The sequence below is a fragment of the Aptenodytes patagonicus genome, chromosome 16 (assembly GCF_965638725.1).
Source record: "Aptenodytes patagonicus chromosome 16, bAptPat1.pri.cur, whole genome shotgun sequence".
Taxonomy (NCBI): domain Eukaryota; kingdom Metazoa; phylum Chordata; class Aves; order Sphenisciformes; family Spheniscidae; genus Aptenodytes; species Aptenodytes patagonicus.
Genome location: NC_134964.1, coordinates 6,083,794 through 6,155,882, shown reverse-complemented (window position 1 = coordinate 6,155,882; position 72,089 = coordinate 6,083,794). Strand labels below are relative to the sequence as shown.

The window sequence follows — 72,089 nt, the reverse complement described above, 5'->3', positions numbered from 1 at the left end:
CATAAACCTATTTATACCTCCTGGTCCAGTGGTTGCCTTTTCTCGTGAGGGCAGATAACTGGTGACTCCCGCTTAACTGCAACATGAGCCGTCCCAGGCTTGCCCGGTGATCAGCGGTCATTCCCGGTGTCAGTCATTCTCCTTTCGCTGAACGAAATGCTTTACGTTTGTCCTTGCTGAACTGTCTTCAAAAGTTTTTTTCTGGCTGTAGCTCCAATTTTTTCACGACCAAGCTAAACGCCTGATTTTGGCATTGCTATTTAGGAATTGTCTTGCTCGGACTCTGCTTGAGTTTCTCCATCTTCAAAATAGGGCTGACACTAATTGCCCATTTGCAATGCATTTCCAGACGCGTGGCTGTAAAGTGTTATATGAAAAAAACAGGCATTGTTATTGTGAAACCTTCAGGAAAAAAATTAATAGATTCATATAACTCCATGGTCATTAAAACAAACCTTATGTGGATGGAAGAGACCAGAACTGAATAAACCTTGAGCAAACACAGCCTTTCACAATGAAACACAAACTGGTTTTAATCAGCAGAGCCAAATAATTTTTATTTTCCAAGGTTTCTTTTTCTCCCATCTCCTTCTTTCAATATTAGCAATTGCAGAAGAGCACGTTGGCCTGATAAAAAGAGGGGAACTTTGCCCATCTCCTGGTCTTAATGAATATCATTTTTAAAAAACAACAACAAAATACTCTGCTTGGGCTGGCCAGGTCTCAAGTTGCTTTCAGTTACACTAGGATCCCAGCCAGCCTTTCTGAGCATGTTATCCTGTGGTTAGAGCACCGCTATTTCTCCATGGATTTTGGACAAAATTGGGTTTAAGCCCCATCGGATCGTAAGAGAGGGCTGACGATCACCTCCTTGCGTTCGCTTTCTTTAGGGAAGGCCGCACAGTCATTTTTCATTCTGCCTCACCAAGGCTTCCCCTGTGTTTGTTTGGGAGACAGAAATAGCTTTCTGCTAAGAGGATGATGAGGTTACGCATCCTGAGCTGTCACGGTGAGTCAACAGCCTGGAGCTGGTGGGGCTGCCTGCGAGGCAAGGAATGGGAAACACCCTCGGAGGGGAGCCCTGTGCTGTCCACCTCATCTCTGCCTGCGCTGGGGACCTCTCTCCATCAGGATGCCTTCCACACAGGGATGTTCTCATTGCTTTTTTAAGTACCCTGGCTCCTCTATGATAGCTTGACCCTGAAAAGTCCACCATCCCTACCTTTCACCAGCATGAGTCAGCCTCTAACTGGAAAAGGATGGGAGAGCTAACTTTCATTACGATAACGACATCTCTCTGTCTATCCCTTTGCCTCTTTCCTCCATCCAGACTTCAGACTCTCCATGGACCTTGCCACCATCTGCCTAATGACTGGGATGCTGGAGGCTGGGGTCGTCAAGGCTTTGCTATGCTTACAAATAGTTACCCCTGCACAAAGTTGACCTTGTGCTGATCACCCAGCATCATAGACTTTCCATTTTCATATATACCGGATGACTTCAGTGTCCAGGGCAAAAGCTATTGCAGAAGGTCATGTTGGCATCTAATTCTTGATGTGAAAGGTGCTAGCTGTAAATCACTGCTGGTGGGATTCATCGAGGAGAAGGAAAAGGGAACTTCCCTTCTCACTTTATCTTGCTTTCCTCACACTGAATCCAAGCTCATCTCTGTGGTGAAGAAGGTGGAGACCTAGCATCTTGTGAGCTGTCAAGGATGAAAAGCTGGGAGAAAGTGGCCCAGCCATCTCCTTGCTAATGCATACCTAATTTTTAGTAAAACTGTGATGTCTGCTTGCAAGTTCACTTCTAAGTACTAAATTTAGTGACATGTCTTGCAGTGACATATGTGGGGGAGGGCTTTTGGATGACACATGGGTCAGTCTCATTCCTGCATGGGAAACTTCCAGCCTATGCTACTTTCACTGTCTGGAATAAATGAGCACCCTCCTGGTGATGCCATCAGGCCATGTGAGCACCAGCCAGACCTGGAAATGTGTAGGTTCTTGGTAGCTGTAGGAATGTAAGATTGTGTAACTTATTGGCAAAAGTGTGAGTATCTATTTGCAATCTATTGCTTCCTGCTAACAGGTTTAGGTCCAGATCAGTAATGGTATTTAATCACCTACCTCTTTGTAATTACATTGGTATGTAGACATTTAATTATATTTTTTCCTCAACTAAGCTAGGTCCATCATTTTTCATTTGTTGCTGGCAAAGACTGTGCACAAAGATGTGTAGTAACTTTTAAGCAACTGCCAGTTCCTGGTGATGCTGAGACCTTCATTCGTCAGCTCAGCTGGCCAACGTATATGTGCTTGTGGTGGGTTGACCCTGGCTGGACGCAAGGGTCCCACCAAAGCCACTCTGTCGCTCCCCTCCTCAGCTGGACAGGGGAGAGAAAAACATAACAAAAGGCTCGTGGGTTGGCATAAGGACAGGGAGAGATCACTCACCAATTACCACCACGGGCAAAACAGACTCGACTTGGGGAAAAAATTAATTTAATTTATTACCAATCAAATCAGAGTAGGATAATGAGAAATATACGCAAATCCTAAAAACACCTCCCCCCCCCTTCTTCCTGGGCTCAACTTCACTCCCCATTTTCTCTACCTCCTCCCCCTGAGCGGCGCAGGGGGACGGGGAATGGGGGTTGCGGTCAGTTCATCACAAGTTGTCTCTGCCGCTCCTTCCTCCTCAGGGGGAGGACTCCTCACACTCTTCCCCTGCTCCAGCGTGGGGTCCCTCCCACGGGAGACAGTCCTCCATGAACTTCTCCAAGGTGAGTCCTTCCCATGGGCTGCAGTTCTTCACGAACTGCTCCAGCGTGGGTCCCCCCCCACGGGGTCACAAGTCCTGCCAGCCAACCTGCTCCAGCGTGGGCTCCTCTCTCCACGGGTCCACAGGTCCTGCCAGGAGCCTGCTCCAGTGCGTGCTTCCCACGGGGTCCCAGCCTCCTCCAGGCGCATCCACCTGCTCTGGTGTGGGCTCCTCCAGGGGCTACAGGCGCATGTCTGCTCCACCATGGACCTCCACGGGCTGCAGGGGGACAGCCTGCCTCACCATGGTCTTCACCACGGGCTGCAGGGAAATCTTTGCTCCGGCGCCTGGAGCACCTCCTCCCCCTCCTTCTTCACTGACCTTGGTGTCTGCAGAGTTGTTTCTCTCCCATATTCTCATTCCTCTTTCCCGCTGCAATTGCTGTGTCTGCAGCAGCTTTTTCCCCTTCTTAAATACGTTATCCCAGAGGTGCTACCACTGTCGCTGGTTGGCTCGGCCTTGGCCAGCGGTGGGTCTGTCTTGGAGCCGGCTGGCATTGGCTCTATCGGACATAGGGGAAGCTTCTAGCAGCTTCTCACAGAAGCCATCCCTGTAGCCCCCCGCACCCCAAAGCCTTGCCACACAAATCCAATACAGTGCTAAAGCTGGTGATCGTGTGTTCAAACCTAACCCAGCCTGACGTTCATAAAAATGGCACAGTACTGCACTGTCAACAAATACTCTCAAACAGTAATGACAGTGCCCTAAAGCACTAAATTTCCTTCTAATGTTCCTTGAGATGATGACAATGACTCGTAAAAGCTAGAAGCTTCCAGTTTCTTTGGCCGGGTGGGATGTCCTGCTGATGCTCTGAGGGTCGCGCACTTGGGTGAGACTTTGTGTCCCATCAACCCAAAGGATGAATGAGTGGGTGGTGTCTGGGCTAGGCTGAGGAAAAGAGGCAAGGGACTAGCAGAGACCAAGAATAGAAGTATATATAGAACTAGATCTATATCATCATATAGCAGTGGGATGAGTTCTGGATTTTGCAAGCAAAAGGCATATTCCTCTCTTCATAATTTTTGCATAGACTTTTTTTTTTTTAATTTTCATTTTATGGCATTTCTGGAGACAGCAGTGCAGGAATACACAGTCTTGTCACTGAGGAGAGGGCGGCAGGCTGCCACATCCTTTCCCCAGTTTTCTACCAGGATAGCACTGGGCAGATTCCCCAGCGATGAGACAAGTACAGTGATGCACACGTGTCTGTTGGGTGGTTTAAGTTCTCAGTAGCTCTGCTGGAGCATGACTAACAGGTGAGCCGAAGAGAAAGGTGCAAGAGAGGTACTGCACGAACACTGAATAAAGGAGAGTCTCCTTGCCAAAAAATGTGCAGCCTGATGAGACGGGGAGAGGGCAGGCAGTGAGGAGCAGCGTAACCCAATCCCATACCCTTCCCACTGAGTCTCTTCAAGGAGGCCCATCCAGTGCCCTTGAACCACTATGGACAATAGTGTCACCTGTAGATGTTTCTCCGTATGAATTTATGAACGTGAAGCATCAGTAGTACATCACCCAAGACAATTCCTTGAGGCAGCCGGTCACATCAGGCAGTCTCTCTACTGTCACAAATCAAGTTATTACATGCCGCATCCAACGTGACTCCGGTGTTACTCACCATGTTTACTTTCCATCCAGCTCACTGCTTCTGCAGCGCAGAACCAGTCATGCCAGCTAACAAATGCCATCTAAACGGTGTGGAATGGACTTCTTATGTGCTAGATATGTTAGGTCATGTAAGTCCTTCCCAAGGGGTATAATTAGAGATTGCCCCACCCGCCTTACACATGTTGAGCTTGACAAGGCTTGTTGGGCTGCGAACCCCCCAGTAGCACAAGTAAACAGCTTGCAATGAAGTCTGCCCAGAGGGCTGGCTGTTCCATCGCTGCAGTGCATCGCCCGGTGCCAAATTCATGGGCTGGAGACGCCTGCCCTTGGGTTTTCACGTAACAGCCATGGCAGCCAGCTGGGCGATGCTCTCCGCTCACAGCCCATTCCCATTTGCTCGCTGCTTACACGTTGCAACCAACACGGGCTTGGAGGTGACTTGTAGGGCTCTGCTATGAAATGTTACTAGGGGGAAAATACCCTTCTCTTTGCACAACTAGTTTGGCCATGAATATTTTCTGTTAAAAAAATCAGTCTCTCCGAACTGAAGATATTTTGCTTTTTCCATTGCTGCAGCTTCCTCCCATTTTCCAGTAGCATAAATAGAAATGGATTTTTTTTTTTTTTAGAGTCTTATTTTGTGAAAAGACAAAAAAAATTGCAAAGAGGTAAATGCATCTGGCAAAACCTTCACTTATTAGGAAAAAAAAAAGTCATCCAGCTTCGAAGGACATTTCCAAGAGAATATGAGAAAATGTAACATCATCAGCTCTATTTGAAAAGGAATTGCCATCTTTAATTGACAAGTGGCAGAGAGAAAAACCGTTGTTCTTATTTAAATACAGCTGAAACCTGCAGCTTACAAACTTCCTGTTGATCTCAGGCTTGTGGTCCCTGTTTCTTTTTGCTTTTCATCTTCAAATCTGTTTTTTTTTTCCCTTTTATTGTCATGCCTGACTCCTTTTCTCTCTCATGTAGGAGGTCAGCTTTTCAAAACTGATCTTACATCCAGAGTCAGTGTCCTTGCATCAAACTATCCCAGCATCATTGGGGTATTTCAGCGCACAGAGGCTGCTGTTCATGAGCTGTTTATGCATCTTTCTCTGAAGTATCTGGTCCAGGCCACACAGGCACCTGGGCTGATGCGAGCTGGAATTACCCACGTTTCTAGGTCAAACATCTCAGAAGAACTCTGATCCTCCAGGCAGAAACCCCACAGCCTTCAAAAGGAGAGGAGGATGCCTCCAGTTAAGCTCTCAGGGAGGAAAAAAAAAAATAAATCCCGTTTTCCTTTTAAACTCTGCCCTTCCAAAAAAATAAAATAAAACAAAACCCAAGGCGCATGAAGGTATGAAACAGAGCAGGATGTTAAATACGCAACCTACGTCAGCAAGGAGCTTGCTCTTAATCAACCATCCACCTGAAATACCTGGGGCAAGGAAGGAGGCTGTGGGAACATGTTGCAACAGACTGAAGCCATCTCAGAGGAGAGCTGCCACACAAACGGCGAGCCGGAAGGGTGGCTTCAGAAGCCACTTGTTAAACGTCTCCTGTTTGATCCCCGCGTAACAGCACACCAGAAGCGGGATGAAAATGTTAATTCCAAGAAAGTCCCCGTCCTCACTCCAGCAGGTTTATTATCCTAATTGACTTACGGTGCTCGGTTCTGAATTGGAAATGTAATCAGCAACAGTAATTTTCCACTTAATGACATACTTCATAATAAATAATTAAAAAAAAAAATCATAACTACCAGTAGTATTAGATCACTGGCGCTCAGGAACTAGCCTCAGTTTAAAGTATGGTATGGAAAAGAGGGTTTTTTTGATGATGCATCCTTAAAACCGTGTCTGTGTTACTTTTTTTGCTGTAATTAAATTATTGCTTATAAGAACTTTCGCTTGGTCAAAAAAAGAAAAAAAAACAATTATAATAATTCCATTTCAGTGTTTTCCATAACCTCCTAGCCAAGTTGGCCAATACCTAAGGCAGAGAGCAGGGAAAAAAAAGGTATGTATTGTATACTCACTTAAAACTTGGCTAGAAATGACCTTTTATTGTCTAATTTTTTTTTCCATGCCCAACTTGGCTACTTGAGGCAAACTCATTGCCAAGTTTCTATAGTGTGTTATTTTCCTATGTGTTATGTGTTCAAAAACATTTTAAAAAGCTTCCCTCCAAGTGTCGTACAAAGGTTTTGCATGGACAAGGGCAGAGGAGCCTGGGTTTGATAGCATTGCCAGTGAAGATGCTGGTGTTAAAAACCTAGATATGTTTTGCTTGCCCTTTTTTTTTTTTGCCTTCCCCCCCCCACCCGGTTCCCCATGCAGCCCAACATGGCAAGATCTCCAAATGGGCTGTGCTAACAAATGCAGCTGAAGACAGCCATGTGATGTTAATATAAACCTCCTCTGTCAGCTTGGAGAGGCACCAGGAAATCGCCCCAGGAATGCTTTTTGCAGCGCCTGTCTCTGCTCGGTGCCACGCGGTGGCATTTGTCAGGCGCACTCAGCCGCGGCTCTCCGGAGGGCGCAGGACCTTTTTCCTCCGTCTGGGTCACTGTAACATGTATCGTGTTGTGTCTGAGCACATCCATGACTTTTTAATTTAAAAAACAAAAAAAAGGAAGTGATTCTGGGTTATAAAAACCAACCCCAAAACCAGTTCCTGTCATTCTGGCTCATCCATAAGGATCCGGCCATCGCATAAGGGATACTTGAGTCACGATAAAATAAGAACTGCAGCTCTCTCCACATTTCAAGGGTAATTTCTCTTTGAGTCCCTCATTAAAAACACCACATGGGAATAAATATAAAGACCAGGGTCTCAGGCATATTCTTATTTGGGATCATTTTGTTTTAGAAAGGAAGAAAGATGATTTTAAAGTTTGATGTAATTTTTTTGTGGTCGTGCAGTTTAAGTTTGCATTTCACTGCATTTGCCTCAGAGACATGTTTAATTTCTTTCTTTTTTTATATTTAAGTTCATTTTCTGTTTTTTTATGAATGTTTTTTTTGTGGTGAGCTGCTATGGTGTTACCAACGCATCTGAAATATTACAGGCAGAAAGACAGCCACTTGAAAGCAATAATGAGGGCAAGTCTGTCCTAGCTTTTATTTCCTATATATATTTTGTCCTATATAAAGTTGTACAAAGGGTAAAGCTTTTAGACATCCTGATCCTGCAACTGCTTATAAACATATTTAATTTTATTATCCAGCAGCACAAGCTGAATACGTCTATAATACAGAGGTATAAGCTCTAGCTTTTGAACGTAGTTTAGAAATCCAGCTACAGAAAAGGAAATAAAAGTGCAATTTTCAAGTGTTGTGCGAGTTTTCTCTCTGCAACTTGTGATACCAAACATCCTTTAAAACCCTACCCCAAATGCTTTAGGAGCAAAAGTCCCACTAACTGAGATAGGAGCCTAAATCAGTGAAATGTGGCAGAAGGTGATTATATTCCTAATGGGTCCTTTTCCACTTTATGGATCATCCTATTTTCACATGCTTATTTTTCACTCTGATGTAGGTGGACTCACTCTTCATTAGCATATTGGTAAGCGAGAGCATATATAGCTCTGCTATGTGCACTGGTGGCATTTGTTCGGTTACTTAAATGTAGGTCAAATCAGAGCGGACTTGGAAGAAAACTGATGGAGGCAAAATTGAGAGAGGAGAGGTCGTGTGCAGCACGATGCACACAGATGGCTGCTTATCGCTAGGACCATGTGGCAGAATCCAAACTCATCTGACAGTCTGTTTTCACGATAGAAAACTCTTTCAGGGACTGCTGAACCTCTGAAAGTATCTGGGTGCATTCTGCATGATGTTCACACTTCGCTGACCTTGCAGAAGCCTTGGAGTAGTTGCAGTTTCAAATCTAGTTTTGCAAACTAAGAGGTTTAGTGCAATGCTTGTGGTGGGATGGAGATCCAACCAAATATTTTGGTGTCTGCCAGGTCTCTCAACCCAGACTCAGCAGGTTTCTGTAGGTTTCCAGAGAGCAGATGGACATTTTGTAGGTCGCACCTTGCCTGGCATCTCTGCAGGGGTGAAAGTGACTCAACAGAAGCTCTTCTCTGTGGATCAGTCCTTACCTTTCTCCTGCTCAAAGACTGCGCAGAAAGCAAGAATCAAGCAACTGAAGGATTTATGTTGGAACTAGATCCCCATGGATCAGAACACGAATAACACCTTCATCCCCTCCCAAATCTTCCAGGCCTGACCTTTCACAATCTCCATTTCCTGACCAATGACTCCAAAGAAAATAGAGCTGCTAGTTGGTATTTAATGGAAATCTGCACAAAACTTGTCAAAATACACCACCATGCCTGTCAGATGCCTGGGACAAGACCTCTACAGTAGTTTCCAGAAACCCAGTGCAATTACTTACATTTTAAATTATCTTTAATTGTTGCATGTGAGCTACAGAAACATTTTTCCCCACTCTGAAGCAAGACCTCGCTATTAAGAGTCACCCCATAATTGCAGCTTTAATAGGGGGACCGCAGCAGGTCAGCCGTGAAGGTTAGCGCAGAGCGCAGCAAGGCGAGAGCGGCTGCTGAACGCCAGTAAGTGGAAGTGACACATCACAATAGTCCCATCAATTATGTAGGGGCAGTTTGGAGTGTAAACTTTTTAGTGAATCTAATTACCTCGCCAGATGTTTTAATCCAATCTCCTTGCCCCTCCTCTGCCATCAAATAGTACATTGTTTTTTGAGTTCCTGATATGAAAAAGTCACCTATAGAATCTAGAATAAACATGAGTTTTTTTGCAGGAACTGAGCATCCTTTTGCTAGCTGAGAGATTATTCAGGTTCATGTGTGACTCAGTACTTGTGGGATTGCACTGAATCGGAATGAACGCACTCATGAAAAATAAGGGTGTCATGAAGGGTGCAAGACTGATGAAAAATAGATGAGATGGTGTAAATGTGCTCAAAAGCTGAATGACAACTTGTTAGCCTGGCAATGCCGAATTTAAGCAGGCCCTGTCAATAGCATTAGAGATGCTGCACCAGATTTTCCAAGGCTGTTTGCAAATTGACCTAATGTTCCTGTCGACACAAAACCTTGAAAGCGCAGCTAAAAGCAGCATTGCTGAACTCTCCTGATTTGCTCACAGATTGCATGAAAGAATTTCGTGTGAGCATGAAAGAAAATACTTGCCTATGCATCCAGGAGAGGGGAAAATAGTGAATTAACTGTGCACACAGATGCATGATCTTACCTTCCAGAAACGTAGAGCAGGGAAGGAACCTACCAGCATCGGGAGGAGTTTCCTCGTTGTTCAGTTTTTTGGTTTGGTGGGAAATCTGGGTATGTGCATGCAACACATTGGCCAGTCTTCAGCCTGGACTGCAGTGCATGAAAAATCTCCGTCTATGACAACTTAAAACCCTAACATGAAAAAAAAAACCAACCCACATCAGAGGAGTCCCAAACTGTTCTTTGTCAGAACTCCAGCTGAACAATTTGATGGTCTTTATTTTCACCAACTTATCACATTAATAGTTGCTTTTCTTCCCTTCTCGCCCCGTCCTGTTCCCCAGTGAGAGAACATTCAGACTTGTACGAGGCACAACGTTAGTCGCATGCTCTTGGGATGGAAACATGCAGAGCAAACAATGAAACAAGGCTGTTTATAAAGCCTTCAACACATTAGGCAGTGGAGAAGAGCCCAAGTTTCCACGTAAAGGCCTGAATGGACAAGAATGACGTGAAACACATGGAAAATATGGAAAATGTGGAATAAGTAATAAAATTATAAATAAAACAAATACAATAAATTGGGAATGCAGTTTTACTCATAATGATTTGTGTTCCTAGTAACCCAAGACTCCCTTACCTTTGGAAAATTGCGTGTTTTTCCAATGGGGGAGCTGACTGCAGGTGACAGGCCTGACGGGTTGTGCGGTGGGTTGGATCATTTAATGGATCAAGCGTTCAGCAGGGAATCAGGGCTCCAGCAGCCTTGCATAAGCCCTTTCTCTGACAATGACTTGCATCATGATCTCAGCAAAAACCACTTAATCAAGTGGCAGTTAGTGTTAGTGCAGGAATTTTGGCCAGAAATGAATCTTGGCTTGTTCTGGGTAGAGAGTTTTGCCTGGCGGAGTCACCAGATGTGTTGCGTTGGGTTTGCTTTGTTCCCTGGGTTTTCTTGGTTATTAGTGACAGCACTTCATGTGCTTCCCTCCACGAGTGTGCCAGAGATACCCCGTGGGTATACTGGTGGGATGGGGACTCCAGTTTCTCATTGCCATGAAATTTGGCAGGTACTTCTGGATCTCATACCGCAGGGTCGCCTGCAAAATCTCTGCTTTCGTAGAACACTCGTACAGATGCTCTCTTTAACAACTTCAGTATCTTTTCAGCTCCAGAAAGGAATGCTCAAGAGCTGACTCTGAAAAAAAATAAAGTGCTTGTCTGCTTTAACCACTGCTGATGCTCTATCGTTAGATTAACAATAGCTAGAGTTATAGAATAAGCTTATCAAATACATGAAATATGGCTTGTACTCGTAACTAGTCAAAGGTCTGTTGGAGCCCAGGGGCCAGCACGGTTAAGGGCACCTGTAGCAAAAGCCAATAGGACAGAAAGAGCGATGGAGCTGGACTCGGCTGCCTCTGACCCTTTGTCCCAATTAATTAGGTACCAATTTATGTGTAGTCTCTTGGGAATGGCTTTGGCACAAGCCAAGAATAAGGCTTAAATTCATGACTCAGCCGGAAGAATTTATATCCAAATAGACCATCTAAAAGGGCAGCAGAAGCCCAGAGGAGTGAAGCAACTTGCCCAAAGTCATTATGAGAACCAAAGTGTGCACACAAAGCAAGTCAGGGCCCTGCTCTAGCAGACGCAGTGCCATTGGTCTGAGATGATTAAATGCTGAGTTATATGAGACTGTCCCTTTGCTGTATGTCAACAGCTTGGAAAAGTTTCCTTTGGTACCACTGTGATGATGATTCGGTTTGCTGTGCTAGCAATAAAAGAAAAAAAAAAAAAAGGGGGAGGGGGGCGTATGAGCAGCATATGAATTGCAGCTATTCTTCAAGGTGAAAGATCTGAATTTCCATTTCCCTGTGCCATTAGGACTGATATGGGTCTCTGACTGGCCACTATATGGTGAAAAAGTCCCTCCGTGTGCCAGTATTGAAAACTGTTTGTGCATTAGTTGGAGTCTTTGCCAGTGAAATAATATCGTCCCCTTTGTTTATTATATTGAAACTCGATAAAAGAAAGCGTCAGAGGGGGGAAAAAAAATAAGTTTGCGGTGTGAAATGAATGTTCTCGTCTGGGCTCCAGGATGCAGCCGTGAGTAACGTCTGTGGCATCACCCGGCGTCCTACTGCAAAAACAAGTCATTGTGCTGCAGCTGTAATCTGGGGGTTCGCTGGGAGAGGGACAGGTCGTGCTTTGCCAAGGGACCCCCACACTCCATCAGTTATGGGGACTGTCCCCTTTCAGGGGCATTGCCTCCTGGGGTGATGACGATGGTATAGACTCTCTAAGTAACTCAAGTCCAGATCTAGATGTTCTACACTGTTATTCCCCAACAAGGCAGACCCATGCAAGCTTGTTTTGAGGCCCAGCATTGTTTCGGCGCCCCAGCATTCGGAATAGATTGCACCCCCCCACTCCCCACCCCCATTCTTTGCTGAAAAAGCAACTGTGTATTGGAGCTATTTCTGGATCCAAAGCTGGCTTTGCTGCATTGCAAATTAGCCCATTTTCTGTTCAGAAAAGGCCCCAACCAAGTGAAGTGTCCTTTTCAAATGAGAAAGGTAGATCTGGGTGTTGTCAATGTGCTTGCAAGTTGATGGAACCATTTTATAATATAGTGGCAAGAAATTACTTTAAATTACAAAATCAAAGCAAAGCCAAAACAAAGCCAAACACCCCCCCCCCGCGCAAGCCCACAAGGTCCCTGTACAAAAAAGGATATAAAAATCTCACATGGCTGAAGTGCTGTGAGATCCCAAAAGTATTGAGCAACATCAGTTTGTAAGGGGGAGGAAAAGTATTAGTCAGATTGTAGATGCTTTGGGCCAGTCCTCACAATTCTATTTCACATCTGTAAGTGTTAGCACTGAGGGCTCTTACTCTATGACAGGGGACCTGGGTGTTAATGCAATAGAAACTGCAGTAATAGCAACAACAACAACAACAGCAGCAGCAGAAATATTGGCATCCGTCTCGCCCAGCTCAGCGCACATATCACTGGGCTATCAGACTATATTGATTTTTACCTGGACAGCTATAACGTGCGAATGCATGGATGGATACAATAAAGCAGAAAGGCAACGGCAGCACAATACGGCATGGCTGTATTTCACTTTCCGGAGCCTGAGCTGACACAGCTCTGGGAGGGAACAGCCAGTCCCTGAGAAAGCTCTTGTATTTCTTTGGGTCCAGGACCAGTCCAGCACCTTCAATATTACCAGCACAGTCTTTCAAGAAATTGTTTTTCCAGAAGAAAGCCATTGGCTAAATGAATGAAAACAATAAAAGTTTATTTGAAAATGAGGATCCTGCATGTTTGGTTTTTAGATTTTAAAACTAGAGGGTTTTTCAGATGACAGTTTCTGGTATCTGTGTAACAAGAGCATTAGAAGCAGCTCAGGTTTAAGTGAAATTTGACATTCACATGACTCCAAAAGCTGCAGTTTTACAAAACAAGAAAACGAACATCCCTCTGCCCCAGCTTACATCATGGCAGTTTGAAATATAGAAATAATATTGCTTTCCTGAAATGCTGCAACTAGTCAAGCAGTCCCTTCTCTCCTATACTGCTCTGTAGAATAGGTGTCTATCCTTTCCCTCTTGAGATGAAGGCTGTGATAAAAGGATATGCCATCAATTTAATATAAAAAATAAGGAATACTAAAGAGAAAGAGCCCCTTCTGGCATTCGAGAGCTGGGCATCCTAAGGGTTAAAGGAAGAAATAATCTCCCTTTTAAGGGTGTGTGGGTGTGCATGCACAAGAGTCCAGGCTAGCATTTTGTCTTCACCAGCAAGCAACACACACACACGTGTGTACACACACACACACACACACACACACACACACACACGTGCTCAGCATGATCCAGGTCACTCTGATTTCAGGAGACTTATTAGCTTTACAGTGTTAATGGAAACCAGTCTCCAATACGGGGTGGAGCGGTGAGGTGAACCGGCAGGCCGGGAGGGGGAATTTGCTCTCCGAGGTGTGAGTACTAAAAGCGGCAGCAACTTCTGACAGTTCCTAAGAACAGCCTTGTTGTGGCTCGCTTGGTTTCTGGGCAGAGACGCCTGTGAACAAAGCTAGAGAGCAGCCGCTAATGCTGCTGGAGGACCTTCCCTCTCGCGGCAGATGTCCTGGAGAGCGGCATTAAAAAGATCAGCTCACTGGCTTTTGCATGGAGAGGAAAGACAAACACGTTTCCACCCAGCTTTTGAAATGGGTTCACGGGGGTGTTCTTCTCCTAAGGTACAGCCCCTTAACGTACAGTCCAAGATGCTACTCGGCGTGTTGGGGAAGCAATGGCTGCTCTGCAAAGAGAGCCCAGAGAGGACAGGTTAAGAGCTCTCTAGCTCGCTCTGCCTCCTAACCCGGGCAACCCCTGTGATTTTCCATGTTGGCATGTGTGACCTGGGATTGCTCCCCACCCTTTGCACCTGAGGCTGCTGCCAAGTCCCTCCGGGCAAACGCGCATCCCCGCTGTCTGCTTCCCTCTGCGGCTTTGGGTGCTCCAGCAGAGCTGCCCAAGCACGGCGAAACCAGGAGACTTGCCCCGGAGCGGTTGTTTAACGCCCCGTGCATTAATTGGGGGCAGTTATGGGGTAATGCTATGTGGCAAAATGCTCATCTGATATGCGGCGAGGTCTTTATGCTTTTAAGCCTTTTCTCTTTGCTCTGACACTCTCGCAATTAATAGGACCCCTGAGGTGTTGCCAGTGCCGTGTGCTGGCTAGTCCTTAACCACCACTAAAAGCTAAACCACCAGCCTAACTCCAGTAATCACAGAGAGAGATTTATAGTACTTATGCACATGAGACAAGGGGGTGTCTGGCATCATAAACAAAACAGAGAAGGGCATCATCCCTGCTTGCAGCTCTCCAGCGCACACGAGCAGCCGTGTATCCCAAAACCGCTGCTCCAGAGCTGAGCTCTGCAGACCCTGGCCTCCAGAAACACCTCCTGCCGCCGAGTCCCCTCCTTTGCCAGCATCCCCGGAAGGACGGCTCCAGCTTCTGGTAGGAGATCTCCAGCAGGGAATTAGCAGCCGGGGAATTGCCCTCCACTGCAGCTGTGTGGGAGCTTGCGTAATGTTCTAGCACTATCAGTCACATCGCTCATATTTACTTCTTTTGGCCTGATTCTCTGCCTGCCGAATAAATTTGCAGCTGCAGAGGCTGAGCTCTAGTAGAAAGCTGAAGGATTTACTTCCAGCTATTGAAAGGTTTATAGCTGAGAAATGTGAAGTCGCACAGATTCTGCTGCTGGAGATACGTCCTCCTCCTTTTCCTCCCCCAGATGCTGCTGGGTTAAGGGGAATATTGCATCATGGACCACATTCAGCTGCTCCTCTCATCTGCAGAGACAAATTCCACTTTAATCATTGTTTGAAGGCAGTAATTCAGAGGCAGAACTTGTTGCTGGTGCTGGGAGCAGAGAGTGGTTTATCACTGTGTGCACGGCAGAGACACCTCATGGGCACTGTTTGAAGATGAGTTGGGATGAAAAATTCCTCCACGTGTTATTCCCAGCCGTCCCTGTTGTCTCTGCTCCGTTAACTCTGGGACTGGCCCAAACATCTTCACTACGAATGCGTGTGTCTGGGGGAAGGCTCACCACCACCCACTGCAGCGAGGCACTCTGGAGTGCTTTTATTTGACTAAAAAGGGTCATTCTGTACAACTTTCAAATTCACAAAAGGTAAATTATGAATGTGTTTGTCTGTGCTTGATTTATTATCAATAGGGAGAGACTGTGCTTTTGTGGGTGGCTGAACCAAACAGGACCAGGCCCTTGGATGAGATACTGCCTTCCCTGTGCCGTGGTATTTAGCACTGGGTACTTGTATTACTGCAACTGCTACAGACCCTGGTTCATTGAATTGCCTTGTTCGGCTCGATGCTACTCTGAAAAAAAAACCAACCACAAAAACCAGAGCAAGACAGTGGCACAGACAGCACAGAAACAGAATATAAAAAGTAGAGAGCTGGGGAGGGAAAAGGCATCTGAAGAGCAAAGCAGTTTGCCAAAAGAGAGGAAGAATATGTGGCTGAGCAGAATGAAGAACTCGGGTATCTTCACCCAAGTCAGCCTCAGCATCACCACCTGCGAAGAAATGCCCCATAGTTTTGTCTATCTGGGAGACGTTAGGCAGGATGAAACGTACGTTTCTTACTCCTCAGTCTGTGTGCCTTCAGCTCTGTAGGGTTCCCGGTGTTGCTTTGTACCTGGGAAACCACAAGACAACTTCTAGTTTTAACCCCCACGGTTCAATGACATATGGCAGAGATTCACAATAACGGAAGTGAAATCCCTGAGACTGCTTGTCCCAAAATGCCCTCTTCACTGTCCTCCCCGCTGTCCCCTCCTGGCTATGGGACCCGGGGGTCCGGGGTCACTTGGAGCAAGCAGGGCTTGGAGGGTAGCTGCTCCCTTGGTTTCCTTTAAACCATGCTCAAGCCCAATGCCGTTGGATGCTCTCTCCATCCTTCAGGACGCCAGCCCTCACTCAAGCTGTCTTTATTTAAGCAGTTGGTGCTTCACAGATTACTTCCAGGCCCCTTGAGGGTAGAAAGTCTTTTACCTCCTCTGGCCCTGAGACTATTCCAACAGCTGTAACTATTTCATTTTTAATTTACTCGATACAACTTGTCTCTGCTTAATCCATCAGGACAACTTTGAGGGTTCCTGACCCATAAATCCAGAGTGGGGAGGGTGGTGGGGTTTGGCGGGGAGGGAAAAGAAGGGGGGAAAATAAAGGAAAAGAAAAAAATGCAAAGGATTTTGAAAAATTGTATCTAAATCATAGCCAAATGTATTTTCCTAGCTTACTGCAAAGTGCAAGACTAGACCCAGCAAAACAGCCAGGTCTCACCTTGGGGGTGAGGCAAGACCTTTGCTTTTGTCATGGTGACATACTCCACTACACTTAACTTCTTCAACAGCTTAAACCTCCTAAATTTGTCCGGAATGGACTTTAACTGTTTTTTCCTGCTAACAAGTTCCTTTTGTTTAACACAAACACTAAAGAGGAAAAACTGCTTTGCATCTTCTTTACATAAATATAAACAAATAGGTTTTACGTCATGAACTTTTAAAGGCAAAACATCCCCTCCTTCAGGTGCCACTTTCCCTCCATTGCCCTCCATCAAAGGCTCCGTGCTCTTTTTCGGGTGGGTGGTAGGACTGCTCTAAATCAATCAGTTGACATTAGGCTAATGTCTAATTAGCTATGGGTGGGCATGTGCTTTGATTATAGGAAGAACCTCGGGCAATGACTTGTGTTTTTAAGGCCCACTTCTACACGTATCAATCATCTTTTGACATGCAGAGCAGGAGGGAAGAAAAATAAGCTGCAATTAAAAAAAAAAGAATTCTAAAGAAAGAATTCTGAAATATTAATGTGTACATGAGGGTGTATAACCATATGGCTACACTGCAGTTACGGCTGAAATGCAGAACACACTCTTGTGCCTTGGCATTAATAAGGAGAGTTTCTCTGGCTTAGGAAGAAGTCCAAGAAATAAATTTTTCCTTTACCATCCTCTGTGATTTTAAGCAAGGAGAGAGGTTTCCTTTTTAGGGAGAGAAAGGTGAGATGCCTCATCCCAGGGAGACTTGATACTACTAAGGCTATTTTAAGCAGAGCTAAACAGACATCTCCCGTCGGTGTAACTCCTTCTTTGGGAGATGTAAAATCACGCTGCATTACCTAGTCTGCCGCTGCTGTGTCTCATGGCCATGAGAAGCCATGGGTCTCTCTTTCTCCTGCTCTTTTCCAATAGCCTGGCTCTCATGAGACGGAGTTTCCTCTTGGGCTGCTGGGCATTCCCCCCCCCCCCCCCCAAATCAGGTCTTATTTTGCCATTTCTCCGCTTTTTTCATTGCACATGACAATTTACCAAGGCTTTGCCATGTGTGTGTTCTCCATGTGTTCGCTGCTCTCTATAACTAGCTCCATCTTGCTTTCTTTGCAGTCACCCTTTGCCTCCAGAGGCTACCCAGGTGTGGACAGCAATGCTTGCGAAGACAAAACTGATGCTAAGTAAGTACATTTCAATTTGGAGAATTTTTCTGCCTCAAAAAAAAGAAAAAAGAAAAAAAAAAACCCTCTTCAAAACCCAACGTCTCCATTTCTCACTTTAATTGTTTGACTTCGGTCTGTGTAACAATGCTTCAGTTTATTGGGAAAGACAAGAGGGATTTTTTTAGAATTACATGTAGATATAGAAACCATATAGGAAAGGTTCTAATTATAACTATTAAACGTGGAGAATAAAGGGATACAGTATTTCTAGCTAGCTCGGCGGTTAGGAGTTATGCAATACTTTCTGTGCTTTAAAATGTGTGGCAAACGATGTGATTCTTTTAAAGGAAGAATTATTTTTATTTTATTAAACTCGCCTTCAACATTGTTCTGCTTTGCTTGATTGACTTTGCCTCTTTCCTGAAACTTTCTATGCAGAACAGATGGGGAAGAGGTTTTTGGGAGACATGCCAGAGGTGTACTTTAAATAATAATAATAATGCTAGCAATGCTAATAATAATGAAAGTCCTCTGATGTGCAGACTCTGATTGCTTTACTCCTGGCTCCTCCTGTAATTTTCTGAGACCACATTTTAAAATTGCTGGGTGACAATTATCCAGGGATTAGGGATTAGCATGGTGGTTTGACTGCTTGTCAAAGCCTTAAAATAATACACAGATTAAAATAATTCAATTTTCTCATCAATTATGAATCAGATGATGTTAAAGCCCCTGTAAACTCTAATGGAAAAAACCTACACCAGGTAATGAGAAGGGACAGATTTTCTGAATGATCTCATGATATCTGTCTCAATCTTAGTTTGGTCTGATTTCTGCAGAGAGATTTAGTAATATCTATAGCAGTCAATTAAATTTCAGAAGCTCATTAGGCTGGCAATCTCATGTAGTATGCACATATACTGGGAATTTAGAGATAAATGTAATAACTACATATAATAGAGCTGATCACTCAAAGCAAGCAGCTTGCTCCCCTTCCAAAGAAAACCCCAGCCACCTTTGAAAAGGAATGATTAAACAAACAAATGAAACAAATCAAAGTTTTCCACTGAAACTTACTCATCAAACCTTGAACTCCTCCCCTCCTTGTGGCAACTGAAAGCAGCCGGAGACTGGGACTGGAGGAAGAGGAGTAGCTGGGGAAGGTAGTGCTCAGCTCAGATCTATTCTGAGGAAGAAAACAAACACATGTGTTTTCCCAAGGGGAAAAAAACCACGTCAAGAGGCAAGCACCAGGGCCTAAGTGCTCCTAGCATTAAAAAAGGAAAAGATGCTGAAAACACAGATAGACAGGTACCCGAATCATGTGCAGGACGCAGGGACATCACTCTTTATTAAATCCTAGAAAATAATTCGGTAAAGAAGCACAAGTGAGCAGTGCTCACCCTTTTACCCCTGCTCCGGCTGTGGCTTCCCGAGTTATCCCTCGGGGGGGGGGGGTTGCTGTCTTGGACTCTAGAAAGTACCCACTGATCTTGAGGAATTGCATGTGTAAATCCCTGAAAGCTTGAGCCCACCAGTGTGGTACAAGCTGGGCTCCACGTGAGCTTGACCCACCCGAATTCAGCTGGTGCATCTGTAAATCTTGCCCTAAGCTGAGAGCTAACCAGACTGCCCTGTACCACTAATGGTGCTGGAGAAGCGACATCTGTGCGTAACGTCGGCTGGCTCAGAAGATGACCTTGGTTTCTTGAGGGACTAACTACACGTTGAAGGCAGAGAGAATTAAAACAACAACAACAACAAGAGCACTATGTTTTCAGAGAAGCTGTGATGCAGGGAAAGGGTTCAAATTCTATGTTAATATCCCTCAGTGTAACAGTAATATTACAGAACATCAGTAACATTTATATTATATCATATCATATCCATATCGTGTATAGAAGAATGTAAATATAGTCCCAAGAATGAAGAAGAGACTGATCAGGAATACCAGAAACAGAGGACTGCTTTTTCTTTTGATATGTTGCAAAGGAAGATTTTTTTTTTTTAAAAAAAAGTACCATCATGCTGCTTTAAGCAGTTACTTGGTCCTGCAGCTTGTCTGCAGGGAGAACTGCTGCCCAGCGGTTAGCGTCTGGAAATGAGAGCGAAGACACCTGGATTATGTTAATGGTACCGCCACTGACTTATGGCTGACAGCTCTAAACTGGGAGGACAGCTCTTCTAAGTGCTTGTTGTCAGAGGCTGAGTTACTATGAAAGAGGTTTTCCAACAAGGATTTAAACCAAACAGAGAACAGAGAGGCTTTATCAGATGACAATAAAATCCAGAGGGATGAGCTGGCGGCAGAGTCCAGCTCTCGCACGTCGTGCATGTCCTCACCTATGGAGGACACGGAGGAGGTCGAGGTGATGACCACCCTATGGTAACGACCACCCTATGGGCATCTGGGAGAGAGCGAGGGCATCTTGTGGAGGCAGAGCAGAGAAACCAGAGACACCCGTGAGTCCTCGCAGCCACGCGAGTGGCCCTGGATCTGCTTTGCGTGTTGATTCACAGCTTGGAAGAAGGTCCCAAACCACAAATCCTGCAGCGAACCGCTGTACCAAGCTCATTTACTCAGACTTCATGCAGGGAGTTAGGCTTTTTGTCCATTATTCTATTTATTACCAGACGTGAAAATAATAACTCCTTCAGCTGAGGCTACACAACCACAATCACTCAATTCAGTCCACGGCGTAGACGTCCTCCTGGACTCCCTTCTGACTTCAAACTTTCACTGGACAGTTTCTGAGAACAACTTTTCCTGTCTTTGCTCAGCTAGGAAACTCCATCCCATCCTGGCAGACAACGATCTGGATGCATTTTCTCACATTATAGGCCTGCTCTGTGAGACTACAGCAATAAATATGCCTGGGGATGATGCCGTCAGCATGTACAGAGCTCCAGTTGGTGCAAAACATGCATTTTTTTCAGCAGTTCAGGTGTTGGGAGGCACCACATAGCTTCTGTGAATTCCCCGTGAGTTGCAAAGCCTCTTTGAGGACATTGGTCCTCATCTGCAGAGCATTTCACAGTAAGAGGGTGTCTGAAATGCCGGCAAGCTGAAGCGACCTTGCAGAGCTCAATGCTGAAACCTCTGCTGCACCACACGTGTCCCCTTGGCAAGGGGACAGGAGAACCAGCAACAAGGTGGATATTTGCCGCAAAGCTCAGCACACTCCTGGGAGACCTCCAGGCTGCATAGGTGACTAAATGTAACGAAGGACACAGCTCTGAGCAGGGTAATAGACCAGACACATCTCGGTGTGTCTGAGTCTTAGATAGGTGTCAATAAGAATAGACCAGACTAACCTGGCTCGCTGGCTACTTAACTGCTGGATGGAGCTTTACTAAAGCCTGCTTGTCTCTGAAAGTATGCTGTCATGCCAATAGTTAATCTCCCAGGTACAAAGTTGGTATTCAAAAACGCTGGAGCATCATTGGGTTGCAAAATCTCAAAAAAAAAAATGGTTGAGAAGCTTTGGTACAGGAGTGACTGGATATTTCAGAGATGACCACAGAGGCAGATTGTGGTATGGCTCTACTCGGTGGGCTCGAGCTTCCAGATGCAGTTTAACGCATCCCCATCACCAAGAAAACCACTAATGCTGAAGTATTTAAAAAAAAAAAGGCGGCCCGTGTTTCATTGCTGCATAGATTTCCTCTCAAGTTGCTAATTAGGAATCCTACAGAATCAAGCAAAATGCATTTATGGTTTTAAATGTGTCACGACTGAATTGCACTACAGAAAGTCCAGGTTGCAGTTTTATTTCTCTTCCCAGATCTCATGTTGCTCATTAATTAGTGCTAGTTGCAGGAGATTAGATGACTTTTTAATGTTTCCTATGTAAAAAGAACATAAAGTGAGTTTTTTGTTTTTGTTTTTTCCCTTTGCAAATGGAAAAGGAAAAGTAAAGAGACCTTTTTCATTTATACACAGCTATTTTTTAATTTTCTTTTGAAAAATGTTGCCAGTACCCAGAAGTGTCAAATTCTAACACGCAGGGGGAATAATGTTGTTTTTTAGCTGGTAATAGTCTGTGTTTTTGTGGCTGACTATTGGGAAATTTTTAACATATTTCTTCATCCTGTACTTTCAGGAGATGAGATGACTTTTTAATGTCCCAGGGTAGAAAACCCGTAAAGAAAGTGCATCTGATTCTCAATAATTTTGAGGATATCTTTTACTTAGAAAGCAGAAGCAATTATATAATTGGGACTGTTTGTATATATGTCTTCATGTTCATTTAACAACCAGAAACCTGATGATACAGGTTTTTGCAAGGAATTCAACTACTTGCATACTTTGCTTAGGATTTCAGTGGTGTGTTGTCAAAGCCTGCGACTTAAAGGTGTGCGAGGGGACAGAGCAGCCCTGCGGCAGACTGGCTTGGAGACTGTCCCATGCGCTGCACCTGCTATTTTCCATGATTTTCAGAGCGTTTGCAGCGTTGGGTCATTTAGGAAGACCATTGGCTTTGCTGGAGGTTGGGGATGTTTCGACACTGCCCAGCTGAACCTTTCTAGCAAAGGAAACTTGGAACGTGTTGGTCCCTGCACCTTCATACGGAGCTGGAAAATAACCAGTGAACTAAAGAATATCACATGGCATACCCTTGAGGCAGCTTCTTTTTGGTAAAGGTAGTGTGGAAGACATATTTCGACTATGGCAGGGGGTAGGCATCCAAAAGACACAGCTGAACGCTGCAGAGCACCATGCGGGCACCCCTAACACTGTCCCGGCTGCTCCGCTCAGGGCGTTTGGTGCCCAGTTGTGCCATATAGCGATGCCACCTTTAGTTGTAACTGAAGGGCAAAAGCTCATTAGATCGTGCCCAGAGCTGCACTGCTCTGAGTTTTGGAGCTAGCTGGGGGTGGAGAGGGGGGCTCTGCTCTGTGCTTTGAGAACCTGACTCCCAGACCACACGGGTTTGACTTTGTGCAGCCAGGAATTCAGACTGAATTCCTAGAGCTTGTGAGCTCTTGTGCCGGTGCTTTCCATCAACACTGCAACGTCTCATCCTCAGCTGTGATGGCGGGGTCTGATTCTGCTTACTCTTAACCCAGCAAAGCCCAGGAAAACCTCAATAACTCCACTGAGGTTTCTGCTTCGGGCACTGCTGTGAAAAGAGAACTAAACCATGGCAACGTAAGCTAGAGGCAACCCTGTGAGCCAGAGATTCTCTTTCTAAGCAGTGATGCTAGCCCTTGCTTGGACCAGCACACAGGCTTGGATGCTTATGGCAATGCCCTCGTTCTTATGGCTCGTCTCACTGAGCATCTCACATGTGCATATTTAGCCTGGTAAGGGCTGTATCGCAGCCTGTGAGATAAAAGGGGCTGAGGAAGCTGAAGGTCCTGAGGAAGCTGAAGGTCCTGAACACCCTACAGGATTTCATCCCTTGTTTTCAGACCGCTGGGTCATCTTCTCAAAACCAAGAGCACCATGCAAGCCCTGGGACACACAGCACCCCTGCGTGCCTTCCCCTCCTTCTCTGCACCGGCAACAACCCTTCCCAGCAAGACTGGGACGACCCACGCTGCTGCAGCTTTCGCCTGCTGCTCTGTGACATCTTTCAACATTTACTTTATGTGACTAAGGACACAAGTCCAGGCCTATTTCTTGATCCCACTGTGCCCATGAAACAAGCCTCTCTGGGCAGTTTCCTTCTGGGAGTAAACTGTCATTTTTCACCACATAAAATTTTATAAGTTTCAAGCGAATGGAAAATGGATTTTATTATTTTATTTTTTTTTTATATCTTTTTTTTTTTTTTGCCCTGAATGTTTTATGGCTGCAAAAACAGAATTTGTGGTTTGAACTGTTAAGGTTTGATGCAGAGGGCTATGGAACCTTTTATGTAACCCGCTGGCCTGAATAATTATCAAAATATTTTGCTTTCCACTCTTTCTAAGCCTCTGCATCAGAAAAAAATAGTGTATGCAACCTTTTGACCACAAAATAATAATACTAAGAAAGCCCCCTTCAGAAGCCGTGCTCAGGGAGCTGCCGCAGCGCCTGCTCCGGGGAAGGCCGGTAGCTCACGGCTGCGGCCGCAGCACCAGAGCTTATCGGTTCAGGGTTTATCGGTCCTTGGATGGGGAGAGGGGACCTGGGGGGAGCTAGCCTGGGGGATGCGGGAATAGACCTCACCTTGAGAAGGACTTTCATGGAAAGCGGCTGATTTCAGAGGATGAAGAAACTGTTCCTTGCTGAGATTAGCGAGATGCACGGGAGAGCCACATCTGGCTCAGCTGAAGAGACGAACGCTGCTGACATCAGGGACAACTTTCAGTTTTTCAAAGCATAACTTCATATACAATCTACCTCTCTGAGAAGCACCTTGGATCTAGTTCATCTCCTCTGCCCTTCATTGGAATACTATTTCTGTTATTATTATTAGCCTGACAGGAGTATTTAAAATCCGTCACGCAAGGTGTGGTAAAAGCCAATATCTGCGGTTACAAAGCCTATATGGGCAGATGGGTTATGCACACACTTACACAGTGCCCGAGATGGGGACAGTCCCCAGATCCAGTGCCCAGTACAGAGAACAATTTTAGTAATCAAATTAACAAATATCAGTGAGGAGGAATTTGTCTCCATGCTCCAGGGCAGGGTCAATGCCGAGAGCCCCATCCTGGTAGGATGCAATGCCCTTTCTGCCCTGATCCTGCCGCTCCTCTGTGCCGAGCTCACACAGATCTGCGTAGCAGGGAAATTGTAACGCTTTTCTAGCGGACATAGCATGAAGTGTGAACAACTCCCCCATCTCTAGTGTTTGGCTGTTATTTTACTCCCAGAATGACTATAGTCTCTTAAAGAAAAGACATTGCACTTCCACTGCTCCCTGCAACAGTGCTTTTTACTGTTTTATATTTACTTATATTTCTATATGTTTAAATATAGAATTTTAAATGCTTTTAGAGAGAAAGTGTGTGTTATGTATTTTTACATAGCAAGTAGGGAATCGTTATTTCCAATCTGACCCACTAATTTAATCTTTAAATGGAAAATTAGGGGTTTGATTGCATTAATGTTTTTATTACGTCTTTCCTTTCCTAGAAAATATGTTGTATTTTTTTCTTCCAAATTTCTTCAAATCTCTCAGCTTTTGGACAACATATTTTGATTGCTGAAAATCCAAAAGAATTGTTACAACAATTTTTTTTTTCTTTTAAAGTGAAAACAGTCAGCAAGGATGATGACATTCTTTCTGATCAGCTCACACAGAGATACAGCAGTCACTTTTCCTAAAACCTAAAGATGCCAAAGGCTATTTTAAAAACTCTGCCTGAGTTCAATTCCTTTTGATGCAGTTTCAACCATAAAAAATAAGGGATGCTCTACTGTCCTGGTAACAGCTCTCGCAAGGGACAGCCCAGCCGTGCTAGCAGCAGGAGGATGCCCCATCCTCAGCACGGCTGATGTGCTGCAAGTCTTTTGGTTCAACCCCACAAGCAACATTCATGGCATTTTGGACAAGAATTAATCAGGAACGGCTTAGTTATTGCTGATTTTACCTTGGGGCAAGGGAAATGGGCTGGATGACCTCTGAGGGTCACTCCCCAACCTACAGTTCAGGATTTTTCATGCCTCCAAGGGAGTGGAGGCTTTTACCCCTGGCCTCTGCAGCCCCTCCCTGCATCCTCTCCTCCTGGCTACCTGCTGCACAGGGCAGGGAAATACAATCTCGTTCTTCTTGTGATAGCTCTCAGAAACACATGCAGTCTCATTAGGTCTGGAATGAAACATCCTTTCCAACATGGAGATACCTGCTCTCTGACATTTGCAGCATTACCTTTTTTTTTTTTTGGAGGTGGTTAGGTGCTGGCACTCTTTGTTTCCACTTTTGCCTTTAAAGCAAAATAAACCCAAGGAAAGCAGTTTCTCTTTTTCTGTTGAGCACTCCCACAGTGAAAGGTGGGCTGAGGACAACCAAGACTGTGGAGGTTACTGAAACCTTTCCACACATGTTGAGCAGATGTCTGTTCCGCACTGAGGGTTTCCTCCCAGGACATGACTTGCTCTCCCCATTCGCCTGGTCCCACACACTCTGCCACGAGGCATCTTCCAGAGCAAATTTTCACAGCCCCTCAGTGCCACCCTCCCTTTCCATGTGCTGAAAGTGGGGAAATACGGGAGATTTTGTGGTGGGTTGCCCTTAGTATGTCCTACCTGGAGTAGGATGGGAAGAGCTCAACCTTTCCTTGGTGTAAATCAGTGCAATTCAGCCAAATTCATGGGACTGCAGCAGTTCGGATGAGGAGACAGTTCAAAGCCTAGATTCCACCCTTGCACCCAGGGTCAGACTTTGGTCCTTCTTCTGCATTACAGCACTAATTAGACAGGGTTGTTAAGGAAAGGCGATGGCAGGGGAAGAACTGGAAATTTGTCACTGATCTCATTCTTGTGAGCACCCAGAGCAGGATAAGTATGGACAGAAATCCCAATTAGATGACTAATTTAGCTCCTTGAGCAGATTTTAGCCTTTGGCCCTGGAGCCAGAAGCAGCACATATTGCTTCTGGGTTTGCCATGCTTGGCTGATTATTGGTTAATTGAGGCTTTTCAGTGAAAGGCCTGGAAACGCTGGCTAACCTGGAAGAATGTGTCTTATGCCCTGGAGTCATCCTCGCTGGCTCTGCCTCCCTCCCGCTTCTCCCAGCAGTTAAACCAAGCTGAAAAACAGCTGGGGGAAAGGCCTGAGGCCACGGCCAGGCAGAGGAACAGGGATCCCAGGGGAGGAAGAGGGACTTCAAAAGGCTGGTGTCAGTGGGATGCTCCCTTCTCTTCTGCTCACTGTGCCTGAAACCATCCGGCTGGGCACAGCCAGAAAGCCCTACTCAATTACCCAGAGTTTAATAAGAGCACTAAATGAAGCCACTGATTCCCCCAGTGTAGGTCCATCCATGCTGGAGCTGCGATGCCTGCCAGGGTTTCCAAAGCCCCATGGCCCCAGAAGCACACACAGGCGAGCGATGCTGCATGCAGGAAGGAGCTGGGAGGGTGGCATTCCCGCTTTTGCCGTTTGGCATCTGGTGGGACCAGCTCCCACACATTCACACAGCCCCTAAAAACCAGCTTCCAAATGAAAACTTGTGCCTATCCTCCCTCTTTTTTCTCTGCAGGTCAAAAATCCACAGTTGCTATCCTGAAGTGTTTTGTGAGGTTTTGCTGAATCCTACGAAGAAAGTCTCTTCCTCTCCTTTCTGTAGGAAATCTTCTACAGAAATGGCTGGTTACAATTTACTGGAGTTCAGGTACAAAACACTGTGCCTTCCCTTCCTTTGCCTCCTAAATCAGTCAAATGCTAAAAGTATTTCTTGCTGCAGTGGCAGAAATGCATTACACATTGGGCAATGTCCAGAATAAGAGCATTTTCCTCCTTTACAGCACTAATTGAGAGGTTTATAGGCATACAAAAAATATTCCATAGCTCCTAGGGCTTCCTATAGTGTTGCACACCTTGAAGGTCTATTTTCTGAAAACACTGAATCATGCCGTGACTCACTGCAAAATGGGGACTGGGGTGCAGAAGCAAGGGAAGAGGACAGGTCTCCTCTCCCAGACTAGTTCACCCATGACCAAGTGGGGCTTTGCCTCAAGGGGATCCAGCAAAGTTTTTTGTACTTCTCTACCAGACCTGATGAAAGCCTTCACTCCCAGCCCCAGATGTGCTCAGTCCCAAGTGTCCCCCAAACGCGGCTCCCTTCAACATCTGCACATGTGCCATATTCCTCTACACACATGACTAGTGATTTCAAACAGTGGCTTGCTTTTTTTTTTTTTAACTCAAAAGCGGCCAGCTGTATTCATTGGTAATGTCAACCTTGAGCAATGCTACACGTTTGGAGGGAAGTTGAAAAATGCCAACTTTTGAGAAAACAAATTCAGTGTAAGCGATATTTTTCACAAGAGAGCAATGAATCCTCTGAGCTTGCACACCTGATGCTCTTCAATAGTCTGCACCTTTGTAAGCCTTGGACCTGGAATTCAGATTTTGGGACCATTATGAATAATCATGAAGACCAGAATACGTCTTATTTTTATGGGGAAAGCCAAAAATCTTTCCACTATTGCTTACCTTCAGAGCAGGGACTTCCAATCATAACATCACATGCTGGGAAGCTTGCAATCAATAACAAGTGCTGGAAATAAGGGTGCTCCTCCCTCTTCTTCACTGTGGTTCCATGTGAATCCCTGTGTGCCTAACAACTTTTAGCAGGTATCTTGTAACAAAGTAGTCTTACAAAAAGCCTCTGCGCCACAGGCTCACAGTGTAATTTTTTAGCCTGATTAGTGTTTTTTTTTTTTTCCACCAGTGTAACTGGATTTCATCCCTACACAGCACTGCCCAGTTAGAAGTGGGTTGCAAAAATACCTACTTTTGCCAAGATATCCTAAACACCATTTTTATAGGTAGAATATGCAATCCAGACCCTCAGCTGGTGGAATTTGGCATTGCTCCACCAGAGCCAGTGCAGGGACACTGATTTACACCAGTGCGGGAGCCAGCCCATGAATTTTCTCAGCCTATTTGGTTATCTCAATCTTACTCCATCATAGCGTTTGGGTTTGTTTCAACCCCACTGTAGGAACAGAGCTGGTTTGGAGCATTGACAGCGATTAATCTGCCTCTCCATAGGACCCTATCATCATTTCAGGGACTCTGAGGATACTTTTGATCCCTATTTGTAAAGGGACAACCCCAAACTGCTAGAACTAGAAATCCCTGCCTCATTCTTCTGCATCTTTCCCGAACCTGCTGCTCTCCCTCCTCCGCAGGCAATAGGGAAAAGGATGAAGATAGGTAAAAAAAAACCTTTCCTTTTTATGGAGAGACTTTACAGTACTTCAGGAAATAATGATCTCAGTAAAACCCAGACCTCACTGAATTGATGGACAGCCTCAGAAACAGGCAGGAAGGTGCCAGAGTCAGAATCCTAGAGAGAATAAGGCCTTCAATTACTGCAGTGATATAATTAATTAATTTATGACTGTAGCCAGACAGCAGCGACAGCAATATTGACTGACTTCACTGCAATCTACATTGCTGACTAATGTTCATATCAACACCTACAGCAACCAACCAGCCACCAGCCCCTTTGCTGGCTGAGATTTAGCTTGATTTCTCCAGAGAGAACCTTTCCAGATCATTTGAACTAATTGAGGTAATGGAGAAATTGTTCTCATGCCAAAACACTTTCTTTTTTTCCCCTCCCCCTCTTCTTTTGGTAAGATGATAGTATTTAGAAAGCTTCTGGCTACCACTTAAAGGAGCAGGGCAGTGTCTTTAGGAGCAGCTCAGAGCCATGGTGCTGCACTTCATCCTCGTCAGGGTGCTGGCAGCCAAACTGCACCCCAACATCTGCTAAAGCAACTGGCAAGTGGAAACACCCCTTTAGTAGGAGCACGTTGCACACTAATTGCAGCGATTATCAGCAGCCAGCATTTACAACCTCTCTGGACACAGGGGCCGAAGGCGGCAGCAATGTGGTTTCAATCAGGGCTGTCAGAGGAGGGGGTTCGTGCTGCCCTTTGCCTCCCACCTTGCACAGAGGCTCTGCTTAAGACAGGGGCTCACACCAACTGGGCTGAGGGATGCTCTTCAGGTGCATCTTTGGGCACCTAAACACCATTTAATTCTTGTCCTTAATCAGTGCCTCAGTTTACCAGGCTGGTTCCCCTTAGACTCAGCTGCTTACTACAGCTCGGTGGCTATGTTTGCTGGGGTTATCACTAACATGGCACACTTAACCAGGGCAGTCTGAAGTTCCCTGAGGCTTCCCACATTGCCGCAATCTTTGTCACCAGTTGTATAACCCTCAACACATCAAGAACAGATTGTTCTGGGACAGCACATTGAATGGAAGCTTAAAGATACATCTGTGACTAGAATTGCTGCTGCACGAAAACTACCCAGGTAGGTCCTACACAAGTTTGGATCTCAGTAGGACGGCACTTTTGGAAAACATGTTGCCTCTTGCAAGTTGGGTAATACAGGAATCATTGCCAGGCAATCTGGATTGATCAAGGTTAACAGACAGATCGCTCCCAGCAGCAACCTCAGCCCTTGGAGAAACACTCCGTAAGAAAGCTTCCTGCGTGTCCAAGCCAGACTGCTCAGATGCTGGGGGAGAGGCGAGGAAAATCTAGAAGAAAATCAGGGAGTGGGCAGTGCTGGGGCAGCAAACTCTTTGGAGCAGATCTCCCAGTCCAGCCAGGCAGCAGCATGAAGGGCTTTCTAGAAAATACAGCTGGGAGTTCAAAGGAGGGAAATCTTTTCCTGCCTGTAAGGAGACTTCAGGCTGAAGTCTCCAGGAGAAATGCTGGGATGGAAAGCAAAGCCAATGGTGGGGATCTACCCCAGGCTGCTCTAGGCAGCACTGTCCTTGAAGTCTTTTGCCTTCAAGATGTGTGGGCTTGTGGAGTTAGAGGACAGAAATGCAACACTGGGTGGGCCAGTCCAGGTTTTAATTTTTTGCTACAGCAGATATAAAATGCTTATTTTCATGTTTCATAACTTTTTCTTAAAGCACATTTTTGATTTGTGTCCAAAGACATAGCAACCCCCCAGATGAAGCCTGCTGCCTGTGTGTGTTTGTACATGCATGGACGGTTGAGAGAGAGATTAATCCTAATCTCTGCTGAGCCAGCTTCCCCCAGCCCATGTTCTCTTGTAACCTGTCTGCTCACCAGGTACTTTATTAGAAATTGCACCGACTGTAGTGGACAATATTTGGAGAGGAGAGAAAAAAAGTCAGCTGAATGCCATCAGTTCTACTCGTTTGCTCCAAGTGAATGTTAATTACACAGGACTACCACAACTAGCATTAATCATACCAGAGTGTCTAGAGGCCTCTAGTGTCCAGAAGCTACAAGAACTAGACCAGCACCTCCACACAGGCAGAGACACTCCTGTTCTAGAGCCACGCTGAAATAACCAGGACAAGCAGGATGGGGTGGGGGGGCTGAGAGAGGCAGAGCTATCAGCAGGAGCCTGAGTGAAACTCATTGCTTTGCTACGATAGATGGCTTACCCAGAAAAAAAAAAATAATCCATGGATAGGTGCTTTTTCAGTACTTACACACAAAATAAATCATTCAATACACACAACACTAGAATTCCACAATTACTCGTTCATGCCAGCATGAGCCAGCTGTGCTCCATTCCTGCATTAGTGATCTGTGCAACTCACTGGATCAAGCAATGACCAAAAGTACTTGCAACCAGAACAGCTTGTGCAGGGACAGTATATGCAAAACCCCACTAAAACAGCACGTGCTTGGTGTTATCTACTAACACATGAGTGGAGAGAAATCCTTACTTTGGTCATAGAGGAGTCCCCAGACAGATTTCCCCAGGTGGAGGCCTTTGACACTAAAAAGAATTGGATGTCCGCTGTTGGAGAGAACAGTACTGAAGGCAGAACCATCCCAGGACAAATGCTTCCACCTGGGGAACAGGGAGGAATCGGGAAATGGGATTTTTTGGTTCCCCATGCAAACACCCTGGCTGTCAAAAATATCTGTTACAGGAGATAGGGGCAGCAGAGGTCCCCTCTCCTCCCACCTGCCCATCCCAACAAATTGTGCTCCCCTTCTCCATTGGTCCCACTTTACACATGGAAATGCAAATAATCAGAGGCCACTTTCTAAGGAGCAGAAAAGGCTCCTGCCTTGCCAGTAAGTCAGAATAATGTGAATTTAAAAGAGAAGGTGGGGGAGGGGGGGTTCTAACAACTTATTGTTTTCCAGAACTGCTTCAATTAGCAAACATCCCATAAGGGGAGAGAGAGGGAGAAAGAAAAGAAATTTCATGCACTGACACAGTCCCAGTCAGTGGCAAACGCTCCCAGCTCCTGCACGGGAAAACTTTCATCTCCCCTCACTCACTCTTGGCATTACATCACGCCAAGTGCATCCTGGGCAATATTGTTATGCTAATAAAGCAGCCCATGAGACTGGATTCTCCTGCGCTGGGAGAGACATTCCCACCAGGTCCTGGCACTCCAGCTTATTCAAACCAGGCTGAATTGCCCCCAGAGAATAAAAGATGCAGGCTTAATTAACTACTGCTCTCCATTCCCAATCCCGCCTCGATTGTTGTGCTGGCTGTTCTGGTTGCTAAAGAGGCAGTGCCAGGATGCCTGATACCGGCGCTGGCCTATGGACCAGGGCTGCTGGACCACAGCGAAGCTGAGGCTCTCCTTGTTTTATATATTGCTATTGTGGTGCTGCGGGTGTTGCTTTTCCGTGCCAGTGGCTTGCAATGCTCAAATCAATCATGGAAAAACTCAGGACCCTTGTGCCAGTTTTATTCCCCCTTCCTTGTTTTCACTATTAGGTGCCTGTCTTTTCCGGTTTGGATCTCTTCAAGAGCTTTTATAACTCCGGACAAAGAAGAGCCAGCTTTTACATCCAACAGCATCTTTAATAGATTTTACTAGCTGCCTATGCTACTGCTTTTGAAAAAAAGCTGCATGCTTTAAGGCACAAAAGCAGAGAAGTACCATCTGGCCTTCCCTGACCCTCTCCCCAGCCCTCCTAGAAAGGAAAAGCAAGCAGGAGCCTGGCAGGCGATGCAGACAAGCGACTGAACAGCACAGCCAGGACAGCCCTGAGGTTTGGGAGGGAGGGAGGGAGGAGTCGCATGCTTTCAAGACAGCAAGCCGGGCATGGGGAAAGCCAGCCTGGGCTGAGACCCTCTGGGCAAAGTCCATTCTAGCAGGGTCCTCCTGGGGAACAGTCCTGGAGGGGGGATGGAGCTGAGGCTTGTGTGCATCTCCCGATTTCTTCAGGAAGGGCTGGAAGGGAGGGAATGGAGGGGGAGCAGCTGCTGAGATGTGGTGCTTTTTCTGCTGGTCAAGCAGGTGAGGGTTTAGCACTAGGGAGCAAGGCAAGGAATAAATAGGAAGACTGCTTCCACCCTGAGCAGACAGTCAGTCTAAGGAAGCACAACAGGGCAGACTTCTGACATACGTAACTGCAACTTCACTCCTGTTTGCTGACTGTGTCCCCAAGCAGTCCCCACTTTTTCCCCGTGGCAGACTCCATCCTGAGAGCAGAGGGAAAGTTCTCAGCCACAGCCTGTCTGTGCTGGACACAAGGGACTCTCACCATTTGACATAACGCATAAGAAACTGAGCTGCTAGTAGAGAGGACTTTGCCCACACTGTGAGCCCAGCAGCCCTAGCAAAGAGGATTTCCTTGCTGCAGAACTGTGCAATGCTCGCAGCAGCTTGTGTTTCAGAGCTGCTCGTCATCAGACTCCAAGCTTGCTTGCATCTGCCTGCAAACCCACACGTAGACATACCCTCAATTCAGAGGCTACAAGTAAGGAAGGAGACTAACAGGGATATTGGCTATGTGGGAGTAAAGAGAGTTCACAGCAGGGTGAGGGTCCTGGGATTGGAAGTTGTCACATCCTGGGGGGATGAACCTCTCACATCTGCACAGCTGGGGCCCTGCCCCTCCAGTTACTCAGCAATTAATGCCGGAGAGGGCACTTAATGGTGCTGTATATTAGCTTATCTCAAATGGCAGATCAAGGAGGAGACCACTTTAACCACAGAGCTGGTTTATCTCTTAGGGAGAAGTGGAGTATTTCTTTCTCTGTCCCCTACCCCTGTGATTTATACTGACCTGACATTTGCATTTACACCAGTAAACCAGGTTCTGACAAGAATCTCATTAAATGTTGCAATAAATCAGTTCCTCTGGCCAGCATCTTTTTACTGCCTTTGGAAATGATAGATGTATACCTGTTCTGGGACTTAGGCACATGCATGTACACACACAGATGCACACACTTATGCACATACAAACACACACTTTTAAAGAAAACTTGGCTCAACATCCTGAGAGGCTTTCCAGGGATGAAATACTAGTCGTGCTCAACAGGAGGGGAAAAACGCAAGTTAAGAGTTATAGACAAGGGAGAAGAGAGGCACTCAATATGAAATGAGATGGGTCACCTGCCAGAGGGATCCAGGGATCTCTTCCAGACCACAGAAGCTCCGGAGGCAGTGGGCTATTGCACCCACCGTGCTCAAATTGCGTGAAAGTTGGGACAGGGCAGGAGCCAGATGGTATATGGGTATGTATATTTATAAGAAAAGCTAGAATTAAACCTTTTGGAGATTACATTCAGAAAGTACACAGATGTTAAAATGAGAAAGAAAAGCCAGTTAAAGTTGGTCAAAGTACAAAATTAAAAGAAAATAAACAGTTTAGAAGCAGCAGCTACAGCCCTCACAGGAGAATAACTCCATTTTCAAATCCTTGCAGATGCTATTTCAAAGACTAAGCGTGAAAGAGCCTGATTAAGGGAAAATGATTGTTATGGGTAAAAGAACAGAAACACACACAAAAACTCCTCACCACTTACCAACTGTGGCCTAATACTAAGGACTTCCTCTAGTTCAAGTAGATACATGGTAGGTACTTGAAGTGAGGTGGATGTGCCCATAGGCCCAGTCCCTCAGGAGCACAGCAAGTCAACATTTCTATCCAAAAGCCTCTATAAAACCACAGTTGCTACGCATTGCTTTATTTATACACACTAGCATTTCCTGCAAGGCACTGGCTTACCTGGATTTAGGTATCAAGTGAATAACTGCCACCTTTATCCCCTTGAGGAGAAAGTGCTACAACATTAATTTCACCTGTGAAATTAAGCCGTTCAGCTGGAACGAGCATTTTCAAGGGCTCCTGACCCTGGTAATGAAGGCTCTAATCCCACTCTCAATTGTAAATTGCTATAGATTGAGCCTTTGCCTGATACCAACATTTGGCTCATGGTTTTCCTTTACAAAAGCTGTTGGATAGTGAAAGGCAAGAATGGGCATTAATTCTGTCTATACATCAAGCTTTCAAGTCTAGGAGGATGTAGGTTCTCCACCTAGAAGATTACCAAAGACAATGGGGACAAGAAACCTCCCTGCAGGGCCTAAGACATGGATGGCTCAAGTCCCACATGCCTATAGCTTTTCACTTGCCAATCACATGATGCCTCCTGACTAAATGAAAAGGTCATTTCCCCATTTTGCCATAACAATGTCATCTAAAAATAAACTCTTGCCTTAAAAAATATCTCCATTGGCCTTAAAAAGAGAGAGAGGGGAAAAAAGAGGGGGAAAAAAAAGAGAGGGAGAGGAGAAGAAAAAAAAGAAAAGTCATAAGTTGTGCTGTTCTTCTTGCCAACATCCACAATCCTTCTTCCAAATAACCTCTCATTTACATGCATGTTTATTTAGTTTTCATGGCTGTCTGGAAGTCAGAACTTTTTTCCCCCTTCTTGTCTAAGACAAAGATGCAGAGAGGTAGAGAAATGTAACCTCCATTAGTCAAACACATCACCACAACCAACCACCATGGTCGGTTTTCTGACTGACCAAACAACCAACTCACACGTGCTGAGCGTTTATGTACAGGGAAGGTGTTTTAAAAATGAGCTGATAAAAAAAACAAAACAAAGAAAGAGGGATATGCATGAGAAACAGCCCTTCCAGCTCCCTCCTAACATCCGTAGCAATGTTTCTGAGCTTTTTTAACCTGGCCTTGCTTTGTGGAAGGTGATCTTTCTCCTGAAAAGCTCTGCATTGGTTTCATTAGATTTCCTTGAATAAGTTATTTTATTTGTCTTTACTAATTATATTGTGATTGTGCTAAATATCTCAGGGAGTCATTGGAGCTAGATCATACATTAACATAGGGTGTGGAAGTATTCTAAAGACACATGCAAAACTCATGCTTCTTGATAGAAAAGGCCTCAGATAGTATTTAGAAGGACAAACTGCCTTCTCTGAGGATCCAGAAAGCCTAAAACACAGAATATCATTTACTTTTGAGGCCAACAAAATCTGCACTGGAGTGTGAAATGGAGTAGGTGTAATTAAATATTGAATAGCCTATTGATGTTCTTTCCTGGTATTTAAATCACACCCCATGTGGCTCTCATTATCCAAACACTCATACACATGCTTCACTTTGACCATGCAAATACACTGAAGTGGAAGTAAGAGAAATATGTCCATGCATAGGAAAAGCTACAGTGCCATGTTCATGGGATCAGATCATGTCTCTAACTTGCTGCACCCTGTTTCCTTTTCCTGGAAGAAGGTGCTGATTTATGTGGTCTAAGAGATGATCTCCTAATGCCTTTTATTAAATTTTTCAGTGAAGGTGCAAAAATCTTCAAAATTACATGGGTGACAGGGGCTGGACATGGTCGTTGCTGGTACGTGACACCTGTAGGACAGCTCACTGATGGAAACGGGTCAGTGTGCTCTGCAAAGCCTTCGTGGTCCTTCCAAAGGCACTCACTGTGATGAGCTACTGGGAAGAAAGAGTGGAGCAATGTGTTTCTATCCACAGCCGTTACCTTTAAGCTTCCATAATTCTTCTTTTGGACCACCTGATGGACTGAAACTGTCAAGCGCAGTCAGAAACTATCGTTGTAATCCTGGGGTATCAAATCTGGGCCTTGGTTTGTCCTTTAACACTGGCCTAGGCATAAAGAGGGCAGACTTGACTGTTTTGGGATGCCAAATACACAGGCAATTTCTGGACTTTTTAGGAAACCTGTTCCTTCAACGTCTTTAAGCTCATCTGGCTGTGTCAGCCTGGGCAGTCAAGAAGTATTTTGGTTATCGCTACCTACCTCTTTAAGGATTTTCTATGTAAAAGTTTATTTTTCTTTGGATGGCTAGAACTGTATAATTTCCCTGATGTGGGTGAAGCTCTACTAATATAAAAACACTTATATTCGTATGGCTTATTCCTGTATGAGAAAAGGGAATGAGCTTAGATGGTATAAGGCACCCTTATGCTGTCCACACTACAGGATATGCTGCTATAACTGTAAGGGTAAAATATCACAGCCTTAGCCAACATAATTACACCAGTACAAAAGATACTGTGTGTAGACCAGAGCTACATGTGCCACTTCCTAATACTTTCATATGCCACTTTTGGCCACTGTTGTACCTGAATTAAAACACTTCGTTCAGTCAGGTCCTTGTCAGATCCCAAGCAGCAGGGAAAAAAACTGGCCAATTTACCTGGGTCAACAGATATTTCTGACATGGAAAGGCAGAGCCAGGGCAGTTGGCCCAGGGCAGTCCCTTCGTCAGAGAAAAGCGTCTCCCTCTCATTTTGCTGGTTGTTGAATTTATGATCTAGGACTCTGCTCAAGAGAGAGGTTGAGAGTGGAAAGGGAGAGGTGTCACAGGGCAAAAAAGCCAACCCATCTGAAAATTTGGATCATTTTTTTTGTTTCTGGGGCTAGTTCTTCTCTGCCTGACACGTTGCATGTCAACCACCATGTCAGCCATCATGGAAAAGAGAGTTTTTCTTTGAATAAACGTTAGAGAGCCACCGCAATGTGGAAAAGGCCATGAAAGAAGGGAAGAGGAAGAAGACATGCCTGCTCTGCTCCTCCACGGGTGGCAAATTCAGAATGGCTGGCACTGCTGAAGGGCTTTGTCTTTCTGGGAGAGGACGAAGGGCAACTTAGCATAAGTCTCTGCAAACCTGGGGCTCCATCAGACTCCCCGTGTGCTTTTGGGCTATGCAGAATTTCTTGGGATGTCTCTCCCTGTGCCGTAGTTCAACCTCTTCGAAATGGAGACAGTAGTTAAGTGAATTGCTTGGATTTTGGCCAAACAGGCCGGAATACACTGAACTCATCTAATCACGGAAGTTAAGTAGCCTTAGGCCCCTACAGTGCTTGGATGAAAGGCCAGGCCAAGCCAGGGGGTCATGGTGGAACATTAAACCAAATAAATCAAACCAGCTGGGAGACTCCATTTGCTCTCAGTGTTACTTTTGAGCTGACGGATGGGGAGAAAAAAGAAAGGAGGAGTTCATTCGCTCGCTCTCTGGAAATGACAGCTGCTCACCCATCTGAGGGGGAGAAAGAGCACAAAGATCAACTGCTGCTATCAATCAGTCAGTCCCAGGGTGGGGAGAAGGCTGGAAAAACCATATCGGAGACTGAGAGATGGAAAAAGAGGAGTTTAGGGAACGGTGGTGTGTTATGTCCATAGCTGCGGTGAGATGTGGAGGTTGGGGACTGCCCAGCTGGTTTGCATGGCTTATTGCTGAGCTGCTTGGGGCATCCTGGAGCTGCCCTGCAGGGCAGGACTTCCCAGGTTGCCAACGCCTTCCTCAGCCTTTCCTGTAGCACCAAGCGTAACGTGATGCTACAAATGCTGAGCGTTCGAGAGCTGTCAGCCAAGCTGTAATGGAAGGACCTGAACGACACTCTCCAAAGACAGCCTCTGGAAGTGTGTAAACCACTCAGGGAAGCATCAAGAAAGAAAAGGCCTAGCTTGGTATGCATCAGAGTGAAATAAAAGAGTCTGAGTGTCTGAGGGCAAGAGCAGAGCAGAAACAACTGCTAAACTGGATTTCATCCCCATGGGACTGTTCAGTCAATTTCTTGTATTAGCAGAGAAGCTGGTTCTGGTAACATGCTCCTGCTGTAGGATGCTTTTATTCCCACAGAGACTTCCGTACCGTGTGTATGAAGAAGGGCTTGAATATAACCCTGAGCAAGACCCCATCCAGGAAGGACTCATGGAGGACAGTTGAATAGAACTGAGTTATAATTTCAGTAGGATGCGATATGGAATATGATATATTTATGAATACCAGAAAAAGTGAAACCCTAGAAAAACAAGCCCATTGGAAATGGTTCTGAAGAACCAGACAATGCTTTCGTTGGGAGGGTCGGGTACTGTTTGCATCATAAAAAATAATCCTGAAAGGACTGTAGTGGAACTGAACCATGTGAGCTGGTAGAGCAGTAACAGCAGGAAATGTTGAGATAGTTCCTTTTCCCAGTCCCAGTTTGTCTTGTTATTTGACTAGGAGCTGCTGAAATTATTCTTTGAAGATGTGCCTTAGGAACAGCTTATTTTTGTTCAATCTGAATGAGACAAAGCCATTGGAATCATAGTGCAAAGAAGAGCCCTGTATTATCAGGGCAAAGACATCAGTGCCTCTGAAAGACCTTCAGCTTAAAGTGCCTTGTTGCATTTTGCCTTTAACTCCTCTATATAACGGCAGTAGTAACTTGATGTTGAAAGGCACTTGTGGCTGAGAGAGAAAGCCAGGGTGCTTCATTCTGTCAGACTCATTCAGATTCAGTATATTTTCACCATCACAGAGCTGTGGCCAAGTTACTCAACTAGGTAGACCTAAGGGCTGACCTAGCTTGGAAGCTCTTTATGCATACAACCATCCTTGTTTCTTTTGTCATGGTCTTTTCGCTTTCTCTTGAAGCTCTTTCCCTCTAAGTCCTATCTTCCTGTATGTTCCCTATATTCACCTCCACTGTGTATTTTTTATACTTCTTTGCATGATGTCCTTCAAACTTGGAATGGTCCCTCCGATTTCCATTGCTTCTGCCTCCCTGCCTCCTGCATCTCTATCCACTTTCTCCTATTGTGCCTCTTAAAAGAGCTGAGAAAAATACCGGGTAGCGCATGTTTGCCTCTCCACGGGAGTATCACTGAGCTTGCACAGGGAACGGTAGCTGTGCTTCACTTAAGCTTTCAGATGTGATAGCATGTAAACCCACTGGGAATGTACTCACATTGCAAGCGTGCATCAAACCCTGAACTAGCACATCTTCGCAGTCAGATGGTAGTACTGGTAGTACTTCTTTCAATCTCTCCTAAATTTTGCTGAGTGCATTTTTGGGGTTAAATTATCACTATATGCATAAAAGAGAATTGCCATCATCACCACTGCACTGCACAAAGCACGTCCCACAGTGTACAAAGGAGGGGAAAATATTAATTTCTGTGTTAGCACGCACGTCAAAAATTATGTTAGGCCCACCAGGAAAAAGCGAGTCTAGTCCATGTGGAGGCATAGATACAGAAAAGTAACCCAGACTTAGAATTTGGTAAGTTATTCCTGTGTCAGATTTGCAAATTATTTCAATTTCTATGTTAAATACCTGATTGTTTTATCACACATAGGAGCAGAGAAAAGTATGAACGCAGCATTTGCCTTGCCTACTACTGTGAGGATCTCGAGTACAGAGTAATTAGACTTGGACTCCCCAAGTGTGGAATTAACAGTATGTTTGGGTTAAACTCTTAAGACAAATCATAGCTGGGACATGTCTCAGCTTCCCTCTGCCCCCACAGTGTAACCAGCCTCTGTGTTTGAGAATATTTTGGTCTCCAGTTCTGTTATTCTATCACTTCTTATTATTAGAAGTTTTTCTCATATCCCGATTGGTAGAAAATGTCATCATCGATTGCCAAGAATAACCTAATATTGTTTAAAAACATTATTGCTGGGGCTGACCCAGGGCATGTCGTGCTGTGAGTGGAGTAGACTTGGAATCACAAACTCCTTTCAGCTTATGGAAGCAACAAGGGCCGATGTGTTTCATGTGCTTTCTGAGGGCAAGCTGGAGAAGAAGGTTACACCCGCTTCACATTGGCACTTCCTGCCAGTCAGCAAAGCAGCAGTGTCCTGCGATCGCTGTGAACGCAGATGTTCATCTTTCCCTAGGTGAGAACAGAAGGGCGAAAGAGAAAGTACAAACCCGAGGGCGACGGAGGTATTCACACTTCTGTTTCGCCTCATGTGTCATTGTCTCCATCACGAGCGGTTCTTGCAGAGGGCTGGCAAACTCCTTTTCAAAGAAAATAAAAGCATCTCACAACATTTGCGTAAAACTTGAACCACATCTTTAGGGATTTTGAGAAGTACTGGATCATATTAGAAAAGTTTTGCCATTATATTTCCCCCTCATCTCCAGTTACTTCCTGCTCTTTGCATCGCTCTGGACTAGCCTTGTGCTTTCTAAGATAGGAAACATCAGAACTGTTATTGCTGTTTAACTTCAACAAGACTTGTACCAACTGTTTCTGACGGGGCCATCCGATGCTAGGTGCTAACCCCCATGAATTCAACCCCTTCCTGGTCATTTTTCATTGTGACCAAGGATGACACAGGACGGGACAAAAGCGCTGTAATTATTTGTGTTTTACATGCTGCACTGGAGGCATAGAGAGATGCAGTGGCTTGCCCAAGTACCCAGTAAATCAGTGGCAGAGCCAGAAGTCTTAAGAACGAGCCTTGTATTCGAACCAAAATACCCTCCTACTGCCAGTGCAAGAGGGTAGCAAGATGTGTAAACCATTTGGAGGGTAAGGGGGATACAATACGCTTGGGCTAAAGGTGAAGTTGCTGTCTCCAAACTCCTGCTATTTGACCCTGCAGAGAGGCTGGACTTCCTCCATGGACTATTGAGTGACCCCAACACAATACTGCTCTTAGCTCCTTAGTTTACATAAGAGCAGCTCTCTCCCACCCTTCCCATGCCCCATTATAGCTGTTGAAAATGTTATGCGTAAACAAACTACCATGAGACAATTTATTTCACCATTTCCAGTAATCTCTTTTTTTTTTTCTTCTTCATATCTGTGGTCCAGTTTTAAAGAATCCAACATGCATTTGGAAAGTTGAATATTCTGTGATTCATCCATGACTATGGCAGATTAATGTGCTGTTATAGTGAGAAGACATAAATAATTAGGTGCTTGTTGATTTATTTGTTGCCATTAGTATTTGTTCACAATTCAGGCTTTTTTTTTCTTTTAGTGTCTGTGAATTGTTCACAACCAACTCTGGTTTTGTTACAATAGTCATTTTTTTAATAGATGTTTGACCAAGAAACTGGAAGAAACATCTCCAGATTGCACAGGATCTGTACGATTTGATCATTGGCTGTTTCCTATTCTCAGCGTGTGGTGATCACCTGATTCACAGGGCACTATTTCTGCTTCTGGTTTGGATGGTTACTACTTCTTGGAACAAAATTTTGTTATTATTGTTTTCATATGTCTTTGAAATGTGTTTATGGTCCTCACAAAAAAACAAAGGCAAAAAATCTTACTGCAATAAGGAAATAATGGCTATGAGGGGAAAGAAAAGGAAAATAAGACAATGTGGTTACTCAGTGTGTTTTCACCTCACCTTGACTTTGCCATTTCACCCTTTGTCTAATTTAGCTTGCCTTTTAGGTTCAGCCTTTTCCATTAACCAGTTTGTAGTTAACCCCTTGCACAGTGAATTTCCCCGCTCTGTTGGCTACCCGGCTGTTTTCACTGTACAAATGGCAAACATCAGCGGCAAGCGGTGAGTCACGGAGGTGGATTTCACCACAGCTGAATAATGGGCACGGTAGAAACCTGACTCTTGCATTTGAATAATCCTATAGTTTGGGGTTTCAGAATATTTTCGTGATTAAAACAATTACTTTAACAGACGATTGTGGTGTTAATCAGCATATTCATTGTTCTCTTCATTAGTTTGGCCATGTAAATTATGTTGTATGCAACCAAATTCACACCTGGTTTGTCATCTGAGTATAATAATTTTTTTTAACTCTTACTGAAGTTTTATTTAACATATGTCAGGATACAAAGATTTTGGAGCCAGTGATTTTGCATCATTTAAGAAAACATGGCTGATGAAGACAGCATTAACTCCTACAAATAAATTACAGGATAGTAATAGCTACAGCAAATCATTTGTCATCTGAGATGATGGTGAGACAGGAAAGAGCAAAAAAGAGTGTCAGGCCAAGGCTCGGAATTACAAAACATATGCTCATAGTAAGAGCAGTTTGGGGTAACAGGATAATATCCCCCAGGGTACGCACAAGAATTCATCACTGCAGAGATCCAGCAAAAAGTGATTACACAGAGCATTACTGAGCCGCTCTGGAAAGCGCAGAGCTCAGACGGGATGGCCCACGGGACCTTTTTCTACTCTACTGTTTACGATTCCATTAGCTGAGGTTGCCAATGCCAGTCTGCAGTGATTTCGTTCAAGATCTTGCCATTTGCAGACTGAAACGTATATCAAAAGGAACAAATTTGTATGCATGCATAGCTTATAAACAGGAATTCTCTGAATTTGCTGCTTTCCTGACCTGAGATTTAGCACTGTGGTAGGCCACTCATACACCTTCCCATCTTCAGGGACTCACTGCCAAAGCTGCCACTGGAGAAGACATGTTTAACTGTCTGAAAGAAAGGATACAGCCACATCACTCTTCAAATTCCCCCTGCCAACTGTTCCATGGTCAAACGATGCTATGGAAAAAGAGTCCTTTGCCAGCCCTAGAGGGAAACTTTAATGCTTCTTGCCAGGTGGATGGAAAGAGAATCATGTAGCCAGCATGAACATTATATTTCTGATAGCGATAGAACAAATTCTCGTACGTATTAATTTTTTGCATTTCCTATTGATCAAAATTCCTTGCCCAAATTCTCTCCCTTGATGTTGAACATGCCAGTCGGATGCTTGGTGCCAAGACCAATGCATTGACTCAAACAAAATAATTTTATGTCGTGTTCTTCGTAGCAGCAGAAAGAGGGAGAATAGTGGGGAAAGCTCCCAGCTAAATTAAATAGACTTAAGTGAAAAGACAAATCGTAAAGCAAACTGGAAGAAAATGGAAAGACCCGCACTGTGTGGATGAAACCGCTTGGAAGAGAGTTGCAGAGAGCGAAGGCCGATGGTAGGCATCGTTTTTTGTTTAGGATCTGATCTCAGCTGGAAGGGAACTAATCCTGAGTTACTCCATTGGCTTCAGCGGGTTTCAGCATGGCGTGACTGTGAACACACTCAGCTATAAATGCTTGGTGGATTAAACAAAAGCTGGAATTGAAGACCAAAGGCCACTAGTTGCTTAGATGCTACTGTGATTACTGGCGGATAATGTCTCTGAGAAACTGTAATCTCTGAAGACCAATTTTTAATGAGCTCGGTTGTAAGTTTGGATTATTCCAGGTTATTTCTTGTGTTCAGTGGATCAGCCCTAGTAACAAGGCTAATATTCTATCATATTCTCAATTTAGACTGCTGTGTGACAAATGCTGGACCATACGTATGCTTAATCTTTTCCAGTGTCTGGAAAAAGTTTGACTTTCCTTATGTTCAACACAGTAACCTTAGTGTATGTGGCTTGTTTTTCTCTAGTAATGGACTGAGTGAAACTAAAACTCCCCAGCTACGTGCTGTTCCTTTAGCAAAGGGCCTGGGGTTGATTGTGTCCACGTTCAGGGGGACACAGGTCCTTGCTCAGGATAACTGCAGAACAGAGATCTCTGGTTTTCAGGCATGCCTAAGCTAGGGAAGGAGGGGAGGGGTAGATCCCAGTGCTGTAAGTGAAATAATGCTGGTTTTGCTCACTGTTGTCAATGTTTTGTCTCTGCTTTTGCAAGGAGTATAATTCCCATGATTTATACACAATGGCTGTCCCAGTTTGAATGATAATTAAACTAACTGGGCAGGCTACTTGAGCTGTACTCAAGCCATGCAAATGGCACCAGCTGATCCGGAGCTCTGTTTGGGCACCCTCGAGCTTCCCCGAGCTGCACTGACCTTGTCCCCGTGAGCAGCCTAAGCAGGCAGATGTCTAACAACCACTGGCCTTGCACCAAATAGGAATAATAGAAACTGGGCAGTTTTTATAAGAAAACCTTTCTGAAGCCATGGTAGTATCCTGGCAAGCCAAAAATGCAACACAACATAATCCACAAACAGGCTCCTTGAATCAAAAGAAAACAGGGGCAGATAACAGCATGGGGCTACTTCCTTCAGTGCAAATTGATAATGAAACATTCAAAACAATGCTGCCGTCTCCCTTTAAGCTGATGGATTGCATTTGATTTCTGAAAATGCTGAGAGTAGCATTCTTTGAACAAATATACCGGTGAATATTATTTTCTTTCCCAATGGGAACAAAGTGTCCCATCTAAGTCTCAATCGGTGGCAGGGAAAGGAAATCACCCAACACTTTCCCAAGCTCTGTTTTTATTTTGTATTTGAAAACAGAAGTTTCAACCACTGTGAAATTATTTTGCAGAGTTTTGCTTATTGTCAAGCTCTGTTTAATCACTCTGTGCTTTCAGTATTGCACAGCAAGTATCAGACCTGGTTGTTTATCCTGTAGCTTCAAGACTAAAGATTCATATAAGCCTGGAGTCCTAAGCACTTGCATTGTATAGCGTCTAATCAGTACTTTCATTCTCAGAAATTCACCTCAATACAGTTAAGGAGAAGTGAAAACATGGCTAAAAATGTGTGCAAGTATTTAACACTTCTCAAGCAGCTAATGCCATTAAGCTTAACAGAATAAATGTGTTAAATTCAGGACAATCTCTATGCTGAGGAAATTGAAGCCATTATTTAAATAGGCCAAAATAGTCATGAGACAGATTCTGCAGAAGATAAAAGGAGAAATATCTCCTATCAGCACTTTAATCCATTGCTTCCAGAGTGCTACTGTGCACTCTTGACCTGGGAAAGGAATGAATCCTGAAGGGGAATAGCAATCATTGCAGTGAAATTGAGTTCACAACTGGAAGGTGCTAATTTTGCTTAATCTCATTCAACCCACTTTAGAAAGTAACAAAATATTGAAAATAACACTTTTATTTCATAAAAAGGATTGGCAGCTCTGAAGCTGAGAACCCCTGTGGCTCCATTACCAGCACAAGAAAAAGTGTGCGGATCAGATAAGGGAATTATCTGATAAGCGTGAGCTCAAGAAATGGCTGAATTTTCCCCATGCACCTCGTGGTTTCCCATGTGCCTAAAAACTTGAAAATCAATGTGAATCCTGAAGAGCATGATGGTGTGAGAGTTTGCCTTTTGCAGACTCCTGTCCATAGACAAAGCACTCAAGGTAAAGGTAAAAACAGCTTGTGTGATTCAGGAAACTCATCTCTGATGTTGCTCTAATAAAAACATTAGTCCTTGGAGTAGTCCTTATCTCTTGCTTGGTATGTTCTTTAGGGCAGAGAGTGGGTATTTCCATAACGTAGGTTAGTGAAAGAACTTGGAACAAAACAAAGCAAAGTCATCAGTAGCTGATGATTCTCCTAATTTTTTGCTGATGTTGAATGTTAGAAAAACAAGACCGTTTCCTCTTCCATTTTTCACTCGAAGCCTGAGGTTGCCCGCTGGCAGCCCACAGTTGGGGGCTTTGAGTGAAAGCTGTAGGCTGAGTGTTAATTTTCATGCTAGTCAGTCCCTCCTGTGCCAGAGGATAAACAGTCTGTTTGACCATCCCGTTCATCACCCAGCTGCAAGGAGGGTAACACGCACCTGCGCGGAGCAGCCCCGGCCACTCTCCAGCTCTGCAGGCAAATGGCTCTTGGCTGCTGCTTCCTCAGACAAGAGCAATGCCTCGAGCTTTTCCAATTTTCACTCAGTCTCTATCCAGCTGCTCGTGTCTAGCCACAGATAAGCACTTAATAGGGAGAGGAAATGAACAGCGATGGAGCCGTCTTGGAATGAAGGCAGAAGACAGTTGTTTAACAAAGAGCTTTCTGAAACACACCAGCTTAAGGGATCTGCCCGCCGCTATCTTCTTCGTTGCCCTAACTAGAAAGTGATCTGATTACAGGGTAGCTGTCTGGCTGGGTTCCCTCCAGCTGACCACAAAGCAGCTGGCAGAAGAAAACGGCTTTAAACAACTCTTGTTGTCAGGCCACAAACAAGATGTTTGTTACACAGGATGTAAACCTCAAACCAAATGAATTAAACGGCGACGACAATGCTCCTGCCACACTGCTAAGGCATTCCCCTTTGCTCGCAGTGAGCAACTGGGCACGGAAAGGCAAGGAAAGCACTGGTTTCCAGCTCAGCAGCAGCGTCATGCACAGCGAAACAATTTAACAGCACTCTTAAGGATATTAAAACTACACTGAACATCAACCAATAACTCTTCAACTGCTAATTCATTTCCTTTTTGGTGTCCTACAACTCAAAAAACTGTGGTGTGCTGACATCTTCATCCTTGATGCTTAACCCCCCCCCAAAAAGTCCCCCCCTTAAAGATATTTCGTCCTTACCAGCCAGATCTGCTTTATGCAGCTTTTACTCAAATAATATCTTTGATTTATAGACACACAAAAATCATATAAAAGAAGTCTACCTGTGGCAGTTCTTGAAAGACTTTTTACAAATCCAGCACAAGCAACAATGATCATTTTTACTGCAGAGACAGATCTTAATAAAAATACCAAAATCTAGCTGTTCAGTAATTTTTATTCTCATTTTAACATCCATATTATGGTAATACATCTTTATTTTAAAGCTGGTCTTTGTTAAGGAAAAGTTAGCTCTAAAGGTTAGATCCAAAGGAAATGAAAAGCAAGCCCTTCTCTGGAAATCCACCCAGAAGGAGACAGTCCACTTTTGTTTAGCGGCATTTATAACACAGCTGCAGCTACATCTCGGTTTAAACCAGTTTTCTGTGACATCTTAACAATTGCTTGTATATCCTGACCAGACTGTGGCAAGAGAAACAAGGTTGTCAGTGTGTGCGGTGCAGGCATGTGCGTGCGTGCAAAGGTCTCCAAAGTGCTGGAGACCGGAGCGGGCAGTACATGTAGGCTCTGACCTGTCCAAGCCATGCCTCAGTCCACTGCAAGCCTGATTCATTGCATACCGTGAAGTGACCCATGGTATACCGCTTGCTTGCATTGGCTTGGCTGAAGAAACCACAATGCCTGCCTTACCCAATACGCCTACAGGAGAGGCAAAAAACCTCGGTAAATTCTTCTTACCACATATACCCCCAGATCTTCCCTCATTTGGACCTTTTCTAGGGGCCCCTGTATCAGGGCAGACTCCTCTAGAGCAAATGAACAATATCCTTTTAGAAAAAAAAGATAGGAAAAATCTACATCAGGTCTGGAAACTTTACTGACATGAGCACCAGAGACGTGACCGGTTCCTTGGGTGGTTGGCTGAGTATCAGCTGGTTAATTCCAGTTCTGTAGTTCCCTATTCCCTTGCTTCAAAGCAATCCAAACTCCAGGCTGTCAGAACAGCTTCCACTACAGGGAGCTCAGAAGTTAGATGGCAGCATGGAGCAAAGCAAAGCATCTGTCCGGAGGCACTTGCACACCTAACCCAGGCCCATAATAAAATGTTCTGAGGAGCTGAAGAACGACAGACCCAAACACACAAAGATACGTAACCACTTTTCTCCAGCTGAAGGACAGGTAACATGAGATCAACAATGGATTACTGCAAGAACATCTCAGAGAAGACAGTTATTGCAGACATAGAGTCCCACAGTTTGCATCTTTCGTATCAGCAAGACCAGCGTGGAAGTTTAACCGGAAAAGTGTCTCTGGCTTGACTTAGCATCCCCAACTCTGACTGTGCCAGTCATTAGGCAGCACCGAGGTTTACTAATAGATAAAAATTGAAAAAAAATGGGCCAAATTGACTAATTAGTCTTCTCATCAGAGTTCTTCTTTGATCCAATATTGAGACATCCTTACCAACTCTTTGTAAGGAAGAGAGACCTCCGTCTGCCTTCCCTGGCTAGTTCTAGGGCATTCAACCTCTCGGATGAACTGCTGTGTTTGCATGTTTTGCTTCTTTGATCCCAAAGTCCATGGCTGCCCAAATATGCACTTCCATGCAGAGGAACGGCATTCCCCATCCAAGGCAGCTCAGTGGGAAAACAAACAGTGAGGGAGCAAAACAAACCTATAGCATCAAAAAACATCAATCACCAAAGGTGTCAACTGCAGAGGCATTTGTACTCACACCATCAAAGCCAAGCAATTGTTTTCCATCCAGCTAAGTTGGAAGGGTTATTGTTTTACTATATAATTTAAGCAAATGTCGTGAGACAGGGCTACTATGACGTAGATTTATCTTTTAAACATCTTGAGAATCCCACAACTTTGCTGCTAAATATTTACAGAAGATAAGAAAACAGGCACAGAATATACAACCGCTTCTGGTGAGGGAGGTGGAGTTGGTTAACATCTCTGTGTTGGAGCACAAGAAACTTGCAGGTGTATACATAAGTTTAAAAAAAAGCAGAGACAGGTCTCTTCAATATTGTAACTGCACAGGGAGATGCTCAGATTCTGGAAGAATAACTCTCCAGTAACGAAGCTGATTCAGAGATTAGAATCTGCTTTTAAAGCACTGCTGTCACACGGAAAGAAGCTAAACTCAAGTACACTCCTCAGCGGTGGGCTGAGACGCAGAGGTGGCGGTGGGAATTCACTGCTCTGCTATTTCAAAACACGAGGCTGTTGCTTTTGCCATCCAGGTGGTCAGTAAAGCTCAGAGGATCAGTTCAGACAGGCTGATTGTGCAGCTGGACCCGGGGGGACGCTACCTGAGCAGAGCAGCCCACCACAGCCGGGGCTCAAGAGGGAGCTGTGGCTGCCGCACTGCTAGCAGACAGCTCAAGTGACCACTATTAAACAGTAAGAAATCTTGAAGACATTCATTTAAAAATCAGTATGCTGAACTCTTGATATCTGCCTCTTGAATGAGATGGTACCTGCTCCGCAACAACGCTTTCTTCAGGGGCTCAGATCCGGGGCTAGCTTCCATTGCAGGTCATGCCAAGGCTTGTAAAGACTTTTTGTCTGGGGTACTGTTTGCTTAAATGCTGCTGAGGAATTTCAAATCAGTGGCCTTGCAGAATAAAATGGGGAGAGAGAAAGTAAGTTCTACGCTGAGCAGCCAATAGGCCACAGGCTGGAGGGGATGATGAAAGATGGGAAAGCAGTTTTACTGAGTGCTCAGTGGGGAGGAAAAAAACCCAAACCCCACCCCTATTTCCCTATCCTTACTGGGTTCCCTAGCTCCCATCACTGTTGGGCCAGGTCCAATATTCTTAGATTTATTTATGATTCCCTGAGGTAAAAACTGAAAATGGGTGATTAAGGACATGCAGCCATCTTCTGAAAGCAGCGGGGTGATTCAGAGACCTGCTGGAGGCCACGTCCCATGTCCCAGGTCACCTCCTCAGCCATCAAGATCCATGTTACTTCAGGTAAGGGACAGGGTGAGGAAGGTTTCCTTTCACTATGGTTACATTTGAGATTGAAGAAATAATTTCTTCAGGAACGTTTCATTCTTCATTTTAGAGGAATGGCTAAAATGCAGTAGTCTCCAGTAGTTGGCTTCAGTTCATACTTTCTTCCCGTTGCTTCGTAACGGGAGACTGGGAGTTATCACCCTTCCAAACACTTTTGCTTTTGATCAACACAATTTCCTCCTGTTGGGATTTCCTCACTTGTAAAATACTGTTTAAAGACTTAATCGTGCCATGAAAGTATTGCAAGGCCATTAGGGTGGAAGGAGCATAATCAATGCAAAATCCTATCAGTTCTATTATTCAGGATATGATTGCCAAAGCTGTTCTTATCTGATCACATTATAGCAGACAACGCTTTTCTTAGAAGCACAACTCCTAGTGAGGATGGAAATACATCATATTCGGACCATCCTGCTTCATCCTGAGCTCCCGGCCCTGTGAGTGCTTTGCAGTCCCACAAGGACCTGCATCATTTTGCCCTGTGGAGCAAGGAGGGATGAGGAGCTCCCACCTGCTGAACTGTGAACAAGGGGATGTCCCCTGCTATCAGCCAATGCCCGCGACAAAAACATTTCTAGATTACACTCAAGGGAGAGGCTAGGAAGGAAGGGATATTGTTTGTTTCTCTTACATCTCCCTCCTGCACTAGAAATTTTAAATTGGTTTATATGAGTTGCCGGCTAAGCTAAACATTTTAACTTGTCAATCAACCTGTGTTTGTTGACCTAAGATTGGCAGATATGGGAGACAGTTATTAGGAAAAAAAATGAGCACAGTGGAAAAATCTTTTCTTGGGCTTTGTTTCAGCTATATCATCTTGGCGTCAACTCTGAGTCTTTTTTTCTTACTCAGTTAAATAATGCTATAAAAATAAACACACACAATCAATTCATCTCCTTAAAGGAGACACGTGTGTGTTTAATAACGTTTAACTTGTTTACTGCAAGGAACTCACAACTCCTCACTTTATTTCACTGATTAAACCCTTCTTTGGAGCCAGTGAAAGTTAAGGAGGTTTGACATCTGCATTTTGCTGTGTCTTTAGCATGCTCCAGAGTAAAACACTTTTTCTTTGGGGGAAGGGAGCAGGCAGCTACTGCCGGGAGCTCTTTGCAATTGCTTTGCAGGAGTTTCGTGTAAATCTGCCCTGCCATTTTACTCCAGGAAGGTTTGACATAAGTTTCAGGAATAAGCAGATTAAAGCAGGGAAGTGAAACCTCAATATTTGCATTCTTCTTTCCAGATCAGCTGCTGACTTGAAGTCCATAGGATCTGCTGGTACTCAGTATTAGTGAAAGTCAGGCAACAAAGCAGACAGCTTCACATCAGTATCAAGCATTGCCAGAGATTTGTCAGCCATGCAGTGCATTTGCTGGCAACTCAACACATATTTCTCAAAGTTGCTCACAAACCTCTGCAAGGGTTGACTAAGCAAGCATGGGCGACCACGCATGATGGTCCGCCGCAAATGCTGAGGCCACATTACAGAATGCAGAGAAGTTCCCCTCACCCTGATTATTCTGTCTTCCAGCACGACGGTTTCTTGTGGTTCAACCTCATATTACAGAAGAGAATGGGAATAAAGCTCAGGGAAAGTGGTGGTAACCACAACAGGCTGACTCCACCTGGGTGAGGGTGTGGAAAGACAGCGGGTATCATCATTTTTTTGGGATTGCACAGAAACGCTGGGGATTTGCAATTCTCCAAAATACAACATTGCTGGTCCTCAGTTTTTGAAGCAAAAGGATGGGACAGAACCCCCAAAGCAGTGTAAAACTGATGTAAGTAAGAGCACAACATTCCCAACAGCCCTTTCCTCCTTAAAAATGAATTTAAGCTACCCTTTGCAGTTTATTTAAACCCTGGGCCACCAGCAGAGCTGGTGTAGACCAGTGTGGTTCTCTTGAAGTCAACAAGGTTTATATCAGCTGAAGATTCCCTCCCTCGATCCTTGATTTCCAAATATTATTTCTTCTTCTGGCAGGCATTAAACTTGCATCATAGCTGGATGAAAATTGACTTTAAGGTCTCAGACAGGCAATTCCCACAGGCCAGAGGTGTCATAAATGTGGTTGGATATTTAGCAAAGGGCCACCGCTGGCAGCAGGCTTAGAAACGCCTTTCATACTTGGACACATACTGTGCATAAGTAGAAGATGACTCTACAGTTCGTGGTAACCTACCTCCACTGCATTCCTTCCACGAGATTTAGCAGCAGGTCAATTCTTAAAAATCTAATACTACTGGTAAAGAGAACGGGTCTGATCCACCTCTGCCATCAAACCTCTGTCATAGGTACCTGTGCAAAATATTTCCAGCTGGGAATGGCTGTGTATTAAAGATCACTGATGTTATTGTAAACGATTGCAGCAGATATCAGGGGCTGGAGGGTTAGGCTCAAGGTTTTGGTGTCAAGGAGAATGCCTGAAGGTCACCTCATAGGGAGTGGTGATGTGTCAGAATAAAATAAAGAGAAAGAAAGAGTGATCAAGTCTGCTTTTTGCAAATGGGCATTTCTAGCTTCCTAGCTGACATCTAAGGCAGTGAGAAAGGGTGAGTGGTCAGTTGTTATCCCCATCCACTGTAGGAAGGGCAGGGTGTCAGCCTCTTCTAAGCCTCTGCTAAGGCAGAGAAGATGCAGGTTATGTGTGAGGATTTAAACTCCAAAATAATGGGCTGTGTGTTGCAGCAGCAGGGTCTCCTCCTTGGGAGGTTTATGTGAGCTAATTAGGGTCATAAACATTTAGGGTCTTATTGAGCTCCAGCCACTGGCTGAGGCAGGAGGCAGATGCCTTTTCTGCACCACTTTCCTCATTTATAAGATGGGAACAACAGCACTTAGGGCAAACCTGTCCCACCGACCATAAGAGATGCATCACCCCAGGGGATGGGACACTCATTTGTATTTGGTGCATGCTGGACCAAGGAAAGGGGTGTTCTCAGTTTGCTTCTGTATCACACGTGCATCCTGGAGCTGTATCCGGAGGCGGTGGGTAAAGGCACCTCCTTGGCCACTGGAATTTGGCCAGGAATATGAAAAAGAACACCTCCTCCCTCCAGGTGTTTGTCCTGCTAAGGTTTAATTACTGGAACATGTTCACTATAGAGGCTGCTGAGACCCTCAGCTAACAGAGGAAGACACCTATTCCTTTAAAGCTGTCCATGGTAGAGAGCATATTCTTCCTATTATCCCAATACTGCATGGGTTTCCAGCTGGTGTTCAGGTGTTTATGCGGATCTATAAAATCCCACATAGTTTGGCTTCTGAAATCTCAGGCATGTTCTGCAGACAACGTTGCTTTCACATAACTGCAGCTATGCCTTTAAACTTGTATAATTAACTACGGGATGCACACACACACACTCGTATAGTAGCTTAAACCCGTATTTTGCTGGCTTGATCTGCACCAAAAGAGCTCTGAGGCACAACTGAAATAGAGCTACAACATGCTATCGGCCTCGCTGGTGTCTGTTGAAATTGTTGCTCTTATTCCTCCCCAATTACAGATAATGTTACTGAGCTTAGACTTCAATGAAAGTGTAAACGAGCGAACACAGCTGAATATACTACTCTTGAAGTAATATTTGTGCATGTGCCCAAAGGCTTAGGGACAAGCACATTTTAGATATTATAAAGATAAAATAATATAGGCCTTGAAAAAAACATTTGAAAAGTTTATGGGAAGTATGTGCTATTTCACATGGGGCATAATACTGCAATCAGCAGTGAGATAAGATTTTTTCAAAGAATAGTGTTCAAGAGCGTTTCAGACATACATCTACCCTGACTTAAATATTCGTCCAAGGCACTGAAATTTTGGTCCAGAGAGACAAGAGCTGGCTGATTTCATATCAGACAAATGATTTCTGTATAGGTCTGAGCTGAATTAGACGCAGGTAAAAATGTGGCTGAAATATCCAGCCAAGAACACCTTTTGATGCACCACCAGGAACTGTTTTTGGTTCTTCCTTAATCAAAGTGCTACAATTTGAGAAGATCAGATGTTTGCTTCACTTCAGGATGCTTCTGCCAAGACAGGGGATGAGAGAAAGGAAAAGGCAAATTACAGTACAGTCCCAGCAAGGAAAGGAGACCAAGGGAAAAGCATTTCAGTGGAACTACCTTAAGTTCTGATGAACTCCAACAAGCATCCCCCTTTCCGCTCAAATAGCCAAAGGACCAGAGGTGCTGTAATTACCCTGCAAACCCGTATGTCATTTGCTGGACCACAATATTTTTCTTGCTCACTGTGCTCTCTTTCTTAAAGACAAATTTGCTCTGTTGATGAAGACATGAATTATCCTGGTAGAGGCTTTCCAAAAAAACATTTTATTTTAAAATGGCCGGGGAAAAACCTAAACGATGCCAATGCAACCTATTTATTTTGTTTTAGAGAGGTGGTGTCCCTCCTCTTTATGCCACTGACATTTAACAGCAATATATATATTAGGAGCCTGATGAAAGCCTCCATGTGTGAGGAGGAAGGTCACAAGGGAGATGAGTTTGCAGTCATTAGCCCTGGCCACAATTGCGAATCTACCTCAGAGGTTAACACACCTTGTTACAGTGGGTTTTCAGAAGATGGACTGTAGGATTAAGTAACCCCTGGGTGGTCCTTCAGGGTCAGATGAAGGGATATTTCCACTAACTATATGTCAGGAGGGCTGGTTTTAAAAGGGCTTCAGTTTCCACCGATTCCCCCTGCCCTTTCCCACCGGCAGCCAGGGTGCCAGCACCAAGGCTGCTCGCCCTGTCGGCAGGCTCTCACCCGCTGCCTCTGCCACCGGGTGACTGCAGAGACAGGTTACAGCCCCGCGGGACTCAGCACCACCCGGAACAGCCCTCGAGGGGCTTACTGCATGTCCAAACCCCTCCGGTGCTCTGCAGCTCTGTGCTGAGCTGAGCACAACCAGGACGGCAGTAGCCTTCGAGGAGCTGAGAGAGTGGGAAGAGAGGAGATGAATGGGGGCTGGAAACTGTCCCAATTAAGAGGGATGGCAGCCCTCTGCGTAAAAAGCAAGAGAATAAGAAAAGGAAGAGAGATAGATACTGGATTTGTCTGTGCACGTGCGAGAGAGTGGGGAGCAAGGGCAAGAGCCATGCGGTGTCTCTACCTTGGGTCAGCTCAGGCTATCACTGCAGCTTCCCCTGCGGTGGCTTTTCACCCATGCGGCAGCCAGAAAGCCTGCTTCCCTGCCAGATACGCACCACGTCTGCTGGGATTTAACCCTTACAAGAAAGCTCTCCTCCTCCTGGCATCTCCCACTGCAGGTCAGAGCAGGGCGGGTTTGGGCCAGGAAACCAGCAGCAGCAGGGGAGGGAAAGGGGGTGCCTGTGGGCTCTGATGTCTCCTCCAACAATAAGAGACCTCTTTCAGCTTTGTATCTTGGAGACAAGAGGTTTCAGGCCCTCTCCGGAGGGGAGAGCCTTCCAAGCCGTCGCAGGATGCTGCTTCCTGTCTCCTCCTCGCTCATTGGAGCTTTGCTCTTTCTTTTCTGGGAAGCAAAGCATCAGCAGAGCTCCCCGCTCAGCCTCCCTTGAGAGAACAAACAAACACCCTGAGAAAGCATCTGCAGTGCACTCACGTGTGTGCACGGCAGACGTGCACAGCTGAGTGCTGGCAAGGGCTGGATCTGCCTCCTCGCTCCCATGAGCCAGCGAGTCATGCAGCTGCGTCTGCTGCAGAAACCTCAAGCCTGCAGCAAGGGGGAGCCCTTCTTATCGAGGAGGGTAAAAGGAATGGGAGAGGAGCTCCGGACTTGGGACACAATGTCCTGCAAAGCCAGGATGGTGAGTGTGGAACAGGGCAGGGTCTGCCTTGCTGTGCTCTTCTTCCCACTGGTGAAATGCCACTGCTACCGCTAAGCTCTGGAAGTGCTATGAAGAAAATTGCAGCCACTGTTGTGTCCACAGGGAGCTAGATGGGTGCTCCATGGTTTGCTTCACCTTTAGCACTGCTTGCACAAGGGACTTGTTTTCAGTCATGGGAGGAGGAACCATCTCTGGAAGCGAGAAGACAGTTAAGCCCTCCCCGTGGCTTTACCTCCCGTGCTTGTCACTGCAGGCTGTGTGTTTGTCCCATGCTGGCAAATGGTTGTGTGGCTTTTTGCAAAGGGTTGGAGTATGCTGACTTGGCAGCTCCCCTCGGTTCCCTGGAGTACTCGATCATCGAGCAGATCACAGGCAAATATTTAGACACCAGTGTACACAAATGGGCATTCTCTCAGCTCTTTCACACAGGGATACAATATTTAATCAAGCCCTGGGCAGAAAACAGTAGCTCTGAATTGAAGAATCATTATATAAAAGACTCTGCTGGCTTCTGGCTATGGAAAGGAAAGTGGGTGCTGTATCATGCAAACATTTCCAGCCTATTTCTGGGTGTAGGTCTTTTGGGGCTTCCTTATTTTCTGTCTCCCCTAAAACTTCCCACGTCACCACTTTAGTTATGCAAAAACTCAGCCAACATAACTGTAATGGTCTCTTCTAGTCTTAAGAGCAAGACTCTTCTCCATTTTTTTAAAAAAACCCTATGAAGTCTGAAGGGTCCTGAATGGGAGAGGATGCCTGTTGTCATGTTAGTGTCTTATTGAAGTGATAACTGTAATTGAGACAAAGTCTCCTGTAATAGTTCTTATTGTTCTGCAAATGTTATAGGCACAAAACAAATGAAAAAATGGGATTATTACTGCTGAGAGCCAAGCAGCGACATTCTTGGACTCAGGACAAATATTGGCTGATATAGTCAGCCCTAACTTCAGCCAAATGAGCAGGCAAGACCTGCAGACTGTTGAGAACTAAAAAAAGAGTTGAAATAGAGGTAGGACTTGCCCCTATCCTTTACTCAAACAACATAAACAGTTTGTCATCAAGGACTGGGATTTTTGGTAACGCATACACAGCTTGTCCTGATCAAGGATACAATGGCTTTGGGAGTCCTGCAGAGCCTGTTCCCTTGCCGGGTCTCTGCACCCCTGGCAGATGTTTTCATGTTGCTGCTGGAAATGTAGCACACAGCTTCAGCTGCCCCAGCCAGTCAGTAAAAGTGTCTCCTCTGGGATACAGAGCAGAAGGTTGAAGGCTTCTGGGCCTGTAACCATACAAAACCAGTCTACTTGGGAGACGGTAAGATGTACAACTGTACTTTGGTTTGAAACAACTTGGTCTGTTCTTTGCATTGCATGCCACCGAAGGAGAGCTGTCTCCAGGAGGTCCTTGGTCTGTCTTGGCTCAGTGATGTGACGTTTGCTTATGCAGCAATCTGTTTCTAAGTGGTGTATCCCCAGCTGGGTCGCTTGACCGGAGTGCTTCATTTCTGAAGGTACGGGCTGAAAGCACCTCAGTCCTCCACACCTATTGCAGAGGCATCTGCTTCATGTCCTGCTACATGTTGCAGCTTTTTTGTCTTTTATTTTCCTACAGCAGACAGGGCAAAGCCTAATGCTCAGTAAATCACTGGTGAAGCAGCTTGTTTACAGGCAGCACCAGCTCATGTGTGACCCGAAGAGCTGGTCCGATTCAGCCGTGCTTGGAAAAAACAAGCAGGGCAGACGTCAGGTGGGAGCATGGTCCATCCGGATGCTCCCCTTCGGCAGGAGTGGATGAAGATCAAATAAACTTGGCATGGGATCAGGTGGAGAGGCCATAAATCTCCAGGGTTTCTTAGAAACTGCCCTTCTCTGTTTGCTTTCTTCGTTTGTCTTCTTGATCCCTCTTTCCCAATGTTTGATTTAAAGGAGCAGCTCGAAAAGTCCCACCTCAGCCTCGGTGCTCAACTGGCACAAAGAGGAAACTCAAGCTGCTGGCAGCAAAAAGCATTCCCAGCGATGAGCATATTTTCCAATCTACAGAGCTCTCTGCTTGTACCTGCCCATGCTTAACGTCAGACAACCTTGATTTACAGCAGCAGACTCTCTGATGAAGTTACCTTGGGAAACAACTGGTGGCTCAGGTCCCCCTCCCTCGAGCTAACAGACCCTTTGCAGTCTCTTGGATGAACACTGGGACGCTGTGAGTTCACATGCAGGTCCAGGAGCAGCGACGTCAGGGCTGAGGATCATGCTTAGGCTCATCCTGGAGCTGGAGGGAGTTTGTGTGAGCCCGTTTGCATGATGCAGCCAGGAGGATATAGTCTCGCTGCAGGGCATGTTCTCTGGGCTGCAGGACAGCACTGCCTGATATCAATTTTGCAAATGAATCTGCCAGTCAATGCCAAAATTACTCACCAATAGATGGACTCTATTGAGTAACATCAAGTTAATGCTAATTGGCATCTAATAACAGTGACTCATACCGTCTTTAGATTGCTCTTAAACCATACAGAACCAAGAAGTGTGTTTTTTTTAAACCCCAAACTGATTTTTGCCACTGAAACTTGCATCATGGACAGATGTGTAATATATTGAGGTCATGTTTTTCCTCTAAAATTACTTATCAGCTGCTTGCTTTCAGTCCATGTTTTACGGGCACACTAGGCTTCCCTCCACCTTCCCTTAATCACAGCAAGCCTATAGGATATATGGACATAACACAACGGGGCTGCCCAGATGTGCAGAAACCCATTACTCAGCAGTACACCTAGGGAGAAAACAGGGCTGTCAATTTTCAACAAATAGAAATTCTCCTTTCTAAAAGCTGAGCAGGAAGGAAAGGGATGTACGCAGCTTGCTTTGTGAGGGGGAGGGAGAAAACTCGCTGATCCCAGATAATTGTTAGTGAGTGATAGCCTGAAGCAGAGATGGTGCGGAAGCAGCCGGAGCCCGTAAAACCTCTCTGAATGTGACAACAGAAAGTGTGTTAAACTCTGTGACCTAGGAGTACCCAAACCAGGCTTTTTTCTGCATACTTTCACAGATTGATTTTTGCGTGTGTTAATTTTGCAGAAGACAAAATCCGGCTGAAGGACATGGCAGAAATAGAAAAAACTGTCATTATTCCCACTGCCATTCCTGCATGTTGTTTTGTCTTGACACAGGGAGGATCCAGACTTTCTGGACAAATGGTGTAAACAAGCTATTTTACTGAGAAATTACAACAGGATTTAACCTGACATTATTTTCTAAACTTACTGGCAATTTGTTAGTATAATTAAAAAACTTTCCGTGTTACTATAAGCCCTGGTGGAAGCTCTGCACAAGATACGGAAATTTACTACCTGGTATGGTGTTCACCGTCTATCTTACAGCAAATGTAAGACCAGCCCTTTAAGGAATCTGCTTGAAAGAGCCCTCTTCTTAGTACACCATATTCAGAAACTAGTTCCTTGAAAGGAAAACCCCAAATTGCTCTTAGATTTTATTTTTCCTCTTAGATAAAGATATGTCCAGGAAATTATTTCAGAAAGGGACTATTAAATAATAAAAATATTTGGGAAATTACACAGTGCAGCCCCTTATATCCTGAGCTGCAAAAAGCTGCTTCCAAGAACATTTCTCTTTCACAGCTATCTCAAACCACCTGCAGTTTGCAATATGCTTTCTATTTCCTTTCAAAGGCTTTGTTTAATACAAATGCTCACCGTATACACATGCACACAGCTCAGGGTTTCTCTGCCTCACCACTTCTTGAGAAAGCACTTTGCCTCTGAAAATATTTCAGCTGAGAGGGTTTCATTCAGGACTGACTTCACAGCGTGTTTCCGCTTATGAATCTGTAAAAAATTGGAATGAAATGAAATCCAGCCCTCATTTTCTTATCATTTATCATAGTCACTGATGTAACGTTACGGTCAGTTATGTAGTATGATGTTTGTCTAACTCACTTTTTCCTGCTCAGAGATCTGGGTAACTTGGTGCAGTGAGATCCGCTATTGCCAATGGCTAATTACTGAGTATTCCTGCGAATACTCAATGTCTCATGGCAGCGATGGCTGGGGTCTCCCGAGAGCCTGGGCAGTGCTGGGCAGTGCAGGGTTCCCTAGCCCTAAAGAAAGCCAGCTGAGATGGCCCCTGGGATCCAGAAAGGAGAACTCAGCCAAAAAAAGAAAGAACATCTGAAATGTAAAGGAATTTACATCTGAGCAGTGTTTTGAATGTCTGGGCGTGAACCCACCATTAAGTGCAGAGCTACAAAAGAAGAAAAGTTAAGGACAATTCTGGTGAAGAGCCAGAGGGACTCGTGGAGTGAAGTCCTGTAGCTTTAGACACTCGGTGAAGGCACCTCAGAAGAGTGGGCTGAAGGCTGAGCAGGGGATGTATGGTAGGTCTGGTCTCCATCTCTCCCACCCCTCAGAAATGAACTGCTGGAAAGACCATGCAGCTGGAAAGCTGGTTTGCCTCTTCCAAATCTTGGGGGCTGTTTCCAGACTTCTAACTGACCATTCCCCTGGCCAGGACGGTAGCTCACACTGCTTAGCTGCTCCCTCTTCTGATCACAGAGGGATTCATCCTTCCACAATTTCAAACATGGGTTATGACCAAAGTCCTGTGGGACCACCGCATACTTCTGCCAGACGAGCAAGGAGACTTCTTTCACCTGGTCTGCTCGTGGGTTGTAAGCTCTTGTTGTGTAGGAGAAGACAGGAACATGCCAAGGACCCAGTTTACCTCATTGCTTTATCTCTGCTGGCAGCGGGACTCTCCCAAACACTTACTTCTGACCCTAACCAGAGTGAGGACTTCTAGTATCTTGCCTAGACAGATACCTACCTTTATCTCACTTCAATTTGAAACAAATCTGCCCACAACATAGATGCTTTTGGGCTTTTTTAAGGTCAGACTATCCATATCCATTCCTCTGAATTTTCTACCCAAGTCTGCCATCTCACTAGACCTAACAAAAAAATACAACTTTATTTTGGCTGCAGAGCTTTCCTGCCCTTTGGGGATGGGGAGAGAAATTGTACTATGTAGCCATTGTTTCTGACAGTTCATTTACTCGAATGAAACAATCCATTCATCACCAGGAGTCCATCAAACAGAAACTGTCTTCAGCTTTGGCTTGCATAATAAATATACAGTATTTCAGCACTATGGATTTACATTCAACAGTGTGTATCCAATACAACACGCATTTGCCTTAGATCCCTGGGTAATATATTCATAGCATTGCTGGTTTTGCTACCGTACCAGCCTTTGAGTAGTTGTTCATTCAGCTCGAAGCCGCCCTCTCTTAGCCTGTTAGCCATACAATATCCCTTTTATCAGAACCAATTGCACTCTCCTGTTCCATTAAAAAATGCTAGAGAAAATTGATAGCAACTTTTTTTTTCCCTCTCAAACAGAATTTCATCCGATATTATTTTAATTTTAACCTCCCTTGCACAGGTGAGACAGGCTCCATCTTATTTGTAGCTTGCTAAATGTTAGGAGTCTAGTTTAAACAGTTACCTATGGTTGTTCCATAGGCAGTGGGGAGAGTGAGGGATCTCCAGAGAGTGCCTCAGCCTGTCTGTGTTAAATGGCTGAAGTCAGCCAAGGTGAAATATTGTTACATGAAAGGAATGAAGGAAAAGGAATTCAAACAGATAGGTGTTTATCTGGTTTTTCTAGGTTTTTTTTTTTTAACAGTGAAAATTCATTCCTATTTGCAAGGTTAAACTGCCTAACATTTGAATATTTTGATGAGAGGAAGGATTAAATCCAATATAATGAAATGAAAAAAAATAAAATTATCAGGGAAGAATCTTGGGATGCACTGCTGAAAAAGAAACCTATAAACAACTAAAGAAGTTGCTGAAGAGCAATAAGATCATGATTTGAGCATTACAAGTTGATGGCTCCATTAGAATGATGACCTGTAATCACGAACACTGATTTCAATATTACATTTTTGTTTGAAGGACTAAAGTATTGTTTAACTGACAGACCGTCAGTATCTACTCTAATAAGAAAATCACTTTTATTTTCTGATGTAGGAAGTAGAGGAATTTTTTTTTTTTTTGAAAGATGGTATGGAAAATTTAAAATGAGACTTCAATGAAAGAAGACAAGACTAGAAGACAAATGAGATTTTTTTTTTTTTCTCTTTTTTTAGTCCTGGTTTATTCCATTCCACTTCCAAGTCAAATCAAGACAAAAGTACACAGTAACATATTTCTTTCCCCTGGCAGGACAGCTACCTGGCAATTGAGAAAAATGTTAAATCCCAGAAACAATTGCAATCTCTCTCCTAGACTGCTGCCTTATAGCAGGAATATTCCCTCAGGGCTGGGCTTCCAAATCACTGCCCTTTGGCTCATTTCTGAGGGCTCATTGCTGCTGCTGCCCGAGATAACTTATCTGTTTATGTGTGTGGATTTGAAAAATGGGCATGCAGACCAAAAAAAAATCCCAGCACAACAACACATGGTTCCCTCAAAAGTCTTACTGTGTTTGTCAAAGTCCTTTTTGATGTGCTTACATTTCAAAAATTATTACTGAGCATGGAACCGGTTTCCTGAGAGACATGTCCTGCTGTGATGGGTGGATGGATGGTGGATTTGGAAGAAAAAAACAAGAACAAAAAGGTCTTGAAATTGAAATTAAATTGCTTTTCAAGCCAAGATGAGAAGGCAAAACTGTGGAGTAAGTGCGGTGGGATCAAACTATGATGAGGCTGGACGTTTAATTAAGAAAGAACAAATTGATCATTATAGGAGAGGTTTTTATTCCTTTTCTTTCATCTTTTTGGGCTGTGCTCTTCTGTAGCATGAGAACACAGTCGGTCAATAACTTTTCTCAAGCCCTGAAGCAACAACATTCACCCAACACCCACACATTTATGCTTATGTCTCCTCCATCAAGGATCCAGTCAGCTGGTTAACTTTAATCAACATTTTAGCTCTGAGAGAACATATGAGCTTTGGTTATCTTGCTCCAGGCCAACTGTGTCCTCCTAACAATCAGCCACACACATGCACAGAAGCAACGTGAAACAGGCTTCAGGTTCCAGAAACAACACCAGGTAGAGGGGCACTCCAGCAGCAGACAGCGGGACGGGTGTCCCAGAAGAACACAAATAATCACTGTTGTTCTTGTGTTGCCTCCAACTCCTTCAAAATGCGGGCCATTAAGGGGATAGGCAGAGGTAGGGAAAAGCTGCCTCACAAATCACTCCAATGAGACCCTGGAGTGAAAATGGAGTCTGCTTACAATTGCTAATGAAGTGTCAAGCAATTTGTTTCTTCTTCTACTGTATGTTTTATTTTGGGAGGAGATAAGTTCTGACTAGAGACTATTTTGCTTGATTGAATTTAGTGGGGTTGTGAGCCTTGGGCATGGGGCTTGACCCCTGCCGACTTTTGCTCTTTTAAGCAGATGGTCTATTCTGCTGAAAACGGGAGGCGGCAGTTTGCAGACACTTGTCCCTGGTCTCCATAGAACTCTGAAAGCCCATACGGTGGAGTTGCAATGTCCATTTGTCCAGGGGAGCCTTCATCCCTGAGCTTCCTAGAAGCTTGGGACAGCTGGACATGGTGCTGGAAGACATCTCTGAATTCTTGAGGATCCGTGCACGGTGAGTAGAAAACATTGTGGTCTCAGCAGGTTCTCTTTATTGAGCTTGAAAAAAGAAACATCAGCTTGTTCTTAAAGAGTCCTCCTCAAGCCACAAGGAGTTTCAGTTCACTTCAGATAAGTTTGATGCTTATCCAAATGGTAAAAACCTCAGAGGTCTGAAAACTCAACTATATACCTCTTGTGAGATCAGGCTACCCAGTGCCTCCAGAGAGAAAAAGCACAGGAGCAGCAAAATCTGATATACTTTGGCACTTTTGCTTCCAACTGCAGCAAAACAAGCAGACTACTAGATGATTTTAGAGTCCATCAAAGCTGGTGGGAGCCTTTACTCAAATCTTTGTAGGACGTGCAAAATAACTTGCAGCCGTTGTAATGTCCATTTTACCAAGGTTTGCAAGACATATGGAAAAGCTTGCAGCCAGTCTTCTCAATTCCTGGTGGTATTCACTATCTTAGTACATTCAGATCCCTGTTTAGCTTTTAAATTCACAAAACCCCCCAGCATTAGGCAGCACTGCTGAAGGGAGGGGGAACAAAGGCGGGCAGAGCTGCGCACCCACGTCGGGACAGGGCAGGAGCTCCCTGTAAGGAGCTGGGAGGCACTGCAAGAGTCACAAGGGAGGGAAGGCCAAAAGAATGAGAATGATTTAGGGCTGAGCTTGCAAGTTGTTGACAAGTAGGAAATGTGCCTTTGTGGGATGCTGCTTAACAGTAGCAGCCCTGCTTTTGATTGACAAACACCCAGAGCACACAATGAGCTTTTGAAAAAGAAAAATAGGTCAACAAATGAAAATGTATAATAAATCTGATTTTTAAAAAATAATTTAAAAACAAGTTCTTCTGGCATGTCCTTCCCTTTCAGTTGCGTGGAGTGGAATGGAACAAAGGGGAGGAAATGTCTTAATCCTGAATCTGGAATGAAAGATATGAGCTAGAATAACATTACCTTCTTACAGAACCAAAATAACGGGTTTTAAACCTGAACACCCTGGCCAATCCAAGCATGAGGTTTGTTCCAGGAGTCAAACATGCTTATGCTTTGGGGTGTTTGTACCAAAGCCTTTGCTATCATTGATGATGGCAGAGGTCATGAATACAGGAGCCTGGTATAACTGTGCTGACATAAAGGAAAAAAAAAGCCTTTGACCAGCTGCACTGTCACATGAAAAGCCAGCTCCAGTAGGCTTCTGTAGCTCTTGGACATTCAAGCACACTTGAGAGTATGATTAGACCAAACCATGCTGCCCTTTCACAAGCACAGTCAAGAAATGAGGTCCCATGCATCCTTCCCTTTCCAAATAGCCTGATCTTGAGTGCTAGAGAGAATAAGGAGACAGGGAAGGGGGGAAAAAGAGTGGGAGTGGTGGGAATTTAAAGATGCCAACTCTTTGCCACACAGAACACTAGGAAGTTTTTTTTAAAAAAAAAAAAAAAAAGAAAAAAGATTTAAGAAGTGACACTTTTGAAATCTCGCCAAAGCCAAACCATCAAAATGGGACACTGTCTCTTTAAGTACAAGGCTGCACAAACGAAGGGAAATTAATTAAGTATGGGAGGCTGGTGTGGCGCCGCAGAGAGAATGCACAATCTGGGACCCGCATGCCAAAGCTGGGATGGAAAGGAAGGTGATCTGTCATTTTCTGCTGTTTTTTTAAGACAGAAAATATATTTTTGAGAATTGACTAAGTAATTACCCAAATTAAAGAAACTGGAAAAGCAAACAGTGGTAAAAATGCTCTAATTTTTTTCTTTTTTGGAAAAGGGGGGGAAGAGATGAGGATAAATTGGAGCTGTTGTTTCAAGGTGCTCCTTATTAATATAATGCACAGGGAAATAGCAGCTCACAACAACAGCTATTGACTCTTTCATGGCCCAGTCCTGCCAGCAAGGACTTCCCCATCCCGTTCCCTGCTGGAGGGCTCCTGAGCAATCTCCTCCTCGCTTCAGGAAGACAAGGCTGAAACCGGAGATGCATTGCTGGGAGACACTTCCCTGCCACCCTGCAGCATCCTCCCACCCGCTTCTCCCATGCCAGCCCCCCCCATTCAGCTGGTGTCGATCTGGAGGGCCCCCACCACAGGGTCCACACCGCGGCGTGACTCCGGGTTTAGGCGAGGGAGAATCAGAGGGAGATTTGGCTCTCACCTTCCTGCAGCACTTCGGCTGCCAACTGGCCCCTCCACACGTCACCCTGAGCCAGGGCCAGGTCTCCGTGCCAGCGCCGGTTGCAGAGTGCCGGGTGAACGGCTGCAGCCAGGGGCACGGGGCTGCGAGCGGGGGCACATGCCGGCGCTGCACGGGGAAGCAAAGGCACTCCCGGCGGCAAGCAAACTGCTGTGGAAAGGGCGATTTTCATGCCGGCGAGGTTTGTAATTTTCTGCAGCTACCCCGCAGGGCACGTGCACGCACATGGTGGTGTTGGATGGAGCTGCGGCCGGGAAGAGCTTAGTGCTGCTTCCCCTGGGGCTTCGGGCTAGCATCTGGCACAGATCTCCCAGACATCAACTGGGAATACCATCATGCTGTGACAAGCAAGTCTGGGAAATTCCTTAAGTTTGTTGAAAAGGAATGCTGGGAAGTCAGGGCTCTACTTAGTTTTATCACCGTGCAGTTTGAGCCCACTGTCCGAGCAGGACACTCTCACTCTGGGGCTGTGGGATACTGGTGCGCGTCCTCTCCCGTCTGCCCTAAAGGGCTTTTATCCCTTTCTGCTGCTGCTACTGAAAATTTAAAAACTTAAGGCATCCAATGCGTTGGGTTGTCACTGAGGAGAGATTCTAGCTCTAACTAGATGGGAAAATAGAGGGACTATTAATTTCTTTTTTTTAATCTAACCCCATTTCACAAAGCAGGTTTAAAATACTCCCACGAATTTTTTCTTCGTTATGTGCAGGACATTCTTCAAAAAAAAAAAGCTTCAAAGTCATAAACTGGGGCCTGCTAACACAAGGAGGGCAGCGTTCAGCATTATAATACTCAGACATTTGTTTAAAAAACACACTCATTTATAAACCTCTACAGCACAAAGAAGCCGCCTTTTTTCTTTTATGGATGGGTGACTGCTTCCATAGATTAATTTTAATGCTGATTCCAGGACACATGTTTCAATGTTGCATTTAGTTTTGTTTTGCTTGTCTCAAGTTTGTCATTCTCAAATACTTTTTACTCAATTGCTTTTCAGCCTCACTGATTGCTGTGATGTCCCACAAATTGATGGGGTTTTACGCCTTTTCAAATAACCTACCCCATTGCTCCAAAAGAAGAGAGGCTTATTTTTATTTCTATGGAATAAACTGGTTGATTCAAAGGTGCAAATAAGATTGCAGTTTAAGCTGGTCTCATAATGCCTCTGGACTTTTAGGGGGTTTCAGTCAAGTTTTTATTTTTCTTCCTGTGTTGACTGCACAGCCATCCAGGTTATCATTTCTCTTATTAATAATTGTTTAAAAGCACAGTGTTAACTTAAAATCTGAATCCTGTGGGGGACAGAGCCCTTTAAAGTCAGTGGGAACTTGGAGAACTTGGCCCTCGAGAGGATCAGAGGGTGAATTTTGTTTTAAAATTTGTTTAGAATACACCCAAGTCATTGTAAACGGAATTCAATTTTTTGTATTTCTGACAAAGCAAAAAAACCAAGCAGGTCACCCTAATAGGGATTTGAATTTATGACTCAAGGGATATCATGTATTCTAATTATATTCCCAAACCAGTAAAATATTTAATGTCATTTTACACAAGTAAATCCACTCTAATATTCAAGATTCAAGTGATGTTTTCTTGCAGTATACATAGGATCTAGGGAAAAACCTTCACTCAAAAGAAGAATTATAAAGAAAAACTTTTATGAAAGCTTTGAAAATATCAGAAATACCTTTTTTCTGAATAGGGTCATAATGAATCAGGGTCTTGAGGCAGAACTAATAGCACTGGAGTGGATTGAAAAAGAAGGAGAAAAATGTGTCACAACATTTTCCTTGTGTGCATTTATTTAAAATGCTGGACAAAAAAAATGCCAGTGTTTTATGCACACCTGTGTACAGGAAGAGTCCATGGGTATGAGTTAGACAACTCTTGCCTTTCAGCCTGTGTGATTTCGGCACGCAGTGGAAGGCATTGCTCCCACCCTTTGCCTTTTGTTAAGCTAACACGAGCCATAACTGCCCGAATTCCTTGTTGGCTCATCCTTACGTCTGAGGCTGCACCTGTCATGGCAGGTCTTTCCCCCATGCTGAAGTTATTCACTTTTTTTTGCTGTAAGTATCTTAAAGCAGAACGTTTCTCCCACTCTGTAGCCTTGGCAGTAAGAAAAGTTTCTAATGAGTTACAGAACTGCGTCTAGCGATAACCAGAAGTCCACGAGAGCCAGCGCACCTGCAAACAGATAGGCGAGAGCAGGGAGCCAGCAGAAAATCCTGCCGTGGTGCCAGATAAGGAGAGGACTTAATTCACCCAACAGCAGCAGTGCTTTTGCCTTGGAAAAACTGGCTTAGCAGTCTCTTGCCGATCTGTATTTAACGATGGGCTAATCCAGGAAAAGCCAGATCAATACAGCTTGAGCACAGATGAGCTCAGAGTGGGCTCTGGAAACATGACTCAGAACCCAGTGAGAGAATACCTTACAAGATCATGTATGCAAGGGAGGATAACGCTTTGGACAAAATTAGCTCTGTTGCCTGTGGCTTTCCGGTTCAGTTCTCCATCAATATGCACACAGGACCAGAGAGGATTTCCAGCCCCTCTGGAAGGAAAATGCTTGTGGGAGGGATCTAGCAGAGGAAAAAGTACTGAGGCTTCCCTTTTGGAGCTCCTTCCTCCTCCGCTCCAGCTGAAGGGCGATGGGAAGGGAGGGTTGAGAGCTTAGACCGCAGCCTGAAATCTCCAGGAGCTCAGAAATTTTGGCCCTTGGGCACTTCAGAAGTGGGTAAAGATGCTGCCTTGGAAATGTCTCCCTACCCTGTTGCGCTCAGGGACTCCGTGCAACAAAATGCAGAAGACAGCAGTTGCTGTACACAAAAGATTTCATGTGAGAAGCATGTAGGGGGTTCCCCTTCACTGAATGCAAAGTTATTATTAAAATAGAAAGGGGAGGGGAAAAAAAGCTGCAATTTTTCTTTGGCCCTCTTGACTGATCAAGAGAGCAGCACATGGGAGCAGCCTGACACAGACTACAGTCTTGTAATGGGCTCCTAGACCTGAGGTCTCACCCTCATATTGTAAATGCCACGTTTCCCCTGAGCTTCCGTCTGGCCAACACAAGGAACCCTGGGGGCAGGGGGATAAAGAAGCATTTGCAGGCTTCACGGGTGTTTTTGAGCCATGAGCTGAGCAGCAGGGGCTTTGCTTTTCCCTGTGATGCACTGGGGAGGAAAAGTTCAGGACAGAAACATGAAGAGAGTCCCCTTCGCACCCTGTCCGATCCCGCTGCCTCTACAAAAAAAATTTTAACTGCATTGTGCTGTAATGAGCCATGCCCAAACTACTGTTTTCTGGCCCTGTGTTTATTTTATTTCCTTATTGTAATGAAAGTCAGATGGCTGTTGTTTACACTAGCACAGCACAGCAAGAGCATGCTTGACTCAGTCTAATTAGCTGCAAGTCAGTTTTGGAATTAGGGCAGAGGAAAGAACAGATTTTTAGTAACTACTTTAAATTGAAGCCCTCATTTATTTTCATTACGGCTAGACAAAAGCAATATAATGTTTCCTAGCCTTTTCCACACAGGGCCCTTGCTTTGCTGCACAGGGCTGGATTTTGCTTGCAGAGCATCAGCCTCCCCCCACGCGCCATGGATGGGGAGGCTGCGCTTTTCCTGCAAGACAGCAAATAAGACAAGTTCAGGCAGCGGCATAGGAGCAGGGAATGAAGGGTGAGCTGGCCTCAAAGCTTGCAGTCTTTGACGACACAAATGAAACAGGTTTAAAACTGCTGCTGTAACCAGCTGCCTGAGTGGTTTGTCCGTCGTGTGATACAGCTGGTGCTTAGGTCACCTCCAGTCCTGCGAGAGCAACAAAGGCAAGGCAAACGTTTGCAAGGCAAATGCCTGGGAGCCACAAGGTTTAGGTTCTGTTTTTAATTCACTGTTGGATGGATCCAACTCCTGATGAAATCCATGGCAAGTGTCCCATTGACTTCAAGCCCTGGACAACATTGGATAAGTCGCATAAAGTTTCTGAACTCTATAGGCTGTGAATCACACCACATTTATTTGTAAGGAGCAAGCAGATTGGGGCTGACCCCAGCAGAGCCCTCAGGTTGGGTTGGCAGCCCTGTGCTTGATCCTTGTGTATGGACTGCCCTGCAGCGATTGTGTCAAACTGAAATCCATATTGGTACTAAGGCAGTGTGAGGCATTTGGATAATGATGACATTAAAAGCATTTGTAGCTGTTAAAGACTTTTGAAGTAGTTTTCTTTACAATTTAGCAACTGTTCAAGTTGTTGCTTTATTGTGCTGCCCATGTTTTGCTTAAGAAAATGATCAAAATGCCATTTCCCCCCCCTTCAAAATGAACAATACAGTATTTCCAGAGCAACGTATACGTAGATGTGCCTGATGACCATGCTGCATTAGAGCTTGACAAGGAATCGTTACAAACACCAGTAAGCGCTGAGGCAGCAATGACAAACACCTTCACTGCACTTTTTGAAAAGCATCCTGTGATCCCCACCAGGTAAAGCCTCTCAGCCCAGGACCACAAGCATCAGATTTGGGGAAAAGGAGTACCTGCAAGACTAATTTTTAGTGGTTGCCTGGGGTAAAGATAGCATTTACTTGGATTTTTACTGCCAAAGAAGTGATGAAGAAGTCATGAGGCTCAAACATAATAACTGGCATTTGTAAATTACAAATACTTTTAGTCTTTAATAAGTTCCTATAGGAACAGTGTTACCAGTCGGTGTCATCCCCCCCAAAAAAACCCCAAAAGTGCAAGCCAACATGGAACAGAAATAAAAGGTTTTGTTTCCCAGAAAGCCCCATGAGCTGAGGCTTTAGGAAAAGCCTTGGCACACTCAGACTCATGGTAGAGACAGAAGAACTTGCAGCATTGTCAAGAAAAGGCTTTTCTACCCCAGCAAAGAGCACATGGACTATATTCATTTATACGATTCATAAATACCATCCATGAGGGAGGCTTTTTGATAGCTTTTAATTGATAATTAAGATGGAATTGAAAAGGCAATTTGCAGGGAAAGATCCTGTCCCCCTTCCCCACAGCCAGCTCTTCCTGCTACAAAATCTTAACATCTAGGTGATTTTTAAACTAGTTTTTCAGCTACTAAATACCACTGCAGTCACAGAAACATGGGATATAGGATAACAGCAACGGATTTTCTGTATCAGATTCACTATAATTGAAGTATTACAACCCTTTATCAGATATAATAGAAATAAATTTTGACTATCTTGACAAAGTGCCACCTCAGCATGTACATAAGCCTAAGCTACCTCAAATCCAAACTGCATGTAATAATGCACACAGCTAAGTAATCACATATGCACACATGATTTCTCTTTATATAAACCAGCTCCGGATTGAAATGCAAATAACTGCCACTGACCTTAAAAGATCAAGATTCTCCATCTATATGGGACACTAGCACTAGATTATATGTTTGAGTTACGTGTTACTACAGCAGAAGATATATTAAATATTCAAACCGCTCTAACACCAGAAAAAGGTATCCTCAAAAGAGTTCTGTTGAGGAGCATTCAGAGGAGGTGGCTAATATTTTATTTTTTTAAATATAGCTTTTCAGATACCGAAATCATCTTTCCAGGTCAAATAGCTTTTTAAAAAATATATTAGGTAACACATTTGTTAAAACTACTTTGAGCTAAAGCACACTGAGATTAAGCTGCAATATATATTATTTACAATAGATCTATTTTCCAACAGGGTTCCTGTGTGTTGGATGCAGTGTTGCCAACTGTCAGTAAATTTACGAACAGCTTGTAAATTTAAGTGCTTTCCAGAGAGCTATTGGTATGTGTGTAAAATACTCATTTTGTTCCTAAAACATGGCAAGACATTTTTTTCTATGCTTGAAAAATAAGGAAAAAACCCTCATAAATAATATCATTGAAGTGATGACATATCAGTTTCTAAGAAGAAACTGAAGTAACTCACTTGGCAGCCAAAGTATCAGCTTTTTCTTGCCTTCAGTGGCTCAGAAGATACTAATACCTTGATGCACTTTCAAGGCAAGAGTCTCCACAAAGCTTAAAGGCTGCCTCATTCCCCCCACGAAGATATATGCCCTTGTGCTCGTAGAGTGAAGAAAATTTGACAATAGTAGTAAGGAAGACAGTAATTCTCCAAGTCCCATTCATTAAGCTGACACTCGGATTTGGAAAGACTTCAGTCAAAACTGGTGGCTTGATGCAAAAACAGTTGCAAGAAATAGAGGTAAAGACCAGAAAAAGGAAGGCTTCTCATATCAAAACTCAGAGCTGAAAATAATAATTTTCATGTCAAGAAAAATAGGTGCCAAGCCTGGGTACTCCACTACAATACTAACACAGCAGCCCGCTTTAGCAGCTACCCAGCTATATCAACCCAAGCTTGCTTTCCTAAGCCTGACTATTATAAATCCAAACAGAAATAACCCCTCTTCCTAATGCAAGAACCACTACAGATTGTTTCCTACAGACTTATATAGCCTAATAGCAGACTTTGGACCCATGGTCAACAGGAGTATCTCCTTCCTCCTATGAAGCACCTACAAAATTACCCTCAATTAGCAGATTAAAGGTGTTTGCAGGTGTTTAAGGTGGAGGTGCCAAGATCCTGGAGAAATATCCCGTTTTGTCAGCTTTGCAGGTCTTCTATCAACTGGCTGAAGAAATAGTCCTTTACACAGACCTGTGTGAGGGTAAAGGACAGGATTTTGCTAGCTTCTACTGCCAGGATGCAAAGTCTAATCCCTGCTTTATTCCTGGAACAGCTGATAACAGGGTTATTAACTCTTAAATTATTGCAAGCACCTTTAGATATTTGGAGTTTTATTAGCCATTTTAGTGGCAACTCAGAGGCTTGAACTCAGTATC

General features: G+C 44.6%; 1 long non-coding RNA gene across 1 annotated transcript; it reads left to right on the top strand.

Annotated features, from left to right (window-relative positions):
* The first annotated feature begins 17,630 nt into the window (after positions 1-17,630).
* LOC143167991 (uncharacterized) lies at positions 17,631-41,597 on the top strand. The gene is made up of 3 exons (XR_012996649.1): positions 17,631-17,701; positions 26,818-26,949; positions 41,383-41,597. It is a non-coding gene; the product is annotated as an uncharacterized LOC143167991 (long non-coding RNA).
* The last annotated feature ends 30,492 nt before the right edge of the window (positions 41,598-72,089 follow it).